Source organism: Chiloscyllium punctatum, chromosome 5 (genome assembly GCF_047496795.1).
Source record: "Chiloscyllium punctatum isolate Juve2018m chromosome 5, sChiPun1.3, whole genome shotgun sequence".
Taxonomy (NCBI): Eukaryota; Metazoa; Chordata; class Chondrichthyes; order Orectolobiformes; family Hemiscylliidae; genus Chiloscyllium; species Chiloscyllium punctatum.
The window spans coordinates 140,501,787-140,573,875 of NC_092743.1; positions in this window are offsets into that span (position 1 = coordinate 140,501,787).

The window sequence follows — 72,089 nt, forward strand, 5'->3', positions numbered from 1 at the left end:
TGGGAACAAAGAAAATATCAAATATCTTAAGCGAATAAGTTTTCATTTACCTATATGGCCTTTGCATGCAGTTCAATATTCTTTTGAAAGGGTTTTAATTTTATCATCATATTTTCAGACATGTAATATCGCTTAACCTAATATTTTATTTGTTCGTTTTTACGCGTGCAGTTTTGGATATACTGTTGAGTTCCTTTTTTGAGGGAATTTCACAATTCCTTGCTCTCTCTCTCTCTCTCTCTCTCTCTCTCCCATTCTCATTAGGCTCCCATAATTGTGGATCAGGTGAAGTTTGCTTCACCTCATTTCAAGGTCATGCACCACTAGGGCTATTTTACTGACTGAGAGGAGACATAATTTCACAGGCATGTACTCCTAATTAATCCACCCTGAGTGGGTGCTCTGAAAGTTCCAAATCACAGATTTGTTTTCGTCTTATTTTTAAACTCATTGCTCTGTCAGAATGTAAATTAACCTCTTAACTTCCATCTCCATTGTGTACAATTAAGAACAAAATAAATAACAAAGCTGTCTGCTCTGATGCTGGTAGCGAAGGAGATGTATCATTCATCACAAAGGACAGTGCATTAGACTGCATACAGTTACAAACATGACAACGATGCACAGCCACTGTAGATCAGGATCATCATTTTATGAAAACCATCAACAATATCTTAATGAGAACTTAAAGCAGATGATCATTCAGGGAGTTGAGAGAATCTAATTTGTTACTCCGTTTCTCAGGTTAAAGGGCTGAAACTCCCTAATCCTGATCCAGAACTTTACCCAGGAAGGTTGGAGTTTTGTTCTGGGTGTGTTGGGGAGATGGTGGGATGGTGGGGGTGTGTTGGGGAGATGGTGGGACGGTGGGGGGTGTGTTGGGGAGATGATGGGATGGTGGGGGGTGTGTTGGGAAGATGATGGGACGGTGGGGGGTGTGTTGGGGAGATGGTGGGACGGTGGGGGGTGTGTTGGGGAGATGGTGGGACGGTGGGGGGTGTGTTGGGGAGATGGTGGGACGGTGGGGGTGTGTTGGGGAGATGGTGGGACGGCGGGGGGTGTGTTGGGGAGATGATGGGACGGTGGGGTGTGTGTTGGGGAGATGGTGGGACGGTGGGGGGTGTGTTGGGGAGATGGTGGGATGGTGGGGGGTGTGTTGGGGAGATGATGGGACGGTGGGGGGTGTGTTGGGGAGATGATGGGACGGCGGGGGGTTTGTTGGGGAGATGGTGGGACGGTGGGGGGTGTGTTGGGGAGATGGTGGGACGGTGGGGGGTGTGTTGGGGAGATGGTGGGACGGCGGGGGGTGTGTTGGGGAGATGGTGGGACGGTGGGGGGTTTTTTGGGGAGATGGTGGGACGGTGGGGGGTTTGTTGGGGAGATGGTGGGACAGTGGGGGGTGTGTTGGGGAGATGATGGGACGGTGGGGGGTGTGTTGGGGAGATGGTGGGATGGTGGGGGGTTTGTTGGGGAGATGATGGGACGGTGGGGGGTGTGTTGGGGAGATGGTGGGACGGTGAGGGGTTTGTTGGGGAGATGGTGGGACGGTGGGGGGTTTGTTGGGGAGATGGTGGGACGGTGGGGGGTGTGTTGGGGAGATGATGGGACGGTGGGGGGTGTGTTGGGGAGATGGTGGGACAGTGGGGGGTGTGTTGGGGAGATGGTGGGACGGTGGGGGGTGTGTTGGGGAGATGGTGGGACGGTGGGGGGTGTGTTGGGGAGATGATGGGACGGCGGGGGGTGTGTTGGGGAGATGGTGGGACGGCGGGGGGTTTGTTGGGGAGATGATGGGACGGTGGGAGGTGTGTTGGGGAGATGATGGGACGGTGGGGGGTGTGTTGGGGAGATGATGGGACGGTGGGGGGTGTGTTGGGGAGATGATGGGACGGTGGGGGGTGTGTTGGGGAGATGATGGGATGGCGGGGGGTTTGTTGGGGAGATGGTGGGACGGCGGGGGGTGTGTTGGGGAGATGATGGGATGGTGGGGGGTGTGTTGGGGAGATGATGGGACAGTGGGGGGTGTGTTGGGGAGATGGTGGGACGGTGGGGGGTGTGTTGGGGAGATGATGGGACGGTGGGGGGTGTGTTGGGGAGATGATGGGACAGTGGGGGGTGTGTTGGGGAGATGGTGGGACGGTGGGGGGTGTGTTGGGGAGATGATGGGACGGTGGGGGGTGTGTTGGGGAGATGGTGGGACAGTGGGGGGTTTGTTGGGGAGATGGTGGGACGGCGGGGGGTGTGTTGGGGAGATGGTGGGACGGTGGGGGGTGTGTTGGGGAGATGGTGGGACGGTGGGGGGTGTGTTGGGGAGATGGTGGGACGGTGGGGGGTGTGTTGGGGAGATGGTGGGACGGTGGGGGGTTTGTTGGGGAGATGGTGGGACGGTGGGGGGTGTGTTGGGGAGATGGTGGGACGGTGGGGGGTGTGTTGGGGAGATGGTGGGACGGCGGGGGGTTTGTTGGGGAGATGGTGGGACGGTGGGGGGTTTGTTGGGGAGATGGTGGGACGGTGGGGGGTGTGTTGGGGAGATGGTTGGACGGCGGGGGGTGTGTTGGGGAGATGGTGGGACGGCGGGGGGTTTGTTGGGGAGATGGTGGGACGGTGGGGGGTTTGTTGGGGAGATGGTGGGACGGTGGGGGGTGCGTTGGGGAGATGTTGCTCAGAGACTAACTGAAGTTGAGCCCACTGCCTGCTGAGGCTGTTTGGAGGCAGCTCAGTAGCTGATTTCAACATTCAACCTCTGTGCTCTGGGACCTTGTCCCAGTTAAAATTAAAGAGACAAGACCTGGAATTCCTCATTCTCCACACACACACTCCGCATTCTGTCCATGCCAACTCATATCCTCCATGCCAAGTTATGACCCTCTATTCACCTCCATTCTGCCTTATTACCCCCATACAACCCGATGCCCTGTACCCATTACTGCTAGCTCCTTATATTCTCAACTTTAACTTGTGGCCCCACCCAACCCATGGCCTCTCCGAGCCTTCATGCCAACTAACTGCCGGCTAAAGCCAATCACTTTCCCAATCCACTTCTTAGTTCTTCTTAGTCCCTGTGCCACACTATGCCAATCCCTGATCCCATTCACAAGCCTCTCCCCTTGCACTCTTCATGCTAACCTCTACAGTATCCATTATAGCAGGCACAGGGGCCATACAGTGAGGCAATAAATGTATTTCAGTCTATCTATTATAGACTTCTCTACATTAACAAAAACACTCTCACCGATAAAAGCCCATCCAACATATTTAAACCCTGGTACTTAATCCCACATAAAAGCTAACATTTGTAGGCATTGCTCCACATCAAAGATACCAGTCCCTTCATAACCATTTGGAACTAAAAATAAAGTTAGCTTGAGCTCTTGGGCTCCATACGATGTTTACAGATCACCCTGTGATATGATTCATGTGGGGCTGCTCATGTCTGACGTGAGAATTGGCATCATCATGGAACTTGTATGGTTCCAATGAAAGGGTTCTGATTCATCATACATCATGACCTCTGATCCCTTAAGTGGGTTTTGTTGAGTTCTGAGCCCAAAACCTCTGTAACTCAACTAAAGATCAAACAAATTCCCAGATTTCGAACAGAATGTCTCACTTGGTGCCATTCGTGATGGAGAGAAAGGTTGGAGATAAGATAGTGATTAACGATGGTGAGCAAGTCAGGAGTGGGTCTTTTGATGATCTGTATGACAACGGTGCTTTGATGTGGAGAGAGCTTGAGAACGATCAATTGTTTACAAAATCAACTAACATACAGGACAGAAAACGGATTCCAGGGCTCAAAAATATAGGCAGGTCTTGAGGCTGTAGAGCATGTTCTTGGGACAAGATATACTTGAAGAACATGTGGAAATCTCGGAGAGACAGAAAAACAGACCTGGAGTAACTGAGCGGAATGAAATCTAAGGCAGATTGAAGGGGAGGATGGAATCAAAATGTATATAGCTAATGGGAGGGCCCTGGGAAGTAATGCTGAACAGAGGGACTTAAACGTTCAGGTACATAAATCCGTGAAAGTGGAGTCGCAGGTAGATATGGTGGTGAGGAAGGTATTTGGTCTGCTTTCCCTCATTGGTCAGTGCATTGAGTGTAAGGGTTGAAGCATGAAGTTGGATTATTGGTGGGGCCATGTTTGGAATTCTGGCTGCATCCAGTTCTGGCTGCCCTTCTATAGAAAGGCTGTCATTCAAATTGAAAGGCTGAGGGGTGACCGTTTAGAGGTTTATAAAATATTGAGGGGTGTGGATAGGGTGAATAGCTAATCTCTTCTTCCTAGAGTGGGGGGAGTTCAAAACTAGAGGGGATAAGTTTTAGATGAGGGGAAAGATTTTAAAAAAGACCTGAGGGGTAACATTTTCACACAAAAGATGGTGCATGTATGGAACGAGCTGCCAGAGAAAGTGGTGGAGTCTGGTACAATTACAATATTTAAAAGGCTTCTGGATAGGTATATGGGTTTAGAGGGATATTGACCAAGTGCTGGCAAATGGGACTAAATTAATTTAGGATTTCTGGTCGGAATGGATGAGATGGACCGAAGGGTCTGTTTCTGTGCTGTACATCTCTCTGACTCTATGACGCAGATGGTCTTGATCTTGGTAATACCCAATCCATAAATTCTTTGTGTTGTTATCTGAGGTAAAATGTTTAAAGGCAAGATTTGGTGATTCAGAAGGTGAGAGGTTGTGTGGAAGAGGAATCCAAGGTGATCCTTGGAAAGTATTTGACTGGTTGCGTACTGGTCTCGTTCAGCTTTCTCTTTCTCATCTAGAACATTGATGACTGTTCTCTGTCAGTTACAGCATTAGGGAGCATTCAGCACACCACAATAAAGTGAGACAGCCCTCATCGACTGTAGTTCAACATGGTTCTAGATCTACCAAGCCAATGGAAGTGTGTCCTTTGAAAACTAAATATCCCCTCTGTGACAGTGCTGATGATACCTTCAACATTGTTGTTCCGATACATAAGACAAGTATCCTCAAGATTCTACACTGTGTCATCATCGTCAACTCAGAGGGCACTCCAAGTGCCTGTCAGATACCCAGCCATCTGTGTTTCACATAGCAACAGTGATAACATGGCGCACTGTCTTAAATTGAATTGATCGCATTAGCTTTGCAGGTAGAGTCCATACTGTGCAAAATGCTGTACTTCCAATTACAAAATAGCTGTCATTAACTCTTTCTTATTGCAAAAGTTTGACAGCGACTTCAAAGAATGCGCATATTTGATAGAATATGAACTGAAAATCTCACATGAACACAACACCAGTAATTTTCTGGATGCATCAGTGAATAGCTGATTATGTGATTTTTGGAAATGTCCCCTGGTGCTGCCTAAAGGCAGCCACTGGCAGTGGAATTAGTGCTGTTTTGACTTTGACTGGAACTGACAGAATCAGAGAGAATCTATTATCCATCTGAAAGAGGCCAGCAGGTGGCACCACTCTGTTGGGCCCTGACAAGGGAAACCCTGCTGGTTGCTGAGGTTGATGGCATTGGCCTACAAACAGAAACATTTGGGTACATGTATAGTCTATGGTGCTTGATTATCCTGCTATCCCTGCACTGGTCCTCCTCCTCATTGTTAAGGAAGAAGGAATTTTTGTGGGAAAAGTAATTACTGCCGGTACTGAAGGAGGATTAAAGTGTCTGCAGCACCGACAAATATGGTGAGTCTTCCAGCTTGGACATGACGGTAACTGCAGAGAGAAAGCATTACAACTTTTCACCGACACGACAATCCATCCTTGTCAGGTGGTGGTCTCTAACAGGATTGGGGTGGCTCAGTGGTTAGCACTACTGCCTCACAGCGTCAGGGACCCACGTTTGGTTCCACCCTCGGGCAACTGTCTACGTGGAGTTTGCACATTCTCCCTGCGTCCGTGTGGGTTTCCTCCCACAGTCCAAGGTTGGGTGGATTGCCCAAGCGTCCAAAGATGTGCAGGCTGGATGTGTTAGTCATGGGAAATGCAGGGTTACATGGGGGTGGGATGCTCATGCAGGGTCAGGATCGGCCGAATAGCCTGCTCACCACACTGCAGGGATTCTATTCTAGCTCAAACCTTTCAACTACACGCATTTCATTCCTCAATCAGAAACATTGATAATTCTTGGAGCTCATTCAATATCTTCCAGCTAAATCCACCCTTGAGCTTTTGGTGGAACCTGGAACAGTGACTCGAATACCTCATGGATTTTCTGACATTTTCTGTGTTGCTGCCTTATTTAAACTGATATCATGTATGAGGGATAATGAGTGGAGCATTACACCTCTCCTGAAATGTCCAAGTAGACCCTACACATGTAACACATGGGAATGACGGTGTGATCTCTCATGTGTCCGCAGATTCCGGGAGAGAGAAATCTGTTCCCTTTCTGGGCTGCATAGCATCCTGCAATGTTTAAGGGTGTAAGACGGGAAGTGGACATGTCAATTTACTGTAACGAAAAAAAAGCAAAATTGCTGGTGAAACTCAGTAGGTCTGGCAGCATCCGTGGAGTGAAAGCGGAGTTGAGGATTTGAGTCCGGTGACCCTTCATCAGAGCAGAGCAGCCAACGTGCTGTCTTTGCAGAGCTGAATGGATGGGACAGACCCACACTCTCCAGCCATGGTCGTGGATATGTCATCAGTGAGAATGTATGGGCAGTACAAAGCTATCACGAAGGCTCATTTCCCTCGGAAGCACTGCAGGGACAGTGCTGAGGCACACAATGGGCTCTTTCAGGATGTGATAGTATTCACCAGTGAATAGATTCTTGATCAGTAGAGGAATCAAGATCAAAGGAGAAATCACAAAAAACTGAACATGACAAAGTTGGTGATATAGAATCGAGGGTGTGGTGCTGGAAAAGCACAGCAGGTCAGGCAGCATCCGAGGAGCAGGAGAATTGATGTTTTGGGCATAAACTCTTCATCAGGAATGCTTTGCTCGAAACGTCGATTTTCCTGCTCCTTGGATGCTGCCTGACCTGCTGTGCTTTTCCAGCACCATGCTCTCAACTCTGATCTCCCGCATCTGCAGTCCCCAATTTCCCCCAAAATTGGTGGTATAGTGGACAGTGAAGAAGGTTATCTAAGATTACAAAGGGCTTGATCAGTTGGGCCAAAGGGCTGAGGAGTGGCAAATGGAGTTCAATTTGGGTAAATGCAAGGTGTTGCATTTCGGTAAGGACTTATACAGTTAATGGTAGGGCCCTGGGGAGTGTTGTCAAATAGAGAGACTGAGGAGTTTAGGTACATTTGAAAATTGCATCACAGGTAGGGTGGTAAAGAAGGCATTTAGTACGCTTGCCTTCATTGTTCAGACCATTGAGTATAGGAGTTGGGACATTATATTAGGACAGGATATTGACGAGACCACTTTTCGAGTGATGAGTACAGTTCTGGTCACCCTGCTGAAGGAAGGGTATTATTAAATTGGAGAAGGTACAGAGAAGATTTACCAGGATATTACTGGGACCAGAGGGTTTGAGTTATTGGGAGAGACTGGATAGATTGGGACTTTGTTCACTGGAGCGTAGGTTAAGGGGTGACGTTATAGAGGGGTATAGATCAGGTGAATAGCAAAGGTCTTTTTCTTAGGTTTGGGGAAGCTTAAAACTAGAGGGCATATTTTTAAGGTGAGAGGAGAAAGATTCAAAAGGGACCTGAGGGGTAACCTTTTCACACAGAGAGTAGTTCATGTGTGGAATGAATTCCCAGAGGAGGTGGTATACGCAGGTATACTGACAACATTTAAAGGCATGTAGGCAAATAAATAAATAGGAAAGGTTTAGAGAGATATAGACCAAGCCCAGATTAATGGGATTAGTTTAGGTTGGAAAACTTGGTCAGCATGGACGAGTTGGACCAGAAGATGCTGTATGACTCAGTGATTGTAAATGCTGGATCAGCCATGATCATTTTGAATGGCAGAGCAGGGATGAGGGGCTGAATGGCCTCCTCCTGTTCCTACTTCTTATGATCTTGCCACTTAGATAGTGAATTGCTTTCAACAAATGGCAACAGGTTTTAAACAGTTTTTCTAAGATGCTATATGATCTTGGAACAAAATAAAAATTGATTTTTCCATCCTAGTCATAAAGTTATGATTACGCTTTAATGCTAAGTTGTACTGTTCTATATTGGTTATATATCATGGGACACACTGTACACTGAGCTTCAGTTTAATACATTACTAACCAAATTGATTGAAAATTTATCACCACAGATAACATAAGGTCCCTTCAGTGTTAAATTACAATGGAATGATATCCTATGGAAAATATTAGTGGTACATAATGGAGTAACAGCTTGAACCATCGTTCTAGCACTAAGAAGACAAAATTATCATTGAAAATCAATAAGTGAACACCCTTACACAGACCCATAAAACTGTAACATGCAAAATGTTAGACTATTGCATTATCTGCTGTACAATAATTGACAGGCAATTGCTCTGATATACTTGTTATCCTGACCCTCCCACCCTCCTTATGCTGACTTTATAACCTGTCTTGCTCAAGCCATTACCCCTGTATACTTCGCTCATAAACGCAGATCTGCACAAACCTTCTTCAATACAATTTCATATTTCTTCTTTAGAAAGCTATGGCAGTTTTCTGGAGTCTAGCCATGCATATCCTTAGTCTAGATTCACTAATTGGGCTCAGTACTTATTGTATGGTTCACTTTCCTAGCGGTAACTATCCCCCAATTCAATATCTACAAGTCATAACTAAACTCGGGAATTAAGAGTCTTTTTCTAACTTATTTTCTAATCAACTGCTCAGTATGTTATTACACACCTCTGAAATGGGTGGGACTTGAACCTGGACCTCCTGACTCAAAGGTTAAGATACTACCACTGCACCACAAGACCCCAGGGCATTATGAGATTTTGCCAGGGGAACACCCATCCCAGCTCCATCCCTGAGGACATTTGCTTTAAGATGTTTAGCCAGACTAACAACTAACTGAAGATTATCACCCAGGTTTGTGATATGGCTGACTTATGCGTGCCCGACATCACATATATTCACACACACAGAGCCTGTTTCTTTCCAGGTAAGTGGGACTTATCCAGGCTCCAGGGGAAACAATCTCCCAGAATCTAACCTGTCTGGTTCTGTTAGAATTTTACATGTTTCAATCAGATCCGTCTCTCATTCTTCGAAACTCCATTGAAAGTCAAACCAATGTCTCCTTACCCAACGGTCCGGCCTCCCCCAGTGTCAGCCCAGAGATCTGTCACTGCACTCTCTCGAAAGCAAACATTCAAAAAACACTTGGGTGAACTCCAACTACTGTTCATTCCCATCTGGGGCAAATGTAAAATGGGAAAACGGGAGTGCTCTGGAATCGGGTGGAGACAGGGAGGTGGGTGAGAGACAGGGAGGTGGGTGAGAGACAGGGAGGTGGGTGAGAGACAGGGAGGTGGGTGAGAGACAGGGAGGTGGGTGAGAGACAGGGAGGTGGGTGAGACCGAGAGGTGGGTGAGACAGGGAGGTGGGTGAGACGGGGAATTGGGTGAGAGACAGGGAGGTGGGTGAGAGACAGGGAGATGGGGGTGAGACAGGGAGATGGGTGAGACAGGGAGGTGGGTGAGACAGGGGGATGGGGATGAGACAGGGAGATGGGTGAGATAGGGAGGTGGGTGAGAGACAGGGAGGTGGGTGAGATAGGGAGGTGGGTGCGACAGGGAGATGGGGATGAGACAGGGAGATGGGTGAGACAGGGAGGTGGGTGAGACAGGGTGGTGGGTGAGACAGGAGGTGGGTGAGAGACAGGGAGGTGAGTGAGACAGGGAGCTGAGTGAGACAGGGAGATGGGTGAGTAGGGGAGGTGGGTGAGAGACAGGGAGGTGGGTGAGACAGGGTGGTGGGTGAGACAGGGAGGTGGGTGATACAGGGAGGTGGGAGATACAGGGAGGTGGGTGAAATTGGGCGGTGGGTGAGAGACAGGGAGGTGGGTAAAAGACAGGGAGGTGGGTGAGAGACAGGGAGGTGGGTGAGAGACAGGGAGGTGGGTGAGACCGAGAGGTGGGTGAGACAGGGAGGTGGGTGAGACGGGGAATTGGGTGAGAGACAGGGAGGTGGGTGAGAGACAGGGAGATGGGGGTGAGACAGGGAGATGGGTGAGACAGGGAGGTGGGTGAGACAGGGGGATGGGGATGAGACAGGGAGATGGGTGAGATAGGGAGGTGGGTGAGAGACAGGGAGGTGGGTGAGATAGGGAGGTGGGTGAGACAGGGGGATGGGGATGAGACAGGGAGATGGGTGAGACAGGGAGCTGAGTGAGACAGGGAGATGGGTGAGTAGGGGAGGTGGGTGAGAGACAGGGAGGTGGGTGAGACAGGGTGGTGGGTGAGACAGGGAGGTGGGTGATACAGGGAGGTGGGAGATACAGGGAGGTGGGTGAAATTGGGCGGTGGGTGAGAGACAGGGAGGTGGGTAAAAGACAGGGAGGTGGGTGAGACAGGGAGTTGGGTGAGATGGGGAGGTGAATGAGGGACAGGGAGGTGGGTGAGACAGGGAGGTGGATGAGACAGGGAGGTGGGTGAGATGGGGTGTTGGGTGAGAGACAGGGAGGATGGTGAACTAGGGAGGTGAATGAGGGGCAGGGAGATGGGTGAGACAGGGAGTTGGGTGAGGCAGGGAGATGGGTGAGACAGGCAGGTGGGTGAGACGGGGAGGTGGGTGAGACAGGGAGGTGGGTGAGAGAAAGGGATATGGGTGAGACAGGAAGTTGGGTGGAATGGGGTGGTGGGTGAGAGACAGGGATATGGGTGAGACAGGAGGTTGGGTGGAATGGGGTGGTGGGTGAGAGACAGGGAGGTGGGTGAGACAGGGAGTTGGGTGAGACAGGGAGGTGGACGAGAGACAGGGAGGTGGGTGAGACAGGGAAGTGTGTGAGACAGGGAGATGGATGAGACAGGCAGGTATGTGAGACAGGGAGGTGGGTGAGATGGGGAGGTGGGTGAGAGACAGGGAGGTGGTTGAGACAGGGAAGTGTGTGAGACAGGCAGGTATGTGAGACAGGGAAGTGTGTGAGACAGGGAGGTGGGGAATGAGACAGGGAGATGGGTGAGACAGGGAGGTGGGTGAGACGGGGAGGTGGGTGAGACAGGGAGGTGGGTGAGAGACAGGAAGGTGGGTGAGAGATAGGGAGGTGGGTGAGATGGGGAGGTGGGTGAGATACAGGGAGGTGGGTGATACAGGGAGGTGGGTGAGAGATAGGGAGGTGGATGAGACAGGGAGGTGGGTGGAATGGGGTGGTGGGTGAGAGACAGGGAGATAGGTGAGACAGGGAGGTGGGTGAGACGGGGAGGAGGGTGAGAGACAGGAAGGTGGGTAAGAGACAGGGAGGATGGGAACTAGGGAGGTGAATGAGGGGCAGGGAGATGGGTGAGACAGGGTGGTGGGTGAGACAGGAGGATCGGGTGAGACGGGGAGGTGGATGAAACAGGGCGGTGGGTGAGAGACAGGGAGGTGCGTGAGATGGGGAGGTGGGGATTGAGACAGGGAGATGGGTGAGACACGGAGATGGGTGAGATGGGGAGGTGGGTGAGAGACAAGGATGTGGGTGAGAGACAGGGAGGTGTGTGAGAGACAGGGAGGTGGGTGATACAAGGAGGTGGATGAGACAGGGAGGTGGGTGAGATGGGGAGGTGGGTGAGACAGGGAGGTGGGTGAGATGGGGAGGTGGGTGAGACGGGGAGGTGGGTGAGACAGGTAGGTGGGTGGGACGGGGAGGTGGGTGAGAGACAGGGAGGTGGGTGAGAGACAGGGAGATGGGTGCGACATGGAGATAGGTGAGACAGGGAGATGGGTGAGACAGGGAGGTGGGTGAGACAGGGAGGTGGGTGCGACAGGGAGGTGGGTGAGACGGGGAGGTGGGTGAGACGGGGTGACGGGTGAGACAGGGAGGTGGGTGAGACAGGGAGGTGGGTGCGACAGGGAGGTGGGTGAGACGGGGAGGTGGGTGAGACAGGTAGGTGGGTGGGACGGGGAGGTGGGTGAGAGACAGGGAGGTGGGTGAGAGACAGGGAGGTGGGTGAGACAGGGAGGTGGATGAGACAGGGAGGTGGGTGAGAAGGGTGGTGGGTGAGATGAGGCAGTGGGTGAGGAACAGTGAGATGCGTGAGAGTCAGTGAGGTGGCTGAGAGACATGGAGATGGGTGAGTGACAGGGAGTAGAGTGAGACGGGAGATGGGTGAGACGAGGAGGTGGGTGAGATGGGGTGGTGGGTGAGATGGGGTGGTGGGTGAGATGGGGAGCTGGGTTAGACAGGGAGAAGGTTAGACAGGAAGGTGGAAGAGAGATCTGGAGGTGGGTGCGACGGGGAGGTGGGTGAGAGACAGGGAGGTGGGTGAGACGGAGAGGTGGGTGAGACAGGGAGGTGGGTGCGACAGGGAGGTGGGTGAGACAGGGAGGTGGGTGAGACAGGGAGGTGGGTGCGACGGGGCGGTGGATGAGACAGGAGGCTTGGGTGAGACAGAGAGGTGGGTGAGACAGGGAGGTGGGTGCGACGGGGCGGTGGATGAGACAGGAGGCTTGGGTGAGACAGAGAGGTGGGAGATACAGGGAGGTGGGTGAGATTGGGAGGTGGGTGAGAGACAGGGAGGTGGGTGAGAGACAGGGAGGTGGGTGAGACGGAGAGGTGGGTGAGACAGGGAGGTGGGTGCGACAGGGAGGTGGGTGAGACAGGGAGGTGGGTGAGACAGGGAGGTGGGTGCGACGGGGCGGTGGATGAGACAGGAGGCTTGGGTGAGACAGAGAGGTGGGTGAGACAGGGAGGTGGGTGCGACGGGGCGGTGGATGAGACAGGAGGCTTGGGTGAGACAGAGAGGTGGGAGATACAGGGAGGTGGGTGAGATGGGGAGGTGAATGAGGGACAGGGAGATGGGTGAGACAGGGAGGTGCGTGAGACAGGGAGGTGGGTGCGACAGGGAGGTGGGTGAGACAGAGAGGTGGGTGAGACAGGGAGGTGGGTGAGATGGGGAGGTGGATGAGACAGGGAGGTGGGTGAGATGGGGAGGTGGATGAGACAGGGAGGTGGGTGAGATGGGGAGGTGGGTGAGAAATGGAGGTGGGTGAGATGGGGAGGTGGGTGAGAGACAGGGAGGTGGGTGAGAAGGGTGGTGGGTGAGATGGGGCGGTGGGTGAGGAACAGTGAGATGGGTGAGAGTCAGTGAGGTGGCTGAGAGACATGGAGATGGCTGAGACATGGAGTTGGGTGAGTGACAGGGAGTAGAGTGAGACGGGAGGTGGGTGAGACAGGGAGGTGAGTGAGTTGGGGAAATGGGTGAAACAGGAAGGTGGGTGGGACAGGGAGATGGGTGAGACAGGGAGGTGGGTGAGAGACAGGGAGGTGTGTGAGACAGGGTGGTGGGTGAGACAGGGTGGTGGGTGAGACAGGGGGATGGGGATGAGACAGGGGGATTGGGATGAGACAGGGAGATGGGTGAGACAGGGAGCTGGGTGATACAGGGAGGTGGGTGATATTGGGCAGTGGGTGAGAGACAGGGATGTGGGTAAAAGACAGGGAGGTGGGTGAGACAGGGAGGTGGGTGAGACGGGGAGTTGGGTGATAGACAGGGTGGTTGGTGAGACAGGGAGGTGGGTGAGACAGGGAGGTGGGTGAGAGACAGGGAGATGGGGGTGAGGCAGGAAGGTGGGTGAGATGGGGAGGTGGATGAGACAGGGAGGTGGGTGAGACAGGGAGGTGGGTGAGACAGGTAGGTGGGTGAGACAGGGAGGTGGGGATGAGATAGGGAGATGGGTGAGACAGGGAGGTGGGTGAGACAGGTAGGTGGGTGAGACAGGGAGGTGGGGATGAGATAGGGAGATGGGTGAGACAGGGAGGTGGGTGAGACAGGGAGGTGGGGATGAGATAGGGAGATGGGTGAGACAGGGAGGTGGGTGAGAGACGGGGAGGTGGGTGAGGGACAGGGAGGTGGGTGAGAGGGGGAGGTGGGTGAGATGGGGAGGTGGGTGAGACAGGGAGAAGGTGAGAGACAGGAAGTATAGTGAGACAGGAGGATGGGTGAGATGGGGAGGTGGGTGAGAGACAGGGAGACGGGTGAGACAGGGAGGTGGGTGAGACAGGGAGTTGGGTGAGACAGGGAGGTGGGTGAGAGACGGGGAGGTGGTGAGACTGGGAGATGGGTGAGACAGGGAGGTGGGTGAGACGGGGAGCTGGGTGAGACAGGGAGGTGGGTGAGACAGGGAGGTAGGTGAGATGGGGAGGTGGATGAGAGACAGGGAGGTGGGTGAGAGAAAGGGAGGTGGGTGAGAGACAGGGAGGTGGGTGATACAGGGAGGTGGGTGAGAGCGGGAGGTGGGTGAGTCAGGGAGAAGGTGAGACAGGGAGGTGGGTGAGATGGGGAGGTGGGTGAGGGACAGGGAGGTGGGTGAGATGGGGAGGTGGGTGAGGGACAGGGAGGTGGGTGATAAGCGGAGATGGGTAAGACGGGAAGGTGCGTGGGACAGGGAGGTGGGTGAGACAGGGATATAGGTGAGACAAGGATGTGTGTGAGATGGGGAGGTGGGTGAGAGACAGTGAGGTGTGTTAGACGGGGAAGTGGATGACAGACAGGGAGGAGGTGAGACAGAGAGGTGGGTGAGGGAAAAGGAGGTGGGTGAGGGACAGGGAGGTGGTTGAGACGGGGAGGTGGGTGAGACAGGGTGAAGGTGAGACAGGGAGGTGGGTGAGAGACGGGGAGGTGGGTGAGACAGGGAGTTGGGTGAGAGGGGGAGGTGGGTGAGATGGGGAGGTGGGTTAGACATGGAGAAGGTGAGACAGGGAGGTGGGTGAGAGACAGGGAGATGGTTGAGAGACAGGGAGATGGGTGAGACATGGAGTTGGGTGAGACAAGGAGTTGGGTGAGATGGGGAGTTGGGTGAGAGACAGGGAGATGGGTGAGACATGGAGTTGGGTGAGAGAAGGAGTTGGGTGAGATGGGGAGTTGGATGAGAGACAGGGAGATGGGTGAGACAGGGAGTTGGGTGAGACAGGGAGTTGGGTGAGATAGGGAGGTGGGTGAGACAGGGAGATGGGTGAGAGACGGGGAGGTGGTGAGACTGGGAGATGGGTGAGACACAGGGAGGTGGGTGAGAGACAGGAAGTTGGATGAGACGGGGAGGTGGGTGAGAGACAGTGAGGTGTGTTAGATGGGGAAGTGGATGACAGACAGGGAGGAGGTGAGACAGAGAGGTGGGTGAGACGGGGAGGTGGGTGAGACGAGGAGGTGGGTGAGACAGGGAGGTGGGTGAGACAGGGAGGTGGGTGAGACAGGGAGGTGGGTGAGACGGGGAGGTGGGTGAGACAGGGAGGTGGGTGAGACAGGGAGGTGGGTGAGACGGGGAGATGGGTGAGACAGGGTGAAGGTGAAACAGAGAGGTGAGTGAGAGACAGGGAGGTGGGTGAGATGGGGAGGTGGATGAGAGACAGGGAGGTGGGTGATACCAGGAGGTGGATGAGACAGGGAGGTGGGTGAGATGGGGAGGTGGGTGAGAGACAGGGAGATAGGTGAGACAGGGAGATGGGTGAGACAGGGAGGTGGGTGAGAGAAAGGGAGTTGGATGAGACAGGGACGTGGGTGGGACAGGGAGGTGGGTGAGAGACAGGGAGGGTGGGTGAGACGGGGAGGTGGGTGAGACAGGGAGTTGCGTGAGAAGGATGGAGGTGAAGCTGAACGACTGAGTGTGGTGCTCAGTCTCAGTCAGGGCAGTTCTGAGAGTGACACAGTTCCAACCGAAACAGCCAATTGTTAAGTGATTCCTGAAGAGCATTTTCTTACAGTTTTTAAAGCATCGTATCTTAACTTAAATGAAGGTTGGGACTTTTGATTATAATAAAATTCTTTTAAAGGTGATCCTTCGCTTAATTAAATTCTCTGAAAGTGAATAATCAGTTCAATCTAGAGAGGAGTCATGACAGGAGACCTCAGAGCTGTGAGGGGTTCCTGCCGTGTAGTGTAGGATATTACGGATGTTTTTCGTGTCCCTGAAGACTGTGAGAAGGGTGTGTGTCCAGCTATTGGTTCACTGCTCTTCAGAGCTGGAGCTGCAGGTGGACTCACTGTGGAGTATTTGCGATACTGAGAATCCCGTGGGTAGCAAGACGATCACATAGCAGGTGGGAGTTACACAGGCAGAAAGGGAATAGAGATTAGACAATAAAGAATAGGTGCAGGGGTAGGCCATTCTGCCCTTCGAGCCTGCACCCACCATTCATTATGATCATGGCTGATCATCCTTATTCAGTATCCTGTTCCTGCCTTATCTCCATAACTCTTGATTCCACTATCCTTAAGAGCTTTATCCAACTCTTTCTTAAATGAATCCAGAGACTGGGCCTCCACTGCCCTCTGGGGCAGAGCATTCCACACAGCCACCACTCTCTGGGTGAAGAAGTTTCTCCTCATCTCTGTCCTAAATGGTCTACCCCGTATTTTTAAGCTGTGTCCTCTGGTTCGGCACTCACCCATCAGCGGAAACAAGTTTCCTGCCTCCAGAGTGTCCAATCCTTTAATAATCTTATATGTCTCAATCAGATCCCCTCTCAGTCTTCTAAACTCAAGGGTATACAAGCCCAGTCGCTCCAGTCTTTCAGTGTAAGGTAATCCCGCCATTCCAGGAATTGACCTACGCTGCACTCCCTCAATAGCCAGAATGTCTTTCCTCAAATTTGGAGACCAGAACTGCACACAATATTCCAGGTGCGGTCTCACCAGGGCCCTGTACAGCTGCAGAAGAACCTCTTTGCTTCTATACTCAATCCCTCTTATTATGAAGGTCAGCATGCTATTAGCCTTCTTCACTACCTGCTGTATCTGCATGCTTGCCTTCATTGACTGGTGTACAAGAACACCCAGATCTCTTTGTACTGCCCCTTTACCTAACTTGACTCCATTTAGGTAGTAATTTGCCTTCCTGTTCTTGCCACCAAAGTGGATAACCACACATTTATCCACATTAATCTGCATCTGCCATGAATCTGTCCACTCACCTAACCTGTCCAGGTCACCCTGTAATCTCCTAACATCCTCCTCACATTTCACCCTGCCACCTAGCTTAGTATCATCAGCAAATTTGCTAATGTTACTATTAATGCCATCTTCTATGTCATTAATATATATTGTAAAAAGCTGCGGTCCCAGCACTGATCCCTGCGGTACCCCACTGGTCACTGCCTGCCATTCTGAAATGGAGACGTTTATCACTACTCTTTGTTTCCTATCAGCCAACCAACTTTCAATCCAAGTTAGTACTTTGCCCCCAATACCATGCACCCTAATTTTGCTCACTAACCTCCTATGTGGGACTTTATCAAAGGCTTTCTGAAAGTCCAGGTACACTACATCCACTGGATCTCCCTTGTCCATCTTCAGAGTTACATCCTCAAAAAATTTCAGAAGATTAGTCAAGCATAATTTCCCCTTCATAAATCCATGCAGACTCTAACCTATCCTGTTACTGCTATCCAGATGTGTCGTAATTTCATCCTTTATAATTGACTCCAGCATCTCTCCCACCACTGAGGTCAGACTAACTGGTCTATAATTTCCTGCTTTCTCTCTCGCTTCTTTCTTAAAAAGTGGTGCAACATTAGCCACCCTCCAATCTGCAGGAACTGATCCCGAATCTATCAAACTCTGGAAAATAATCACCAATGCATCCACGATTTCTCGAGCCACCTCCTTCAGTACCCTGGTATGTAGACCATCAGGCCCTGGGGACTTATCAACCTTCAGACCTAACAGTCTCTCCAACACAAATTCCTGGCAAATATAAATTCCCTTCAGTTCAGGTCCTTCAGCCACTATTACCTCAGGGAGATTGCTTGTGTTTTCCCCAGTGAACACACATCTGAAGTACCAATTCAACTCTTCTGCCATTTCTTTGTTCCCTGTAATATATTCCCCTGTTTCTGTCTTCAAGGGCCCAATTTTAGTCTTAACCATTATTTTGCCTTTCACATACCTAAAAAAGCTTTTACCATCCTCCTTTATATTATTGGCCAGTTTACCTTCATACCTCATTTTTTTCTCTGCATATTTCCTTCTTAGTAATCCTCTGTTGTTCTTTAAAAGCTTCCCAGTCCTCCGTTTTCCCACTTATCTTTGCTGTGTTAAACTTTTTCTCTTTTGACTTTATATGTTTCTTAACTTCCCTTGTCAGCCACGGCCACCCATGCCTCCTCCTAGGATCTTTCTTCCTTTTTGGAATGAACTGATCCTGCATCTTCTGCATTATACCCAGAAATACCTGCCATTGTTCCTCCACTGTCATCCCTGCTAAGGTATTGCACCATTGAACTTTGGCCAGCTCCTCCCTCATAGCTCCATAGTTCCCTTTATTCAACTGAAATATTGTCACTTCTGATTTTACCCTCTCCCTCTCAAATTGCAGATTGAAGCTTATTGTATTATGGTCACTTCTTCCCAATGGCTCTTTCACTTCGAGGTCCCTGACCAATTCTGGTTCGTTGCACAATACCAGATCCAGAATTGCCTTCTCCCTGGTCGGCTCCAGCACCAGCTGTTCTAAGAATCCATCTCTGAGGCACTCCACAAAGTCTCTTTCTTGAGGTCCAATACCATCCTGATTCTCCCAGTCTACCTGCATGTTGAAATCCCCCATAACAACTGTAGTAACATCTTTGCGACAGGCCAATTTCAGCTCCTTATTCAACTAACACCCTACATCCATACTACTGTTTGGGGGCCTGTAGATAACTCCCAAGAGGGTCTTTCTTCCCTTAGAATTTCTCAGCTCTATCCACACTGACTCTACATCCCCTGATTCTAGGTCCCCCTGCGCAAGGGACTGAATATCATCCCTTACCAACATGGCCACCCCACCCCCTCTGCCCATCAGTCTGTCCTCATGATAGCACATATAGCCTTGAATATTCATTTCCCAGGCCCTGTCCACTTGAAGCCACATCTCAGTTATCCCCACAATATCATAGCTGCCAATTTCCAAAAGAGCCTCAAGCTCATCCATCTTATTTCTAATACTTCGTGCATTCATGTATAGTATTTTTAATTTGTTACTGCCCTCGCCCTTCCCATCAACTCCTTTTTCACTCGATCTTACAGCATGATCCCTTTCTGAGTTTTCTGCCTCATTGATACCGTTGTCTTTCTTGACTTCCCTTGTTCTAACTTGCCCCCTCCAATTTCCTTCTTAAACATCCAGTTTGTCCCCTCCCCTGCTACTTAGTTTAAACATAGCTGTGTTGCAGTAGCAAACCTGCCTGCCAGAATGCTGGTTCCTAACCTATTAAGGTGCAGACCGTCTCTTTTGTAGAATTTATGCTGACCACAAAACATACCCCAGTGATCCAAGAATTTAAATCCTTGCTTCCTGCACCAGTTCCCCAGCCACACGTTCAAGTCCATTATCTCCCTGTTTCTGGCCTCACCAGCCTAAGGAACTGGAAGCAAACCAGAGATAACCACATTATACGTCCTGCTTTTCAGCCTTTTCTCTAGTTCTCCGAAGTCCCGCTGTAGTATGTTCCTCCTCTTCTTCCCGACATCATTTGTGCCAACATGTACCACCACCTCTGGCTCTTCACCTTCGTCCTTGATGATTTCCTGCACTCTGTCCGCGATGTCTTTAACCCTGGCACCAGGAAGGCAACACACCATCCTTAAGTCCCGCCTGCTGCCACAAAAACCCCGGTCAGTTCCTCTCACTATGGAGTCCCCTATTACCACGGCTCTGTGTGATGTCTGACTCTTCTGCTCTATCTCCACACCAACTTTTGATTGACAGACCTGGCCGCCTCGCGGACTGGCAGTGTCATCTGTCTCTACTGTTTCCAAAAGATTCAACTTGTTCCTGACAGGTACTTCCCCCGGGGTCTCTTGCACTCTGCCTTCCTCCTCGTCTTGTCTCTTCTGCTCTCTTCTGGTATGGTCAGTGTAATAACCTCATTGAAGGTCTTATCCAGACAGATCTCGTTATCTCGGATGAGCCTAAGGTCCTCGAGTTCTTTCATCAGTGCTGCGATATGCTCTGTCAGTAGCTGAACCTACACACACTTTCCACACTTATACGAGCCAGACACACCAGAGTCGTTGACCTCCCACATCAAGCACGTAGTGCACTGAACCAGCTGGGCAGTCATGTCTTCACCCTCTTCAACTGTGGCGTGATCACTTCACTCAACCTCCTTGTCAAAGACTCCTGAGCTAAAGACTCTCTCTTCTCTCAACAGGAACTTCTCTGGACCCTCTTTTTGAGCAAGTCTGTGGACTTTAAAGTTATGTTAGAGGAGGCTTTACTTTGTAGGACCTGGTGTCTAGAACACACCCACTCAAATAACAATCACTTACCTTCCCGACCGGCTCTGCGCTCCGACTTCACTTCCGCCCAGCTCCCGCCGCTCTCTGCTGCAAAAAGACTGTTGGCGCTGAGGTAAGTTCTTAAATAACCATCCGATCTGATCAAAGGCTCAGGAAGGAAGTGCAGGAGTCCCCTGTGTACATTGAATTGTATAATGTTTGGGGGGAATGGCCTCCCAGGAGAAAGCAATACCAATCAAGTTCATGGTGCACCGTGGGTGTACTGTTGTACACTTTATATATTAATGATCTGGTTGTACTGAGGAAGTGGGGAGGCTACCGAAAGATTTAGACAGTTTGGGAGAGTGGTCCAAGAGATGGCTGATGAAATTCAATGTGAGCAAATGCGAGATCTGGCACTTTGGAAAAAAGAACACAGGCACAGACTATTTTTAAAACAGTGAGAAAATTCATAAAGCCAAAGTACAAAGGGATCTGGGAGCGCTAGTCCAGGATTCTCTAAAGGTTGACTTGCAGGTTGAGTCCGTGGTTAAGAAAGCAAATGTAATGTTGTCATTTATCTCAAGAGGGTGGAATATAAAAGCAGCGATATGTTTCCATAAAGCTCTAGTTCGGCCCCATTTGGAGTACTGTGTCCAATTTTGGGCCCCACACCTCAGGAAGGACATACTGGCACTGGAGCGTGTCCAGCGGAGATTCACACGGATGATCCCTGGAATGGTAGGCCTAACATATGATGAACTACTGAGGATCCTGGGATTGTATTCATTAGAGTTTAGAAGGTTGAGGGGTGATCTAATAGAAACTTATAAGAAAATGCGTGGTTTAGAAAGGGTGGACACTGGGAATTAATTTCCCTCAGGTGGGAGACGAGGACCTGTGGGCACAGCCTGAGAATTAGAAGGGGTCAATTTAGAACGGAAATGAGGAGACATCTCTTCAACCAGAGAGTGGTGGGCCCGTGGAATTCATTGCCATGGAGCTCAGTGGAGGCTGGGACGTTAAATGTCTTCAAGGCAGAGATTGATAAATTCTTAATCTCGCAAGGAAGTAAGGGATACGGGTAGAGCGCAGGTATGTGGTGCTGACATGCCCATCAGCCATGATTGAATGGTGGAGTGGACTCAATGGGCCAAATGGCCTTACTTCCACTCCTATTTCTTCTTATGGTCTTCTTCTTATGTAGCTCTGCTGCACAGAAATGGTGGGGGGAGGGGGGTGAGCGGAGGGAGTGGGTCAAATTGAGAGGTCGGCTCTAATGACAGAGGATTCACAGTAAGGGGTACAGACTGGTGCTGCTGTACCTGCAGACATGAATCCAGGATGGTATATTGCCTCCCTGGTACCAGGATCCGAGATGTCACAGAGCAGCTGTTAGGACATTCTGGAGGGAGAGGCTGAACAGCCAGTGGTCACGATGCGCACAGGTACCAATGACATAGGGAAATGCGGGGATGGGCACCTGAATATAGGGGGTCAGGAGATAAATTGAAATACAGGATCTCAAATGTAGTAATCTCAAGATTACTTTCTCTGCCACATGCTTGCGAGAGCAGAAATAAGAGAATAGATCAGATGAATGTACAGTTGGAGAAGTGGTGTACCGGGGAGGGGTTTAGATTCTTAGGGCATTAGGACTATTTCAGGGGAAGGCGGGACCTGTACAAACCAAACAAGTTATTCCTGGGCAGAGATTCAAGAACAGCTTCTTCCCTGATGTTATTAGACTTCTGAATGGACCTCTCAAATTTTAAATTTCAAATGTAATGTTTATCTTGTTCTGTGTGTACCTTCTGTGCAGCTGTAACAGTGTGTTCCTCGCTCTGTTCGATTACCCTCATGTCCTTTGTATGGTCTGGTCTGCCTGTACTGCACATAGAACAAAACTTTTCACCGAGGTACATGTTACAGTAGTAAATAAAATTAAATCAAATCAGGTTGGGCAAATATCCTTGCAGGGGCTTTTGCAAGTTCCATTGATGAGGTTTCTAACCTAATGCAGCAGATGGGTCAGATTCACTTCATGGCACAGGAAGTAGAACATTAGTTAGTGATGGAGTCAGTGACTTGGAAAGTCAAGAGAGAATTAAGAAGTGTTGAGCAGAGGAGGTGGGTGGGATTGAGATTTTATACTTCAGTGTAAGGAGTATTACAAACCAGGCAGATAAGCTAAGGGCACAGATAGGTACATGGCAGCACAATGTCAATATATAACCCCCTTATCTTGTCCACTTTAATTTTGACCACTAGCCTTTAATGTGAAACCTTTGCAAAAGTCTTCATCAAATCCAAATACACTAACTCCATTTCTTCTCCTTATCTATTCTATTTGTTACATCCTGAAAAGAAATGCATTGGTGTAATTAATCATGGCTTCCCTTTCATAAGCTCATATTGACTTTGTCTGATCCTGTTAATGCTTTCCTGGTGTTCTGTTATAATGGAATCAAGTATTTTCTCCAATACCGACACTAAGCGAACTGGTCTGTAATTCTCTATTTTTTTCTTCTGTCCCTCCCTTTTTAAACAGTGGGGTTACATTTTCCATGCTTCAATCTGTAGGAATTGAGTCCAGACTCTATAGAAATTTAAGGCCATAATATATAGGAGTGGAAGTAAGGCCATTTGGCCCATTGAGTCCACTCCATTCAATCACCTTACTCAGCAGCCTCGTGTGAGGCACCTCATCAAAGGCCTTTTGGAAGTCTAAGTAGATACCATCCTCTGGGTTTCCTTGATCTAACCTACTTGTTACCTCTTCAAAGAATTCTAACAGGTTTGTCAGGCATGACCATCCCTTACTAAATCCATACTGACGTTCCAATTTGGAAGATGACACACCAATATTTCCAGGGTCATTTCTTTTCGTTCTCTGGGGATGTAGAATATCGGACCCTGGGCATTTGCCAGTCTTTAACCTCATTAATTTCTCTAGCTTTTTTTTCACCAGTGCTGATTTTTTTCAGTTCCTCCCTTTCTATATGCACCTCAGTCCACATGTGGTCTGCGGGGTCTGTCCCATTATGGCTGTGTTTTTCTGCATTCTTGGTAGAGTTGTATTGGAAGCTAAGTGGAAAGATTTGAACTTTCAGCAAATATAAAAAGATACATTTGTGAAACAAAAAACTTGTTTCAAAACATATTTCAAGTGAATTAAGTTGATCATTAACAAACTGTGATGGCAAGCTGTTTACAATTTTCACATTATAAAATTGCGTCAATAATATTGTGAAACTTTGAAAGGGTTCAGAAAAGATTTACAAGGATGTTGTCAGGGTTGGAGGGTTTGAGCTATAGGGAGAGGCTGAACAGGTTGGGGCTGTTTTCCCTGGAGCTTCGGAGGCTGAGGGGTGACCTTATAGAGGTTTATAAAATCATGAGGGGCATGAATAGAGTAAATAGACAAGGTCTTTTCCCTGGGGTGGGGGAGTCCAGAACTAGAGGGGCATAGGTTTAGGGTGGGTGGGGAAAGATATAAAAGAGACCTAAGGGGCAACCTTTTCACACAGAGGGTGGTACGTGTATGGAATGAGCTGCCAGAGGAAGTAGTGGAGGCTGGTACAATTGCAACATTTAAGAGGCATTTGGTATATGAATAGGAAGGATTTGGAGGAATATGGCGGAAATGAGGGCTGCAGTTACTGGAGATCAGAGTCAAGATTAGAGTGGTGCTGGAAAAGCACAGCAGGTCAGGCAGCATCCGAGGAGTAGGAAAATCGACGTTTCGGGCAAAAGCCCTTCATCAGGAATGAGGCAGAGAGCCCCCAGGGTGGAGAGACAAATTCGCCAGCATTTATCTCTCTACACCGGAGGCTCCCTGCTTCATTCCTGATAAAAGGCTTTTGCCTGAAACGTTGATTTTCCTGCTCCTCGGCTGCTGCCTGACCTGCTGTGTTTTTCCAGCACCACTCTCATCTTGACTCTGATCTCCAGCATCTGCAGTACTCACTTTCACCTATATATTGAATAGACTCACTGAACCACAGGAATGGCCATGCAAATTGGACAGTCAGCAATATTTTTTTGAAGTCCAATATTCACCCAAAGTCCCACCCACTAGAATTAGAATTAGACTTTGGTGCAGTCCCCGTGTAACCAGGATCAATTCCTTATTTCTGCTCACCCACATGGAAATCAGGCTACCTGCTTTCACAAGCTCCAAGAATTTCAGAGTGTGTATATTTTTTGTTGACCAACGTGTTTAATCCTGGTCACTGCAGCAAAAAAGCTCAGAGACACGTTGTGCCAATGAGCCTATATTCCATCACTAAATCGACAAAACTACTCAGAAAGGTGCATCCTATGAAGCAATTCTGAAGAAAGAATTTGGAATCACTGCACCTTTGACAGACTGTACTGCAATGAACGGTAATGTTCCTTTACATAATCAACATACTACAAACATGGATTTGTATTGTCTGACAGATGACAAAAAGCTCAGATCTGTCTGATACACAAAGACTTCTCTTACAATCTGCCAGAGCCTCTTCAGTTTAGAGGGTTATAAGGGAATCATAATCCCTTATAATCTGGACAAAAACCGATTAGGTCATGTTGAACAGAGGCTTAAATGCTTGTTTTCAGAATCACAGTTTTAATTTTATGTTTTTCTTTTGTATTTTAATTTTCTCCTCTAGTCTTATGAAAGTATTGCATTCAACTTATACAATTCATCCTTCATTTCCAATCTGAATGACCATGCTCAACGTGTAAGCCCTGGATATACTGGCCTGGATAAACTGATATCATCTTGCCAGTTTATGGTGGGTGAAAGTGACCATTGATTGATGTATATACTTTACTTCATGTCCACTGCTGTGCCCCTCTCTCATTTCCTAGTGATTTGATCTATGGTGCATCTTAAATTAAAAACTGAGGATAATACATCCTTCTCAACATTTTTCTTGGAATTAATGTTATTTAACTGATAGATAGAAGTGTTGCCTGTTCCACTTGAGCATCCAATGGTATAAAAGCAAATTACTGCGGATGCTGGAATCTGAAACCAAAAGAGAAAATGCTGGAAAATCTCAGCAGGTCTGGCAGCATCTGTAAGGAGAGAAAAGAGCTGACGTTTCGAGTCTAACTGACCCTTTGTCAAAGCTTTCAATGGTATGTTTGACAGGGAGACACTCAATGTTTCAGGGAGCGAAGGTGAAGCGACACGTCCAAGGGTGTGCGGAATTCAGCGTTGGTCAGCTGTGGCTATGTGCTAGACCTGAATCGGTACTGCTCCTGGATCGACAGGATTGGAGGATCCTTCAGCAGTGGCTTGGTAAACCCGGTTTGGGGAAATCCCGGAATGGACTGTGTGCAGAAAGCTTGGCAAGCGGAGGAAATTGAAACCCATTAGCAAGCACCCAGAGGAAATCCCTGTAGCCCAAAGATGTGCAGGTTAGGGTGGATTGGCCATGCTAAATTGTTCATAGTGTCCAGGGATGTGCAGGTTAGGGTGGATTGACCGTGCTAAATTGTTCATAGTGCCCAGGGATGTGCAGGTTAGGGTGGATTGACCGTGCTAAATTGTTCATAGTGCCCAGGGATGTGCAGGTTAGGGTGGATTGACCGTGCTAAATTGTTCATAGTGTCCAGGGATGTTTGGGTTAGGGTGGATTGGCCATGCTAAATTGTTCATAGTGCCCAGGGATGTGCAGGTTAGGGTGGATTGACCGTGCTAAATTGTTCATAGTGTCCAGGGATGTGTGGGTTAGGGTGGATTGACCGTGCTAAATTGCTCATAGTGCCCAGGGATGTGTAGGTTAGGGTGGATTGACCGTGCTAAATTGTTCATAGTGCCCAGGGATGTGTGGGTTAGGGTGGATTGGCCATGCTAAATTGTTCATAGTGCCCAGGGATGTGCAGGTTAGGGTGGATTGACCATGCTAAATTGTTCATAGTACCCAGGGATGTGTGGGTTAGGGTGGATTGGCCATGCTAAATTGTTCATAGTGCCCAGGGATGTGCAGGTTATGGTGGATTGGCCGTGTTAAATTATCCATAGTGTACAGGGATGTGCAGGTTAGGGTGGATTGGCCATGCTAAATTGTTCATAGTGCCCAGGGATGTGCAGGTTATGGTGGATTGGCCATGCTAAATTGTCCCATAGTGTCCAGGGATGAGTAGGTTAGATGGATTGGCCATGGGAGATGCAGGGTTCCAAGTATAAGGTATGGGCATGGGTCTGGGTGTGATGCACTTTGGGGAGTCACTGTGGATATGTTGGACCGAATGGCCTGCTTCCATACTGTATGGCTTCTGTGTCAGGCAGTACAGTCCCACCGAGGCTAAGCACTTAAGGAAGACTGCAATGTTTGACCTTTAGCTTTATTTCTTTATTTTCTACTTAACACTAAGAAGGTCAGCAATGTTTAACTTTTATTTCTTTACACTATACTAAGCTGGTCATGGCGAATGGGTTTAGCTCAGTTGGCTGGATCTTTGGTTTGCAGGTACTAGTAGCATAGGTGCAATTCCCATCACTGGTTTGAGGTTACCATGAAGGACTGTCCTTCTCAGTCTCTTCCCTTGCCTGTGACCTGGTGAGACTCTGGTTAAACCAGCAGCGGTCCCTTCTCTCTGTAATGAGAGAGCAGCCCCTATGGTCTGGTAAGACTATGGCAATGCAACAAGAAAATGACTATCAGGTTTAATTTTGTTCTTTCTTTCTACCTTGTTCTTAAGATTCTGTCCCTAGGTGCTTGTGTCTAAGATAGTGCCACGCATGGTGAAATTGTACACTTTTCACTGTACCCCTGCTCTCTTGTACTTGAGTGCGTGTGACAATAAAATCTAAATCTAAATCCCCAACCAATTGGAATTCCAGCTAATCAAGGATCACCAGAAAATCCAGCTGATTTGCATTTTGTTTGAAATATCAAGTCAATTCACAAAGGTAAATATGAGAAGACATCTTCATAAATTAAATGAAAAATTGAAAATAAGAAATAAGTTCGGATCTAGTAAGCAGATGCTAAGCTTGCATTTTAAATATCTTGTATTGTAGGAGTTTGGTAAGGATTGTCACAGGTTTGAGGTCCAGAATAAAGAGGGGAACCCATGGATTGAGTTTTATGTCAGATTTTCCCACTTGAAACCATTTTCAGGTCATATTATAATGTAAAAGGTAAAATAGGGCTTACAATTTTGTCCAAGAAATGCAAAGCAAAGAGAGGGAAGGTGTGTTATGGTATGAGCTTCATAATGAGTTAAGGGTTGTTCTTGGCTTTGCTGCTTCCTGGGGCAGAAGGTTAAGATGAAGTCACCAGGACATAGGACTGCTCTCTCATTACAGAGAGCACACTTGGTTAACCAAGGGCTGCCACACTGCAGGTAAGGGGAAGAGGTTGAGAAAAGGAGTGTCAACCAGTGTGGGAATTTTCTTGTTGCATTGCCATAGTCTTACCAGACCATAGGGGCTGCTCTCTCATGCTATTAACACCATTCTATAATCCAAAACCAACTACCAGTCAACAGAGCTAAGTAACCACACAGGCTGAACCGCTTAGAAACTAAACTGTATTGATCAAATGTGATCACTGCACTATCTGTTTAATTTCACTTTAACTGTTATGTCTGTGCATGTGCTGCAGTAGACCTCAATACTTTGAAGGCATGTTGAATCCTGATGGTGGTTTAAGGGATTGGTGTGAAGCTAGAAGGAAGTTTCAAGTAGATCAGTCTAGCTAATGGTGCTGGTCGGGGAATGCTTTTGCATTAATTAGCAGAATACTGATTAAAAGCCCAGTTTTAATTACCCTTACAGTGTTAGGAACAAGCAAGGAAGAGGTGTCTTCACAAACCTGATTGAAATATAGCATGTACCTGGTAAGGTAGACTCCTTCCTGGATGTTCAGAAGACTACATACTGTCTCTGTATCATTTAGACTGCTTCAGAAGTGGGAGGGGAATGAGGTGGGGTTTGGGTGGAGGCCAGGTTGTTGTTACATGGTGTGGCTTTACTGTCCCAAGGCAAGGAGCTTACTAAAACAGGCAGGATATGGAGAAAATATCAACTGAAATGGAGCAGCTGAAAGGGGGAAAGTTGGTGATTCAAAACTAAAGTGGAACGAGAGGATGTAGCTAATTGGTTTGACAGAAGGATCCCAGAGAATGGAGGGAGACAACTGGGAAGCAGAGGGGACAGGACCAAGGAGGACAAGGAAGGCTGGGAGTGCGATGTTGATAGGAGGGAGGTGAGTGGGTTGGCAGGATGTGCTGGTGAGGGTGAACGGGCAGTGCCATTGGCCAGAGGGTAATGCCAGCATCGGGGTAGGACCAGGCAGCTTGGATGAGGAATGCATTCAGGAATAGAAGTAGGATAGACTGAGCATGGCTTGGGATAGAATAACAAAAGTATAATTAATGCATAATGAATGAGGTGAGCATACAGTCATAGAGTCATACAGGACATAAACAGATCCTTCGGCCCAACCAATCCATGCTGAACATAATCCCAAACTTAACTAGTTCCACCTCTGCCTGCATTTGGCCCATATCCCTCCAAACCTTTCCTATTCATGTCCTAATCCAAATGTCTTTTAAACTTCATAATTATACCCACATCTACCACTTCCTCAGGAAGGTCATTCCACACAGGAACCAGCCTCTGTGTAAGAGATTTGTCCCTCATGTCTTTTTGAAATTTCTCTCCTCTCACCTTAAAAATGTGCCCCCTAGTCTTGAAGTCCCCCATCCTAGGAGAAATGACAACCACCGTTAACTCTGTCTACACTCTCATTATTTTATAAACTTCTATCAAGTTGCCTCTCAACCTCCTAGGTTTCAGTGAAAAAAGTCCCAGTCTATCCAGCCTTTCTATATAACTCAAACCTTCCATACCCAACAACATCCTGGTAAGTCTCCCCGGAACCCTTTCCAGATTAATAATATCCTTCCTATAACTGGTTAGTAAGTTTGCAGATGACACCAAAATTAATAGACAGTGAAGAAGCTTCTCTGAGGTCATAAAGGGATCTTGATCAAATGGGTCAATGGGCAAATGGAGTTCAATCTGGGTAAGTGCAAGGTATTGCATTTTGATACAATAAACGAGGGTAAGGTTTATACAATCAATGGTAGGGCCTTAAGTAGCATTGTAGAACAGAGGGACTGAGGGGGGGGCAGGTACATGATTCTTTGTGGTTTGCATCACATATAGACAGGGTGTTTACAAAAGCGTTTGGTATGCTTGCCTTCATTGCTCAATCCTTTGAGTGTGCGAGTTGGGAAGTCGTGTTGAGGTTGTGCAGGAATACTGTGTCCAGTTCATGGTTGCCCAGTTATAGGAAGGGTAGTATTAAACTGGAGAGGGTTCAGGAGAGATTTATCAGGATGCTGCTGGGATTGGAAGGTTTGAGTTATAAAGAGCTGTGAAGAAGGCTCAGAGTGAAACCCTCAATGAAACTCCTCCAGAATATAGGAAAGCAAGCCCAAATTTCTTTCCTCTAACGTCATCCTGGTGCATTCTTGCTGCATCAGATTTAGTATCCTTTCTGTAATGAATGCTCTACACCCCCCCCCCCCCCCGGTACTCTTATCAGTGGCTCTTACTTATTTATTAGTGCCTCTTCTTTCCTGTATTTAACCTTTCTATTTATAAAATCCAAAATATTCTCCCCCTTTTAATGGCTTTCATTACCTGCATTCACACTTTAAATGAATTATATATTTTGTAACCCTCAATATCTTGCCTGCACGGGTGCACCTACAACATTCAAAAACTTTAATTCCAAACATTCACTCCCTCCAATGCTGCTGCACAGTGGCTGCAGTGACTTACATTGTACCACACACAAGAGACATTGCAATACCTCACCAAACCTGTTTCGATGCGTCTCTTCCAAACTCATCTGCATCACGTGCAAAAACCAGGGACACCACCAGCTGCGAGGTCCCCTCTGAGTCACACTCATCATCTCGACTCGGAAATATAAGAATATAAGAACTAGGAGCAGGGGGAGGCCATTCAATCCCTCGAGCTCACCCTTCCCATTCAACAAAATTGTGGCTGACCTGCCCTCTAGGCTCAGATACCCTCTGGGTCCCCAGCCCAAGGGTCCACCACAGAACCGAGAGCAACCGAGGAGCAGGAAAATCGATGTTTTGGGTAGGAGCCCTTGCTCCTGATGTTCAGGCCTCATTCCTGATGAAGGGCTCTGGTCCGAAATGCCGATTCTCCTGCTCCTCGGATGCTGCCTGACCTGCTGTGCTTTTCCAGCACCACACTCACAACTCTGATCTCCAGCATCTGCAGACCCCACTGTCTCCAGCACAGAACCGGTCCCCCCACCCCAGCCTGGGACTGCACTGGGACATCATGGGAGGGTAAGTATGAAGGAGACCTTCTGAGAGCACTCTGTACAAGTCACTAGTCAGTCCACAGCTGGAATACTGTGAACAGGTCTGGGTAGCTTAATAAAGGAAAGATATCCTGTTAAAAGGTACAGTGACAGACCCCCTGACATTAGATACTGACAAGGGTTATTAGGCTGGTCCCGGTTAGATTATCTGCTCTATATTTCCCTGTTTTCTCTCTGCCTCATTTTTTAAATGATGGTGTTACATTATCTACCCTCTAATCCATAGGAAGTGTTTCAGGTTCTGTAGAATCTAGGACAATAACCACCAATGTTTCTGTATTTGTAGATCTCTTCCTTAAGTACTCTAGGATATAAATAATCAGACTCTGGGATTCATTGCCTTTGATGTATAAATTTTCCGAACACTCTTTCCCCACCAAAATGCAGCAGGTTTGATACTGTTCTGGGGGCTCCTGGCCCCTCCACTCCCTCTCAGCTGATTGTTCGCATCTTTTCTTTTACTATTTCTTCTTCTTATTATTTCTTAATTTCACATTTTGTATCAAATTCAGCTTTTCTTCTTTCTGCGGCTAAGTGAGGCAGTTTCGTTTGAACAGCCCCAGGTCTTCGGCAGTGGCCGGTTATATTTGTCTTTACTCCATCTCATTTGTTAAATATATAATTTATGTAATTAAATGGTGTTATTTTTGGGGTGACTTATTAACATTTTAATGTATTGTCACAAATCAAAATAGCAATAAATTTCTATCGATTTATTTGGTCTTTTGGTAGCCACTCGACTAGCAGGACGTGGAAGCTTTGGAGATAGTACAGAGAAGCTTCACCAGGAGGTTGCTCGTTGGATGCTGCCTGAACTGCTGTGCTCTTCCAGCACCACTAATCCAGTATTTGATTTTCAGCATCTGCAGTCATTGTTTTTACCTTCACCAGGAGGTTGCCTGGTTTCGAAGGTGTTGGCTATGGGGAAAGGTTAAAGAGACTGGAGGCTGAGAGGAGACCTTATAGAGGTCTACAACATTATGAGAGGCATAGAGAGGGTGGATCATTTTTTTCTGAGGGTTGAAGTTTCTATTACAAGGAATCACAGCTTCAAGGTGAGAGGGGAGATGTGCGAGCTGAAAATGTGTGGCTGGAAAAGCGCAGCAGGTCAGGCAGCATCAAAGGAGCAGGAGAATCGACGTTTCGGGCATCAGCCCTTCTTCAGGAATGAGGAAAGTGTGTCCAGCAGGCTAAGATTAAAGGTAGGGAGGAGGGACTTGGGGGAGGGGCGTTGGAAATGCGATAGGTGGAAGGAGGTCAAGGTGAGGGTGATAGGCCGGAGTGGGGGTGGGGACGGAGAGGTCAGGAAGAAGATTGCAGGTTAGGAAGGTGGTGCTGAGTTCAAGGGATTTGACTGAGACAAGGTGGGGGGAGGGGAAATGAGGAAACTGGAGAAATCTGAGTTCATCCCTTTTGGTTGGAGGGTTCCTATGCGGAAGATGAGGCGTTCTTCCTCCAACCGTCGTGTTGCTATGGTCTGGCGATGGAGGAGTCCAAGGACCTGCATGTCCTTTGTGGAGTGGGAGGGGGAGTTGAAGTGTTGAGCCACAGGGTGGTTGGGTTGGGTTGGTCCGGGTGTCCCAGAGGTGTTCTCTGAAACGTTCTGCAAGTAGGCGGCCTGTCTCCCCAATATAGAGGAGGCCACATCGGGTGCAGCGGATGCAATAAATGATGTGTATGGAGGTGCAGGTGAATTTGTGGCGGATATGGAAGGATCCCTTGGGGCCTTGGAGGGAAGTAAGGGGGGAGGTGTGAGGGCAAGTTTTGCATTTCTTGCGGTTGCAGGGGAAGGTGCTGGGAGTGGAGGTTGGGTTGGTGGGGGGTGTGGACCCGACGAGGGAGTCACGGAGAGAGTGGTCTTTTCGGAACGCTGATAGGGGAGGGGAGGGAAATATATCCCTGGTGGTGGTGTCCGTTTGGAGGTGGCGGAAATGACAACGGATGATACGATGTATATGGAGGTTGGTGGGGTGGTAGGTGAGGACCAGTGGGGTTCTGTCCTGGTGGCGATTGGAGGGGCGGGGCTCAAGGGGGAAGGAGCGGGAAGTGGAGGAGATGCGGTGCAGGGCATCGTCGATCATGTCTGGGGGGGAATTGCGCTCTTTGAAGAAGGAGACCATTTGGGTTGTACGGTATTGGAACTGGTCCTGATCTCCAGCATCTGCAGTCCTCACTTTCTCCGGGGAGATGTGCGAGGTAAGTTTTCCACACAGACCGTGGTAGGAGCCTGGAATGCACTGCCAGAAGAGGGGATGGACACAGGAAGGTTAGTGACATTTTAGAGGCATCTGGATGGTTACATGAATAGGGAGGGAATAGAGGGGTATGGACTGAATAAGGGAAGGAGGTTTGTTTTTTAGTTTCGTTAGGGTATGATGATCAGCACAGGCTTGGAGGGCTCAACAGCTGTACTTCCCTTTTGTTCTCTGTTTCTTTTATTTCTATTTATCTAATATTAGAATTTTCCTTCAGTACCGATCCCTCTGTCGGCCCTGCATTACCCAGCATTTTTGGGATGTTAGTGTGAAGAGAAAATTGAAACATGTATTTGATTGACCTGCCATTTCTTTGTTTCCCATATGAGGTCTCCTGTTTCTGACTGTAAGGGACCCGCACTTGTTTCACACATCTTTTCTTCTTCATGTACATTTTGAAGCTTTTACAGTCAGTTTGGGTGTTTCCCCTGAAGCTCCCTGTTCAACTCTGTTTCTCACCCCCTCTTAATTAATCCTTTTGTTCAAACTGAAACTGCTCCCAACCTTCAGGTGGAGGTGCCGGTGTTGGACTGGGGTGGACAAGGTCAGAGGTCACACGGAACCAGGTTATGGTCCAAAAGGTTTAATTGAAATCACAAACTTTCGAACCGCAGGTTACTGACAAAGAAGCAGTGCTCAGAAAGCTTGTGATTGCAAATAAACCTATTGGACTTTAACCTGGTGCCGTGTGACCTTTGACCTTGCCCAATCCTCAGCTCTGCTGCTTTTTAAACTAATTTATATACTCCTTCCTTGGATATAATACTATTCCTAATTTCCCTTGTTAGGCAAAATGTAGCCACCTTTCCTGTTTTTATGTAGGGATGGCAGCCGGTGACAAGTGGTGTTTCGCAAGGCTCAGTGTTGGGACCACAACTTTTCACTTTATACATTAATGATCTCGATGAAGGAACTGAAGGCTTTCTGGCTAGGTTTGCAGACAATACAAAGGTAGGTAGGGGGCAGGAAGCATTGAGGAGGTGGGAGGCTGCAGAAGGATTGGACAGGTTAGGATAGTGGGCAAAGAAGTGGCAGATGGAGTACAATGTGGGAAAGTGTGAAGTCATGTACTTAGGTCGGAAAAATAGAGACATGGACTATTTTCTAAATGGGGAGAAAATTCAGAAGGCTGAAGGGCAAAGAGACTTGAGAGTGCTAGTCCAGGATTCTCTCAACGTAAACTTGCAGGTTGAGTCAGTAGTTAGGAAGGCAAATGCAATGATGGCATTTACTTTGAGAGGACTTGAATATAAAAGCAGGGATGTACTTCTGAGGCTCTATAAGGCTATGCTCAGATCACATTTGGAGTATAGTGCACAGTTTTGGGCCCCATATCTCAGGAAGGATGCATGGGCCCTGGAACGTGTTCAGAGGAGGTTCACAAGAATGGTCCCAGGAATGAAAAGATTAACATATGAGGAACATTTGAGGATTCTGGGACCAAACTCAATGGAGTTTAGAAGGTTGGGGGTGGGGGGGAAGAGGGGGCAATCTAATTGAAGCTTACAGAATACTGAATGGCCTGGACAGAGTGGACATTTGGAAGATGTTTCCATTGGTAGGAGAGACTAGGACCCGAGGGCACAGCCTTAGAGTAAAGGGAAGACCTTTTAGAATGGAGATAAGGAGAAACTTCTTTAGTCAGGGAGTGGGGAATCTATGGAATTCATTGCCTTAGAAGGCTGTGGAGGCCAGGTCATGAGTATATTTAACACGGAGACAGATTGGTTCTTGATTGTCAAGAGGATCAAGAGTTATGGGGAGAAAGTGGTAGAATGGGGGTTGAGAAACCTGTCATCCATGACTGAACGGCAGAGCAGACTCAATGGGCTGAATGGCCTAATTTCTGCTGCAATGTCTTATGGTCTTATAGGAAAGAATAGTTGTTACAGGTCACCCATTCACTCTTTAAATGTTTGCCATTGTCCATCCATCTTCATCCCTTTAAACAATATTCCCCAATTTATCACAGAGAACTTGCACCTCATTACCATTCCCTGAACCATGATGCTTTCATTGCCGAGTCTCCTGGAAAAAAGAACAGGAAAAATCTCTGTTTATTAAAGTGGCAGATGCAGCAAAATTGAAGTTAGTCTGAGTGGAGCAAAAACAGAATTTGCTGGAAAAGCTCAGCAGGTCTGGCTGCATCTGTGGAGAGAAATCAGAGTTAATGTTTCAGGTTGAGTGACCTTTCCTCAGAACAGTCTAATTTGAACTGTACTGACCAAATTAGATTAGATTAGATTAGATTACTTACAGTGTGGAAACAGGCCCTTCGGCCCAACAAGTCCACACCGCCCTGCCGAAGCGCAACCCACCCATACCCCTACATCTACCCTTTACCTAACACTACGGGCAACTTAGCATGGCCAATTCACCTGACCTGCACATCTTTGGACTGTGGGAGGAAACCGGAGCACCCGGAGGAAACCCACGCAGACACGGGGAGAACGTGCAAACTCCACACAGTCAGTCACCTGAGGCGGGAATTAAACCCAGGTCTCTGGCGCTGTGAGGCAGCAGTGCTAACCACTGTGCTACCGTGCCGCCCACCATTAATTTGTCCCAGTTTGAGACACTTCAGATTTTCACTAAAAGCTAACCGACAAATATTTTGCTCATGCTTAAACATTGCTTTAAATGTGAAACAACCTCAGATGAAATGAATTCAGAATCAGCATGAGTTGGTTAATGACACAGAAAGTATTGTTCTTCAGAATGAACAGCAGAAGTCATTGAAAAGCAAGTAAAGACAATTACAATTTAATATTTACCAATTTACATTAGTACTCCATAATAACATCCTGAATAATTCATACAAAGCTAATATCGATTTACATAAGATAATGTTCTGCAAATTTATGGTAAGCATTAATTAGCTGCCTTATTTGCCATGAATATTGTGTTAAATATTCATAAAATATGATGGTTAGTTCTGAATCTCTCAACAGTGCTTCTCAAAGCAATTTTAATTCAATCAATTCGTAAGAAGAAACCAATTCATGATAAAAATGGCACTGAAATCAGTATGACACGGCAACATTGTGTTTGTTAATGCACAAACAAAATAACTTCACAGGAAACAACAAAAAGTCAATACATAATTTACATATTAAAATATGGACATCATCAACTTTTGATATCTAATTTAATTATAAAGTTATAACAGATGGAATTTTCAGGCAGTTAGTACAACACTGCAGCATATCATGACATTTCAATGTGCTAGCAAGTATATTGTTTGAAAACAAAGTACAATATATTACTTTAGTTTATGGTTTGTAAGTATCATACTGATTGGTCCTTTTTAAAGAACCAAATATTAAGTGACATTTAACTTGAGAAGGCTCGGCATTGACAGTTTGATAAAAGGATTCGGAAAGTTCCCAACACTAATGTTTCACTTCCTTTAAGTACAATCTTTAATAGATGTCATTGTTGCTAACATATGGAGTATTCTTAGATACAGTACTAAACCATTCAGTAATATTTAAAGGGGAACAGAAAATTATGTTGTGTATATTCTTGTGCTTTAAAAAAAATATACATACAAATGGAGTCATAGAGTTGCACAGCACGGAAACAGATCCTTGGGTCCAACTCATCCATGATGACTAGATATCCTAACCTAATCTACATCTTCTGAAAAGGACAGGTGTGTGAAAATTAATTTGGCAGATTCCAGAACACATTTGTATTTCCAAAGAACGTCCTGCGTGCAACTGTCAATCTACAGTAAAAGGACAAGGAATTCTCACACAGATATTTCCAGAGAAATGTTTGTAATTTGGAATCCAAAGGCTATTGACACAAAGTTTGGAGTTTTTTTGATTCACATATTACTCATTTTTGTGCTGAGTTGAGTCAGACACGAGAGTGGTGAAAGGGTTAAAATGTGTGCGGTAAATGATGGTCAGAAATATTGCAGTGCAGATCGTGATGTCAAATAATGTACTACACTCATTTGATGCCAGTTATTATTTTGGAACTCAATGCTAGTGCCCTCTCATTGCCACACATAGCTGAGCATCCCTTCAGTACAGGAACACTCTCTGCATTAGTGTTATGACCGAATATAGGTGAGCAGTTGGATGTTTTCCATAGTTCTTTAAAGTTACCAAAGTGACAGAAAATGGTGTGGGAGGAAGTCTTGCTGACTTTGAGGCTCATATAAAGCTAATTGTGCCCTGACCTGGGTGTAAGAGAAGGCATCACTCTTTAAATACAGCATGACTTGGTAAATGGAGGGCTGTGCAGAACAGGGCAAGGTGCTGGAACGGGGAGGAGGGGAACGCTGGGCATCAACATGTGGCCATATCGTCCTGGATCAAGGAGAGGGCAGAGGGACATCAAAGGTGACAAAAAAGGTTATTCTTGTTTCTCCCTTTTTCTCCATTGGTGAACTGTCAATCTCACAGACACACGCAACTGCACTACCACATCCTCTTCCACACGTGCGCACGCGCACACACGCACACACACACAACAGAATACATGCACACACACACACACGCATGCACATGCACATGCACACACATGCACATGCACACACATGCATACACACACACATTTGCACATGCACACATGCACGTACGCACACACACGCACATGCACACATGCATGCAGGCATGCACATACACACATGCACACACACACATACACATGCACACACACGCAAGCACACAGACATATGCACACACACACATACACACACGCACACACATACGCACGCATGCATATACACATACACGCACATGCACACACACATGCACGCACACACACCCATTCACGTGCACATGCACACAAACACACGCATGCACGCGCACACACCTATACACATGCACGTGCACATGCACTCATGCATGCATGCACACACACGCGCACACACGCAAGCACGCACACATGTGCACACACACACGCACACATACACACACATGCACACACATGCGCATACACGCACACGCATGCACAGACACACGCATGCACATGCGCAGACACACACACACGCACACATTTACGCACACATGCATGTGCACATGCACACACCTGCACACACGCATGCACACACACCCATACACACACGCACGCACACACATATGCACATGCATGCACACACACGCATGCACTCATACACACACATGTGCACACACACATACACCCATACAAGCACGCACACACACATATGCACGCACACACGCACACATACGTACACACACGCACACACACACGCACGCATACATATACACACATGCACAGACACACACACTCACAGACACGTGCACGCATATACACAGGCATGTGCACACACGTGCACACACACATAAACGCATGCATGCACATGTTCCCACACACATACACATGCGTGCGCACAACCACGCATACACACATGCACAGACACGCGCACATGCACATACACATACATATGCACAGACACACACGCACACACACGCACACAGACGCACTATCTCTCTCACACACCCACGCGCACACACACACACACACACACGCCCGCGCACAGAGAGTGTCAATGATAATGATATCAGGAGGGAATGGCCCCTGCAGAAGGCTGACAAGGGAGGGAGGGGAATATGTGTCTGGAGGTGGTTGAATTGGCATCTCATGATCCTCTGGGTGTGGGTGGTGATGAGGTGTGAGGTAAGGTCAAGGAGGGCCCTAGTGCTGGAGCAGGAGGGCCCCTCCCCTTATCCCTACCCCCCAACCCTCGGCTGAGGACCCTGTCAACTATGGTGCTGAGGAATCCTCGATTGAGGCAGAAGGTGAACTTCTTGTTGAAGTTGGCATCATTCGAACAGGGAGAAAGACAGAAGATCTGGGAGAATGGAATAGAGTCTTTACAGGCTTACATTCTTCAGGGTCTCACAATGTCAATATTACCCCTCCCCACTTCACTTCCCATTAACATCCCAGAATCCCAGTTTGCAGCACTGGCTCTCTCCCTCCCTCTAACACAACAGCATTCCCTGATTCCCCAGTTCCCTGCACCTTATAGCTCATTGGACAGACCTCCCAGTACTGACCACAGACCCCCAACCCCAACCAACTTGGATGGATAACTCCAACTGACTGACCACTGACCATACCCCTGAACACTTTCTGGGTTTGTCTCCAACTGGGCGGCATGGTGACTCAGTGGTTAGCACTGCTGCCTCACAGCACCAGGGACCCGGGTTCACTTCCAGTCTCAGGTGACTATCTGTGTGGAGTTTGCACATTCTCCCTGTGTCTGCGGGGGTTTCCTCCCACAGCCCAAAAATGTGCAGGTCAGGGTGGATTGGCCATGCTAAATTGCCCTTAGCATCCAGTGATGTGTAGGCTAGGTGGATCAGCCACAGGATAGTCAGGGATTGGGTGGGAGGCTTTTTGGAGGGTCAGAATGGACACAATGGGCTGAATGTCGAGAGTGCTGTGCTTTTCCAGCTCCACACTCTCGACTCCGAGCTCCAGCATCTGCAGTCCTCACTTTCTCCACAATGGGCTGAATGGCCTACTTTCACACTGGAAGGATTCTATGACAATCTGGGAACTCCCTGAGTGCTTTCTCTGGAGGTGTAGAACTGAGCATGACCCTCTCCCTGAAATAGAACCCCTGGCTACTTTTTAATTCACTTGTATGATCTGGACTTCATTGGATGACCAGCAATAGTTGCCCATTCTGGGCGGCCTTTGAACTGATTAGCTTGTTAGACCATTTCAGAGGGCAGTTGAGATTCAACCGCAGTGCTGTGGGTCAGGAGTCATGTGTAGGCCAGACCAGGTGAGGAGGCAGGCTTCTCTCCCTGAAGGATATTAGTGAAACCAGATGGAGTTTTCTGACAATCGACAACGGTCATCATTAGACTCTTACTTCCAGATTATTATTGGATTCAAATTCAGAATTCCAACCACACTCCCCAGAACATGAGCTGAGTTTCTGGGTTAGTAATCTAGTGATAGATCCAGGAGATCATCTCTCCCCACCCCCGGCCTCTGATTGGCTGAGTTGCTGCCTGACTGTGCCCCAGACCCTGGCACTGTCCTTGTCTAGCTGTATGGGGAGCCCCTGACTCACTGCTGCCACCTAGATGTGATTGAGGACTACTCCCCTTCGACATGGAGCCCTTGGCTGATGCACATGCAGTGTGTTTGTCAGGGGTGGGGCTATAGGAAAGTGCTGTAACGTGTGAGATTAATGTAGCCTCTGAACAGCAGTATGTTCAACCTGATGAGGACCATGACAAACTGCCTGGCTTTGTGTCAAGGGCAGAACAGAAACACTGTGAGCCTTTCTGGTGTGGCTGAGAGGGTAAAACACCACAAAGACACAGAGAGGCAGGGATGTTGCATGGACATGAAGTGTGTGAGGGCTAAGGGATGCAACAAGCAGCCCTCAAATGCAGCCGAGACCAGCCTGTTAGTGGAGTGCCTGGTGAATGTCCTGAGATTTTAGTGCCAGGAGCAAGCAGTGAGCTGGAGTCTCCAGGTTCCCAGGAATTGTCAGGTCAGGAATTGTCAGCATTCCGAGGGATGGGAAAACCGTGAGTTTTAAACTGCCTTCAGAATGACCTGGCTCTGAAAACAGCAGAATGCTGGGAATTGAATTGAAGGGCTCATCCACTGTCTCTGTTTAACATGATGCTGCAAATGCGTCAATTTAATCAGAAGATAGGACAGTAAATAACCTTCTAAACTTGGATTAACCGGTCTGATTTATATACTTTTCCTCTGCAAGACAATGTGTGAACTTGCTGTGAAAAATCTGAAGACAGTTTCATTGCTTGTAATTAAAGACTGCAGAGAGAGAGAATGTAGGCATTTGCAAACATAGCCTGTATTGCTGATTTCCCCCAGAGTAACATTGAAATTAAATTAAAAATGTACTACTTTTGAAAAAAAACTAAGAAGGTTACCTTGTCATGTTTATCACATGTCACTGCTGAAGGATTAGCCCACCAACTGGATGTGCCAAATGTAGATAATTTACTTCCATTTTCCCATTAATTCATACCCACCTGTGATGTAGAGATGACTAAATTGGTACATCGGTTTTAATTAGATCTCTTGCAGCCTAGATGGACTGTAAGCTGTGCGATGGTATTTGTAACTGATTTGAGCTTATCATCTACTGCACTTCAGAGCCACATGAATGATGTTGTTTAAGTACATTATCGAAAATCATCAAAGCAAATACGAGGCTACATATCTTCAACTTGTCTGATTGCAGAGAGCATGGCTGATATCAGAGGTCTGTACTGAATAAAATACAGGCTTTAAAAGAAGCCAAGTTCATTAGGTAAAAGCAATTGAATTGCTATCGCTGTACTACCCAGAGCAACATTGGTAGGTCCACCAATGATACCTGTAAAATTTACAACTGTACTCTTTATTCTGTTTACAACAGCCACGACGAAGCCAGTTTCCAACCTCAGATTGGTGTCACTGCCGTGATGCATTGGGATACACGACACAGGAGAAAACTGTCTCCTGCCGAAGTTCAGGATTTCACTTTGACACTTTACACAAAAGCTGACAAGTTGAGGATTAATTGTTGTGCAGCATCCTATAGGAAATGCCTACCTTAAAATCTGGAGAGATGACCAGATAATTACATCAAAGATTGATGAACTTGGCTGCATGTCACCGTGTAAAATAACTATGCCCTACATCACTTGGATCTTCACTGTGGTATCAGAATAACTGGCATTGTCAAAAATTAATGATCCATATTACATTAAATATACTAGATATCTGTCTGTGTGTTATAGACAGACATGTGTTTCAGCTGTTTAGTACAACCACTCTTACTGTTAATGATGCCATCTGAAATTCTTTAATGGATTTCTGTCATGAAATCAAAGTCGGATTTTCACTGGAGGGGGTGTAGTTCTAGTTGGGAAATTTCCTGACCTGCTGGACCCTCTTCACCAGAAAGACTCTGGAATGTCACAATATTGGCTCCAGGGAGCGGGAACAGGTTGAAGTCAGGCTTTGCAAACCTGGAAGCAGGGTGTAGGCAGTCACAGGAGTGACCAAGCACCAAAGGACCTGCCTTAGTCCTCTTGGATTTCAATCCAGTTGTAATAAAGCCTTCACCCATCAGCATAACACCTCTGTGCCCTCTACACCAACTCATGCCTCCCATCCAACCCATGGTTCCTGATAGTGTCCATGCCAACTCAGCTTTCAGCTGAGTGTACTTGTTGAAATCAGATATAATAACAAATTCAATCAAACTGACTAATCCTACTATATATATATTGGACAGAGAACCCAGACTCATCAATGGACTTTCTCAATGGTGGCTTTGTCTGGCTGCTGGGGAGAACTGTTCACTTTGCTTGATTGACATCTTTAAGAGGGTACAATAAATTGTTTTTTCTGTGACATCTATTTTCAATCTGCGCAAGATTAAGAGATGTGAAGTGTTTGAAGTATTTTCTATTGATGCTTGAATGTCTTTCTGATTGACGCTTTTATAAGGTTGTAGAACAGCAGTTTTGTTTTACAATTGAGTTGTGAATATGTGTTTCTTTTTCTAAGCAGCTTCACACAGGATATGTTATAAATGGCTCAATATAATTCACACAGAGCGAATGGGTGCCCAAGAGATGAGGACATCACTGGACAGTCAAGCATTTATTGCCCACCCCTAATTGCCCAGAGGTCAGTTAAGAGTCAACCACATTGCTGTGGGTCTGGAGTCACATGTAGGCCAGATCAGGTAAGGAAGGCTGTTTCCTTCCCTAAAGGACATTAGTGAACCATGAGGATTTTTCTTACAATTGGCAATGGATTCACGGTCATCATTAGACTCTGGATTCCAGATTTTTACTGAATTGAAATTCCAACCTGGATATGAAGATTAACAGACCAGAAGTAATGCCTCTAGGCTATCTCCTCCTCTAAGCCATGAGTTGGTGAGAATGGAATGAGGCACTACTGGGAGGTGGAGGCGTTTGATAACAGCAGTTGGTATAGAAGAGACATAGGGACATGAACGGGCCAATGGGGAACAGGTAAACCTTCTGCTTTTTAAAAACTTCCCGAATCCAGACAATGATTCATGATTCCTCGTCATGTAATCCAGAAGCTGGGCTGACTACATGAAAATTGGAAAGAGCTGGAAGCTGCCTATCTAGGAAAGGAGATAGCAGGCTGTGTGCTTCCTGTCTGTAGCCTTTCCTGACAATGAGGGAAGCCAGATGGAGAGGTAAGCATCCCAGAATCTTTCCATGACTCCTGGGTCATTGAGAGTCTGGAAAATCTGGCCCTAAGTGCTTCCCGACTCCATTGGTCGTGTCGAATGTCACTGGTGATCTTTAAGGGAGACTGGATTTGGCACATAGAATCAGAGCCATACAGCACAGAGACAGACGCTTCAGGTACCTCAATATTAATGTACTTTTCCACAACCCAAATATTGGCATCAATCTGGCAAAAGGATGGTTTTGTGAAATGTATGTTTGGAAGTTCACGTGAAGTCGCAATCCCAACAAATAAATTTATTTAAATGGAATTCATATTTCACAAAAAAAACCACACACTTTAGTCTATGAATATGATCTCTGTCAGTTTTAGATACTATTGTTTTGTTTTCCCCTTCCAACACATTCTGCCATTATTGTAAGTTGTTACTTCCACCTACACTCTGGCACATAATGTCTGCAGAATTAGGAATCCCATTGGGATTTTCACAGAAATTCACCAAGTCTCCTTCATCAGCATCATCCAAATTCACAGCCTTTAACCCCTAGAAAGACAAGGAAAGACTACTAGATATAGGAGCAGAATTGGGCCATTCAGCCCATTGAGTCTGCTGTACCATTCAATCATGGCTGATATGTTTCTCACCCCCATTCTACTGCCTTCTCCTGATAACCTTTTATCCCTTTTCTAGTCAAGAACCTGCTGATCTCTGAATGGCTTGGTCTCCACAGCACTCTGTGGCAATGAGTTCCACAGAGTAACCACCCTCTGGCCGAAGAAATTCCTCCTCATCCCAGATTCCTGGGAACTTTGCCATCCCTAAAGTTCTTCTCCGAGCCACTCACTATTCTGACTCCGAAAAAAAAGCATTATTCCTTCAGTGTTGCTGTGCCAATCTCCAGGTACCCTCTTCCTAACAGTGCTGGGGGTGTATTTAATTCCCAGGGATTGCAGTGTTTAAGAAAGTAGTTCACCTTCACCTTCTCAAGCCCATTAGCAAGGTACACAAAGGACTGGTGTAGCCTGCGACACCAACCTTTCAAGAACAATCAGAAATAAAGAGGATAAGCAATGAAGGTACATTAATAATTGAGGGTCTATGACATTTCGAACACTATCCGATTTTATAAATCCCTTCCCATGTATCTGGGAATGTGAGAAGAGCCATGTCTTTGTATGCTCGGCTTTGTGTATTAGACTGTCACTGAATAATACCATCTGCTGCAAAATGACCTGCAGGTAACGTCTGGAGCAGAGACAGCTGTTTCTGCAGAATTGGAGGTTACAATAGCATTATGCTTTCACACTGCTCAATCATTTACTGCACATATGCAACTTGCAATCTTCGTGTACCAAGCAAGTGACAAACACTCAGCTTACAAAGGCAACACGTTTATCACTTTACCTGTTGAAAGGAGGCACCAGATATATTTGATTTCTTCTTTCACAGGATGTGGGCATGCCTGGCCATCCCTAGTTCGTCCTGAGAAGGCAGTAGTGAGCGGCCTTCTTGAACTAATGCTGTGCATATGCTACCTTTGACCTTCCAGAAAGTCAGGCTTGGACCGCTGTAGGAACTCAGCAGGTCTGGCATCATCTGTGGAGAGAGAAATAGAGTTTTTCAAGAACTCTTCAAGATTCTTCTTGGAAGGTACGGCCAATGGAAACTTGACAAATTACTGCAATACTTCTTGCCAGTGGTACACAATGTAGGATGGTGGTGGAGGGAGGTGATGAACCGGGCGCAATCAAGTGGGTTACATGACCACTGATGGTGCTTACTTCTTGAATGTTACTGGAGAAAGTGGATCATGTTCCATCACAATTATGTCTTGTAGGTGGTGGAAAATATTTAGGAGTTGCTTCAGAATTCTCTCTGACCTGCTTTTGTAGCCGTTGCGTTTATATAATTGATCCAGTTCAATTACTGGCCAATGTTGATCCTCCAGGATATTGATAGTTGATGATTTAGCAATGACAATGCTATTGAACAAATATACAGACTCTGTCTTACTTGAGATGTTCATTGTCTCACTTTGTGTGGTGTGAATCTTATTTGCCAACTATCAGCTGAAACCTGGATGTTATCCAGATCTTGTTGCATTTGGCAATGGATTGTTTTGGTATGTGAGGAGCTGCAACTGGGCCAAATAATTATCAGCAAACATCCTCACTCTGGCCTTAGGATGAAGGGAAGGATGCTCCTGGTGACCAGGGTGTCCAACAATAAGGATAACAGTCTGAGATATGGGACTGAGATGAGGACAGATATCTTCACCCAGAGAATGGTGAGCCTGGGAATTCTCTGCCATAGGAAGTGGTTGGGTGCCAAACATTGAATGTGTTCAAGAAAGAGTTCAATGTAGTTCAATGGCCTAAATGTTTAAAGGGTATGGGGAGAAATCAAAAAACAGGGACCTGAGTTGGATATTCATATTGATTGGTGGAGTGGGCTCAAAGGCCCTCATCCTGCTCTGATTTTCCATGCTTTTATGCCTTTGATGAAACAGCTGAAGATGGTTGAGCCCAGAAAACTGATCTGATGTTCTTCCGTTGCAAGGCCTTGGGACTGAGATAGCAAAAAATAGAAACTGCTGGAAAAACTCAGCAGGTCTATCAGCATCTGTGGAGAGAAGGTGGAGATAACATTTGAAGTCCAGTTACCCTACTTTAGAGTGGGTCACTGGATTGCCAGGCCTGCTGACATTTTCCAGTAATTTCTGCTTTTACTTCTGATTTCTAGTATCCGCAATCTTTTCGGTTTTTGGCTTGGGGTTGGGATGACTGGCCTCCAACAATCACAAGCACCGGGTGCAGTTGTCTCATTGTGTGGCAGGAGTTGTTCATGTGCAAGGCATAGATGGTGGCAACATATAGACATCCCAACTCCTTACACCAACCCCATGACCTGAAGAACAGAAATGGTTGGCACAATGATATTGTTTGAGCAGAAACACCATACGCTGCAAATCGTAACTCGGCAGCTAACAGTGATCATACCTTCAATGGGGTGGCATGGTGGCTCAATGGTTAGCACAGCTGTCTCACAGCCCTAGGGACCCTGGTTCAATTCCCACCTTGGGCGACTGTCCGTGTGGAGTTTGCACATTCTCCCCTTGTCTGTGCAGGTTTCCATACTGTAGGGAATCTAATCTAATATGCAGTGGCAACTTGACTGTAACTTTACTGAACAGTAGGAGAGGTTTGAAGCTAAAGAGTCTATAGCCATTCCTTAGCTGTCATCTCCTCCAGCCCAAATAGTGTACAAAAGGACAAAACGCCTGCAATTTTGGAAATTATACTGCCGGAGAATGTGAAAATTCCTGGTTTTAATTTGCATTATAACAGATAGTCTTATTTCCATCAAGGTAGGTGACCCATCTCGGCTAGCTCCCAGGGCTGCCACTTCCAGGCGTTCAGTCAATTCACTCCATCAAGAAACAAGTGAAGGTTCTGGATTCTGCACAGACAGTGGATCCTGACAGCACTCCAACAGTAGTAATGAAGACTTCTCACCCAGAGCTAGCTGTGCCCTGAGTGAATCTATTTATAATGGTGGCATTGGCCTGACAATACAGAAAATATCTCAGGTATGCCTTGTCCTCAAAAGTCAGGACAAATCTAACCAAGCTGATTGAAAAGCTACATGATTTATGAGTCAGCATTTTTTTTTGCCCATCTTTAGTTGTCCTTGGGAAAGTAATGGTGAACTGGCTTCTTGAACAACTGCAGCTCATAGCAGGCAAGCCCATGGTGAGATTAGGGAGACTGTTTCAGGATTTGGAGCCAGCGATAGTGAAGCGATAGTGATATAGTTCCAAGTTAGGATGGTGAACATCTCAGAAAACCCACATATGAGGTTGTTCCTATGTGTCTGTGGCTCTTGCTCTTCAAGAATGCAGTGATCTTGGGTTGGGAAGGTTCTGTCATAGAGTCATAGAGATGTACAGCATGGAAACAGACCCTTCGGTCCAACCCGTCCATGCCGACCAGATATCCCAACCCAATCTAGTCCCACCTGCCAGCACCCGGCCCATATCCCTCCAAACCCTTCCGATTCATATACCCATCCAAATGCCTCTTAAACGTTGCAATTGTACCAGCCTCCACCACATCCTCTGGCAGCTCATTCCATACTGTCGAAGGAACCTTGTTGTGTTCTGAAGTACATCTTGTGGATAGTACCCACTGCTGCTACCAAGTGTCAGTGATGGAGGGAGTCACTGTTTAATGATGTGGTACTTTGTCCTGGAAGGCATCAAATCTCTTCAGTGTTGTTGGAGCTGCACTCATCTGACTAGGTGGGAGGTATTCCATCATATTTGTTCCCTATATAATGATAAACAGGGGTTGGATGTGAGTTACTAATCAAACCTCTTATAGCCACAGTATTTATTTGGTGAGTCCAGTCAGATTCTGATCAATGGTAACCTCCCAGGGTGTTGATAATCGGGCAGTCAGTGATAATAGTGACATTAAATACCAAGGGGTAATAGTTGACTATCCGCTGTTGGGAATCGTCATTGTCTGGCACCAACATAGCACGAACATTACTTGCCACGTACAGTCATAGAGTCATAGAGTTGCACAACACAGAAGCAGACCCTCCAGTCCAGCTTGTCCATGCCAACCAGACTTCTTAAACAGATCTACTCACATTTGCCAGCATTTGGCTTATATCCCTTTACACCCTTCCTATTCATGTACCCACTCAGATGCCATTTAATTGCTGTACCCAACTACACCACTTCCTCTGGCAGCTCATTCTATACATGCACCACCCTCTGGTGTAGAAGTTGTCCCATTAGGTCCCTTTTACATCATTCCCCTCTTACCTTAAACTTATGCCCTCTAGTCTTGGACTCCCCTACTCTGGGAAAAAGACCTTGGCTATATACCTTGTCTATGGGCCCTCATAATTTTATAAACTTCTATAAACCCCTCAGTCTTCGATGCTCCAGGGAAGATAACTCCAGACTATGCAGCCTCTCCCTATAGCTCAAGCCCTCCAACCCTGGTAACATCCTTGTAAATCTTTCCTAAATATTTTCAAGCTTAACAATATCTTTCCTATAGCAGGGGGGCCAGAATTGAACACAGTATTGCAAAGTGGCCCAACCAATGTCCTGCACAGCCATAACATGACGTTCCAACTCCTGGACACAATGCACTGACCAATCAGGGCAGGTGTAACTCTTGTCTGGGTATTGTCCAGGTGTTGCTGCATTTAGATATAGTCAGAGGACTCACACATGGAGCTAAATTTGTTTAAGCATCCCCACTTAAGATGGAGGGAAGGTCATTGATTAAACAAGTCATCAACATATTCTCGCTCATCAATAAATGATGAAAGGGGCGACTGGCAGTGTTATTAAGCAGCACATGCTCAGTAAGAATATGCTGACTGTTGTTCAGTTTGGGTTTTACCAAGACTCAACGCGAAGATAGGGTTGTTTCTCCTGAAAGACTGTGCACTGCTTATTCCGAACAATGATATCCTGGACAGATGAATCTGCAACAAAATAAATTAGTGAGGACAGGATCAAATGAGTTTTACCCTCCTATTGGTTTCCTCACCACCCACCCCAAGCATTCTCCCAGGTGATTCCTTCTGAATGTAGCCAGCCTGGTCAGTCAAAGTGCTTGTAGTGATGGGCATCGAAGTCTCCCACCCAGAGTACCTTCTGCACCTTTGCTTGCTGGGTCTACCTAATCGGTGTTCAAACTAGACGGGTATAAATTCATCAGGAAAGGGATGGGGTGATAGTTGGTAATCAGCAGGGAGTTTCCTTGCCAATGTTTGACCTGTTACCATGAACTTTCATGGAATGTAGAGTCAATGTGGAAGATTCCCAGAGCAACTCCCTTCCCAAAACCCACGTACAGAGTCAAACAGTGTGGCGCTGGAAAAGCACAGCAGGTCAGGCAGCATCCGAGAAGCAGGAGAGTCGATGTTTCGGGCATAAGCTCTTCATCAGGAATGTGGGGTGGGTGGAAGGGGGCTGATGAGATAAATAGCAGGGGGTCGGACTGGGGGAAGGTAACTGGGAAGATGATCGGTAGATGCAGGTGGGGATAGGTCGGAGGGGAGTGTGTCGTGCATAGGTGGGAAGGATGACGGACAGATGGGACAGTTCAAGAGGGCAATGTACACTCCGTGACAGCACATCTGGCATGACTTTCCTGCCGGTGGGACAGGCCATCCCGGGAACATGCTGCTCCTGGAACCTGGGACATTGTCTGTCATTCTGACTATGGCAGGCTGTTGCTGACTAGGACAAGACTGGGAGACCTCCCTGAATTTGACACTTTGTAGAAATTGGTACCAATGAGTGGCTCGCTAGGCATTTCAGGGGGCAGTTGAGCAACAACCGCATTGTTGTGGGTCTGGACTCACACGTAGGCCAGATCAGGTAAGGATGGCAGATTTTCTTCTCTAATGGACCAGGTCGGACTGTATTTTAACAATCAACAATAGTTTTATGGCCACCAATAGACTAGGTTTTAATTTTAACTGCATCAATTGGATATACATTTTTCAGGAGCTTGGACATTAACCCATTACCAGAGCATTAACCCAGGCTTCTGGTTCATTAGTCCAGTCAAATTACTCCTCTGCCATCACTTTTGCCATGTGATGGGATACTCTGTACCTGCCTGGATGAGTGTGACTCCAACAACATTCCTAACGCCTGACACCATCTGGGAAAAGCAGCTCACCATCCATCATTTACTTCCTGCCTTAGCATTGCACAGTGGCAGCAATCTGCGCCATCTACACAGTTCACCATTGCAGCACACTGAAGCCCCTTTGACAATATCCAGAGGGACAAGGGCAATAAATACACGAGGAGGAAGTGAGGACTGCAGATCAGAGTCAAGAGTGTGGCGCTGGAAAAGCACAGCAGGTCAGGCAGCATCCGAGAAGCAGGTTTCAGGCTTGACATTTAATACACAAACACACCGTCACTCATAAAGTGTGCTCCAAGCCACACTGCGTCCTGGGACGACACCACTATTCCTTCTGTGATTCAAGTCCTGGATTTCTCTCTCTTTCTATCTAACACACTGTAAGTGCATCCACACCACAGGGACTGCAAGGATCAAGAAGTCAGTTCACTCCCACCTCCTGGAGGGCAACTGGGGATGGGTATAATTTGGATCCAGCCAGCATTCCTAAAACAAATTACATAGATAAGATGTGTCTTACAAATTGTAAAGGTAGCATGTGTCCCTTCCTTGGTACATGAGTGGGTAAAGTGTTGGAAAAGGTTATCAGAGATAGGATTTAGAAAGGAACAAGTTGATTAGGGATAGTCAACACAGTTTTGTGAAGGGTAGGTTGTGCCTCACAAACCTTATTGAGTTCTTTGAGAAGGTGACCAAATGGGTGGATGAGGGTGTAGTGGTTGATGTGGTGTATATGGATTTCAGTAAGGCATTTGATAAGGTTCCCCACGGTAGGCTATTGCACAAAATATAGAGCCATGGGATTGAGGGTGATTTATTGGTTTGGATCAGAAATTGGCTGGCTGAAAGAAGACAGAGGGTGGTGGTTGATGGGAAATGTTCATCCTGGAGTTCAGTTGCTAGTGGTGTACCCCAAGGATCTATTTTGGGTCCACTGCTGTTTGTCATTTTCATAAATGACCTGGATGAGGGTGTAGAAGAATGGGTCAGTAAATTTATGGATGACACTGAGGTCAGTGGAGTTGTAGATAATGCCGAAGGATGTTGCAGGTTACAGAGGGACATAGATAAGCTGCAGAGCTGGGCTGAGAGGTAGCAAATGGAGTTGAATGTGGAAAAGTGTGAGGTGATTCACTTTGGAAGGAGTAACAGGAATACGGAGTACTGGGCTAATGGTAAGATTCTTGGTAGTGTCGATGAGCAGAGAGATCTCAGCGTCCATGTACATAGATCCCTGAAAGTTGTCATCCAGTTTGATAGGGTTGTTAAGAAGGTATATGGTGTGTTAGCTTTTAATGGGAAAGGGATTGAGTTTCAGAGCCACGAGGTCATGCTGCAGTTGTACAAAACTCTGGTGCGGCCGCACTTTGAGTATTGTGTACAGTTCTGGTCACTGCTTTATAGGAAGAATGTGGAAGCTTTGGAAAGGGTTCAGAAGAGGTTTACTAGGATGTTGCCTGGTATGGAGGGAAGGTCTTATGATGAAAGGCTGAGGGACTTGAGGCTGTTTCATTAGAGAGGAGGAGGTTGAGAAGTGACTTAATTGAGACATATAAAATAATCAGAGGGTTAGATAGGGTGGACAGTGAGAGCCTTTTTCCTCAGATGATGATGGCTAGCATAAGGGGACATGACTTGAAATTAAGGGGTGACAGACATAGGACAGATATCAGGGGCAGTTTCTTTACTCAGTGTAGTAGGGGTGTGGAACGCACTGCCTGCAACAGTAGTAGACTCACCAACTTTATGGGCATTTAAATGGGCATTGGATAGACATATGGATGAAAATGAGGTAAAAACAATGACTGCAGATGCTGGAAACCAGATTCTGGATTAGTGGTGCTGGAAGAGCACAGCAGTTCAGGCAGCATCTGAACTGCTGTGCTCTTCCAGCACCACTAATCCAGAATTATGGATGAAAATGGAATAGTGTAGGATAGATGGGCTTCAGATTGGTTTCACAGGTCAGCGCAACATTGAGGGCTACTGCGCTGTTATGTTCTATGCTTCTATGAAGATGGCCATCTGTTACATTGACTGTAAAGGTGAAAGCACACTGCTTGTCTTGTAACCTCCAATTCTGCATGAGCAGCTGTTTCAGTTGCAGGTGTCTTATTGACAGGGCAGGTGGTATAATTCCGAAGGCAGTCTGCCTTACGAAACCAGGAGGAGTGCACTACTTTTGCCTCCCCCTTGACGGTAGTACAGTGCACCCCCTCTGAATTTCAAGCCAGCAAGCAGGAAACTGTAGTCATTTGGTCAGTGGCTACTCTCCAGGTAATGCCAACTTATTGCTTTAACAGAGAGCATCTCTTAGTCCCAGATGGAGAGAAATTCCTTGGTTCAGTTGGAATTCAACCTTTGCAGCATCAAAGGTATGACCATCATGTTTTTGACATAACATTGTGAAACATTTGTTAGGTTTTGCCCATAATGCAACTCCCCTTTTGATTAGAACAGTTGGCAGGTCACCGTTTGTGACTTATAGTCAACTGTGCAAGAGTTCAAAGTGTCTCTCGAGACAGTGCATAGAGAGGAAACTGTGGCGCAGTCAGGTGCTGGCAGTGTGAAGTTGGGAATTCATCACAGTGGGGGCAAGAGGTGCTTCATTCTGCGCCTTTGTTCAGCCACTGGGACTTCTAGAAGTTACAAGCAGCTTCCCGGAAATAGAAGGGAACATGGAGGCAAGAGTTTGAACATGAAGATGGAGGCAAGACTCTGAAGAGCTACAGGGATGAATCTGTAGTTTCAGAGCATTGCGAAGAAAATCGAAGCATGAAGTAGCAGCGGAAAAGTGTACCAGATTGTTCAGTGAGCATACCTTGGTTTTTCTCAAAAGTAGGAACAGGTTGAGAGGTATGAACTGAAATTTAATTTACAATTAATTCATTCATGAAAGCACAATAAGGGAAACAATGTGATGCAGTTGTAGGATGGGAGAGCTGATAGATGCCATTGTCAGTGAATGCAGACTGAACAAATCTGTAGAATCCCTACAGTGCGGAAAGGGGCTATTTGGCCCATCAAATCTCCACTAATCCTCTGAAGAGCATCCAACCAGACCCAGTCCTCCACCCTCTCCCAGTAACCTTATGGCCAATCCACCTGGCCTGCACAACTTTGGACTGTAGGAGAATGTGCAAACTCTACACAGACAGTCACCCAAAGGTGGAATTGAACCCGGGTCCCTGGTGCTGTGAGGCAGCAGTGCTAACCACTGAGCCACTGTGTCAGTCACAGTCCCATCCTAGTAGAGAGTCAATGAACTGAAGGACAGGCTTTGTGATCTTATCTCTGCCTCTTGCTGCCCAGCTGGTTCTCTACCCATCCAGCTAGTACACCCTGGACCCCAAACAACTTCATTTTCCCAATCAGCCTACCACGGGGAACCTGTCTAACGCCTACTGAATCCATGTATATGACATCTACAGCCCTTCCCTCATCAATCTACTTTGTCACTTCCTCAAAGAATTCTATTATGTTGGTAAGACATGACCTTCCCCACACCTTCCCCATGTTGCCTATCACTGATAAATCAATTTTCTTCCAAATGGGTATATATCCTATCCCTTAGTATCTTCTCCAGCAGCTTCCCTACCACTGACGTCAGGCTCACCGGTCTATAGTTACCTGGATTAACCCTCCTACCCTTCTTAAACAAGGGGACAATATTACCAATTCTCCAGTCCTCAGGGACCTCCCCCATTTTCAAGAATGCTGCAATGATATCTGTTAAGGCCCCAGCTATTTCCTCTCTCACTTCCCTCAGTAACCTGGGATAGATCCCATCTGGACCTGGGGTCGTGTCCACCTTAATGCCTTTTAGAATAGCCAACACTTCCTCCCTCCCTCATTCTGGGGTGTCCTGTGGTGAGTTGTTCTGGTGCGTCAAATGGTGGAATAGGGCAGGAATGGGATGACAGAGGTACTCATTGGGGGTAGGGTAAGTAGTTAATGAGAAGAGTTTGATAAGATACAATAATAGAAGCCCAATGTTTTCCTATGGAGAGAAACCCTCACCAAGACTAGATGAAACTGACACTTGGCCAAAAATACCTAAGATTATCCAATAGTTTATTTCACAATACCAACTACGTACAGGTTACATTGAGTTGTCACAAAGATTTTGATTACACTCCACTCAGAGTACTAGAGTCATAGAGTCATAGAGATGTACGCATGGAAACAGACCCTTCGGTCCAACCCATCCATGCCGACCAGATATCCCAACCCAATCTAGTCCCATCTGCCAGCACCTGGCCCATATCCCTCCAAACCCTTCCTATTCATATACCCATCCAAATATCTCTTAAATTTGCAATTGTACCAGCCTCCACCACATCTGCTGACAGCTCATTCCATACACGTACCACCCTCTGCGAGAAAATGTTGCCCCTTAGGTCTCTTTTATATCTTTCCCCTCTCACCCTAAACCTATGCCCTCTAGTTCTGGACTCCCCAACCCCAGGATAGCCTATTTACCCTATCCATGCCCCTCATAATTTTGTAAACCTCTATAAGGTCACCCCTCAGCCTCCAACGCTCCAGGGAAAACAGCCCCAGTCTGTTCAGCTTCTCCCTGTAGCTCAAATCCTCCAACCCTGGCAACATCCTTGTAAATCTTTTCTGAACCCTTTCAAGTTTCACAACATCTTTCAGATAGGTAGGAGACCAGAATTGCATGCAATATTCCAAAAGTGGCCTAACCAATGTCCTGTACAGCCGCAACATGACCTCCCAACACCTGTACTCAATACTCTGGCCAATAAAGGAAAGCATACCAAATGCCTTCTTCACTATCCTATCTACCTGCGACTCCACTTTCTAGGAGCTATGAACCTGCACTCCAAGGTCTCTTTGTTCAGCAACACTCCCTAGGACCTTACCATTAAGTGTATAAGTCCTGCTATGAGCAGATCTGGGCACCATACCTCAGGAAGGATATATTGTCCCAGGAGGGAGTACATTGCAGGTTTACAAGGTGATACCTGAGGTAGGCTGATTGGGAAAATGAAGTTGCTTGGGGTCCAGGGTGTACTAGCTGGATGGATAGAGAACCAGCTGGGCAGCAAGAGGCAGAGATAAGATCACAAAGCCTGTCCTTCAGTTCATTGACTCTCTACTAGGATGGGACCTGAGGTTAGGTTATGAGCAGAGAAAGACAAAGTAGGCCTGTTTTTCTGGAACTTGAGAAGATTAAGGGGTGATCTGATCAAAGTCTTCATGATATTAACAGGAAAGGACAGGGTAGATAAAGATGAACTATTCCTACTGGTTGGTGATTCTAGACCTAGAGGCATAATCTGAGAATTAGGGTCAGACCATTGAAGAGAGATGCTGAGGAGCACTTCAAACACAAAGGGCGGGAGAGGTTTGAAACTCTCTCCTGCAAATGGCAGTGGATATAGGATCAGTTGTTAATTTTAAATCTGAGATAGGTAATTTTTTTGTTAAGCAAACGTAATAAGGAATGTGGGCCAAAGGCAGGTATATGGAGTTAGCCAGAGATCAGCTGTGATCTCATTGAATGATGAGGTTTGAGGGGCTGAATGGCCTCCTCCTGTTCCCACAGTGTGATCAGAAGGACCAGATGTTAGCCTTCAAGATCCTAAGCAGTTCTCCCACAAATCCCTAAGACACTAGCTTAGTGCATGATGATTTTCACAATCCTCAGTATTAACCCTTTCAGATCTTTTCAGTCGCATATATAGCAATTCGGGGTTGAGTTTTACTTAACAAAGTAGTCAAGGGATAAGGAGGACAGACAGGAAAAGGGAGTAAATGTCACAGTCAGATGAGCCATGATTTTTCCAAATACTGGATCAGGATCGAGGGGTGAATGATCTCCATTTGCTCCAAATCCGTGTGAACGTTTTCAGTTCTTCATTTGGCGTGTAATCAGGAAGAGGTGATCCTGCTGTAAAACGTGTGAGGCCTGACCTCAGCAATACTCATTTGTGTGACTCTCACAAAGCTGAGATTTCTGTGAGTTGACATCAGCTTTGTCTTTCAAAAACGGAGTCATCAACTTGTCCACTGTGTAACGCGATCCCAGTTTTGAGGATTCTAGATGTTTGAGCAGGTCAGAGAGATGATCAACAATGGTGAGATTGTTGTACTGTACTCAGAGAACAAAGAACTTTACAGCACAGGCCCTCCAGGCCAGCACCGATCCAGATCCTCTATCTAAACATGCGCCAATTTTCTAAGGATCTGTATCCTTCTGCTCCCTGCCCATTAATGTATCTGTCCAGATACAGCTTAAATGAGGCTATTGTTCCTGCCCCTACCATCTCCGTTGGTAATGCATTCCAGGCACCCACCACCCTCTGCGTAAAGAACTTTCCACATATATCTCCCTGAAACTTTTCCCCTCTTACCTTGAGCTCATGACCCCTAGTAATTGAGTCCCCCAATTTGGGGAAAAACTTCTTGCTATTCACCCTGTCTAGACCACTCATGATTTTGTAGACCTCAGTCAGGACCCCCCTCAACCTTCACCTTTCTAATCAAAATTATCCTAACCTACTCAATGTCTCTTCATAGCTAGCACCTTCCATACCAGGCAACATCCTGGGGAACCTCCTCTGCACCCTCTCCAAAGCCTTCACATCCTTTTGGTAATGTGGCAACCAGAACTGTATGCTGTATTCTAAATGTGGATGAACCAAAGTCCTATACAACTGTAACATGACCTGCCAACTCTTGTACTCAATACCCCGTCCAATGAAGGAAAGCATACTGTATGTCTTCTTGGTCACTCTACCAACCTGCATTGACACCTTCAGAGAACAATGGACCTGAACACCCAGATCTCTCTGTACAACAATTTTCCCCAGGACTTTTCCAGTTGCTGTACAGTTCGCTCTGGAATTGGATCTTCCAAAATGCATCACCTCACATTTACCCAGATTGAACTTCATCTGCCATTTCTCTGCCCACCTCTCCTATTTATCTATATTCTGCTGCATTCTATGACAGTCCCCTTTAGTATCTGCTACTCCACCAATCTTAGTGTCATCTGCAAACTTGCTAATCAGACCACCTATCCTCCCTCCAGATCAGTTATGTATATCACACACAACAGTGGTCCCAGCACGTATCTGGGACACCACTGGTCACAGGTCTCCATTTTGAGAAGCTCCCTTCCACTACTACTCTCTGTCTCCTGCTGCCCAGCCAGTTCTCTATCCAACCAGCTAGTACACCCTGGACCCCAAGCAACTTCACTTTCCCAATCAGCCTACCATGGGGAACCTATCAAACACCTTACTAAAGACCATGTGTATGACATCTACAGCCCTTCCCTCATCAGTCAACTTTGTCACTTCCTCAAAGAATTCTATTACGTTGGTAAGACATGACCTTCCCCACACAAAGCCATGTTGCCTATCACAGATAAGCCCATTTTCTTCCAAATGGGTATATATCCTATCCCTTAGTATCTTCTCCAGCAGCTTCCCTACCACTGATGTCAGACTCACAGGTCTGTAGTTACCTGGATTATCCCTGCTACCCTTCTTAAACAAGGGGACAACATTAGCAATTCTCCAGTCCTCTAGGACCTCCCCCATTTTTAAGGATGCTGCAAAAATATGTGTTAAAGCCTCAGCTATTTCCTCTCTCTCTTCCCTCAGTAGCCTGGGATAGAGACCTGGGGACTTGTCCACCTTAACGCCTTTTAGAATACCCAACACTCCATTCCACCTTATGCCGACTTGACCGAGAACAATCAAACATCTATCCCAAACTTCAACATCACGTCATGTGAATACCGATGCAAAGTACTCAATAAGAAAGGAGAAAAGAGGAAGTACTCAATACTAGGAGGAAGGAGTCATCGGAATGACTCTCTCTCGAATTTAGATCAGCTTTTAAATGGAACAACTTAATGGTCTTCCTCATTACATTTCCTAGTGATCTATTCACCATCAAACTTGTAGGAAGCTGCAAAGCATTGAGATAGCGCCTGCTGGATGAAGACTGAGCATGGTACCCAGAAGGAAGGAAAACTAAATGAATGAACAGTCATACTGGAGTACCATTTTGAAGGATATGGGTCTGACCAGTATGTGACATTCACAGGTTCTACTGTTTTTTTCCTTTTGGGTAATGACAGTATCATTACTGCCTCCTCAACTTAACAGGAAAAAGTACTTTCAGGCCAATGTAATTAATTGGCCAACTGATCCTGGTTCAAGCAGCAGGGCGGCAGAGGTAAAGGTTATGCCTCAGAAGTAAGAATCGAAGACAACAAACAGGGAAAGCTAACTGAGCCTATAGATTCCGTTGTGAAGAAGGGTCACTGGATCCAAAGTGTTAACTCTGCTTTCTCTCAGAGCTGCTGAGCTTCTTCAGCGACTTCTCTTTTCAGTGTTGAAGCACATATATCAATGTAGAAAGCTTCTGAAGTTGAGGTGAGGACGTGGAAGGATCGATTTGAAGAAATAGAAGCGAGTCTTGGATCTTCTTAAAATGTTTTTTTTTAATGATGTGACAGCAATTCATGGCTCACTCATGAAAGGACCAAAGAAATGAATACAATAATAAAAGCCTTTTGTTTTGTATGTGCTGATTTTGACACACTCTTTGATAAATTTTATATTCAACTGTGAGTTGACCTTGGAGCAGTCACATATGCACCCTGGTTAAATAAATGGGGGATATAGATTGATAAGTAATGTGATTTAATGTATATTGTATACAAGCCCCCGTATTACTATCATTCAGCCTATCTCTTCAAGTTGTAATTACCTTTTTGCAAAATTTATTCTTTTGAGTAAATTTCCTTTTCACGAGCATATTTTCCATAATATTTACTGTGAGGTTGGTCGACAACAAAGCAGTCTTTTCTTTTATCCAAAGCATATTTAATGATTATTATCTATAAACATTGAGATTTCAATTTCCTTTGTGCAATCACCCAGAAGCAGAAGCCACATTATGTTATCTTTATTGCTAATGCAGTTATTCACATGAATCTTTTTATGATACTACATTTTCCATGTTCCCTATACTCTGTTAAAATAACCAATCAAAGACGCTAGCCACAATTTTCAGTTAACAATTTTATTTTTAAGCTCTAAAGAGGATATGAAATGGTTCCAAAAGGCTCCAGACTGGATGCATGGACAGGCAAGTGGACAAGGAAGAGGCGAATAATATATAATGTGGAAAAATATGAATCTGTCCACTTTGCCCAGGAAACTTGTCAAATGTGTTTTATATAATGAAAACAGGGAAATTGCTGTCCTTATACATGAATCATAGAAAGTTTACATGCAGTGATAGGCTGTTGGCATATGAACCCTTATTACCACAGAACTGGAGTGCAGATAGTCCATCTATAACACATTCATTGGTGTGTTCTTGTGCAACCCCGTGTAGTAGAAAAGTTGCACTTTAGAAACAGCGCTTAGTGTTGCCGATGCAATCGTGTCACAGCCAACACACATTTTAAAAACTTGCACTTTAGAAACAGTGTCCCCAGTTTGTCAATCACCTTATAGTGAATTCACGTTATTGGAACGTGTGTTATAGCAGGACGACCTTTACAAAGCGAAGAAATCTTACCACAGTTTTATCGGACTTCAGCAAGAACACACTTGGTGTATTATGCACAGTTTTGATTTTGTATCTATGGAAGGATGCAGTTTCCCAAGAGAGTAGATTGGCTCCTGGGCTGATTGAAGGGATTGTTGCATGACAAGAAATTGAGCATATTTGTCCTATATTCCCTTGAGTTTAGGAGAATGAGAGACAATCTCCTAGAATATATAAAATTATTATGGATCTTGACAGAGTAGATGTTGAGAGGAAGTTTCCTTTTGTTAGGATGCCTGGAACATGGTATCACAGACTCAGAATTAATGGCTTCCAGTTAGGATTAAGATCAGAAGTAATTTCTTGAATCACAGCACTGTTAAGCTTTTGAATTCTGAACCCCAGTAAGCTGAGGATGTTCAGTCAATGAGCTTAATTCAGAATAAGATGAATCTTTCAGTCTTGCTTTAACTCCTAATGATTCTGGTCCTTTCAAGCTGAGCCTTATTACTGCCTGTAGGTGCTCTATCTCTCCCAGATACCAGCAGACTAACCTAGTGCATATGTTTATAGAATATGTATGATCCTTCCTTCCTCAAAGCCAAACTCCATTGCACTGTGAATCACATGAGCCTTGTATCCAAGTAGAAATGTTGATTACTACCTTAAGAACCCTCTTTTGTCTTGGAAATAGAGAGACTTAGGAGTGCAGGTTCATCATTCCTTGAAAGTGGCATTGCAGGTAGACAGGGTGGTAAAGAACTGGATTAGTGGTGCTGGAAGAGCACAGCAGTTCAGGCAGCATCCAACGAGCAGCGAAATTGATGTTTCGGGCAAAAGCCCTTCAGCTTTATTCCTGATGAAGGGCTTTTGCCCGAAACGTCGATTTCGCTGCTCGTTGGATGCTGCCTGAACTGCTGTGCTCTTCCAGCACCACTAATCCAGTATTTGGTTTTCAGCATCTGCAGTCATTGTTTTTACCAGGGTGGTAAAGAAGGCATTTGGCACACTTGCCTTCATTGGTCTGAGTATTGGGTGTAGGACTTGGGAGAGTTGGGATTTCAAGTTGCAGCTGTACAAGACATTGGTGAGGCCACGTTTAGAATACAGCATCAATGCTGGTCGCCTTGTTATAGGGAGGTTGTAGTTAAACTAGAAAGGATACAGAAAAAAAATTACAAGGATATTGCCGGGACTGGAAGGCTATAAGGAGAGGCTAGGACTTTTTTTCCCCTGAGGGTTGGAAGGTGAGGGGTGACCTCACAGAGGTTCATAAAATCATGAGGGGGGTAGATAAGGTGAATAATGAAGGGCTTTTTCCAACTGTAGGGGAGTTCCAAGGAGGACATAGTTTTAAGCTGAGAGGGGAAAGATTTAAAAAGGATTTGAGGGGCAACTTTTTCACACAGGGAGTGGTGCATGTATTGAATGAGCTGCCAGAGGAAGTGGTAGAGGTGGGTCCACTTACAACATTTAAAAGACATTTGGACAGGCACACAAACAGGAAGGCTTAGAAGGATATGGGCCAAATGTAGGCAAATGGGAATAGTTCAGATTAGGAGACCTGGTTGGCATGGATGAGTTGGGCCGATGGGCCTGTATACCTCGATGAACCTATGACAGTAGAAAACACAGCTGTTTATAGCCTGATATTCTGAATACTTGAACCCTTCTTGCCTGCTACCATTGTCTGTAAGTATAAAGCTGCTGCACTTCCTTCCCAGTAAAGCAACCTGACCCCTTTATTCTCAAACAATTAAATCAACCAACACTTGCTGCCTGGTTTCTTCCAGAACGGAGCACTTCTGTACCTCCTGTTCCCCATCCAGCGCTCCTCCAGGCACTTCCTCTGGTCTGCAATCGGTCCCTTTCTCTGAAGTTACAGCTCATTCGGGGCCTGGGCCTAGTTAAACAGAACAGAACCTTCTTCATTGTACCTTAATTTAAAGATGCAGTCCCAAAACATAACCGTGTTAATCAACTTCATAATTGTAACAAGAGAGTCTAAGGATCTGGGGATAATGTGGGAGGAGGTAGCTGAGATACCGATGAGTTATGATTGTGTACAATAGTGGAACAAGCTTGGCTGTCTGAATGGCATAGCTGTTGGTATGTCTGATTTATGCATTGCTTTCATTCTGAAACGTCCCATGTTGGGCGAATTTTATTGCTGTCTTGAATAGTGTAGGCAACTGGAAAAAATTCACAAAATGCAACAAGAATGAAAATCTCAGATTGCAAAAACATTTTCTGATATTCTCCTTAAAGTTTAAATAACAAGTTCTGAATCTCAGTAGCGATTACCAATTTCCTTATTTCCAAGTATTTGCAGCTCATTGTTAACTAAACTCATTTTGTTTCAATGCAGCTTTCCATTTCACCTCCTTCCCCGAGGGATCACGCGATGCCAGTTTCCAGTGTGGAAGTCCAAGCTGTTTTCCAACATCAGCAGCGCGCTGTTTCCCTTCTCCGGCTCTGCAAACAGGTCCACCCTGGCCACCATTTCCCTGTGTGGTCCGGGTACACTGCTCCCTGTCACACTTCGATACACACGAGTGGACATCACCAAGCTGCCAACCTCATTACATCATTCCAACCAACTCAGAGACCATTCTGCCCTTCCACACCTCCCTATGGAGCTCAGCAACAGTTATACTTTGCTTCTGCTAGTCACTTTGCAGACCTCACATTTCATGCTTCCACACATCATGTATTTTATGACTTTTAGTGGTTTAAAAGTTTGGCCAAAAATGGGGAGGATATGGGCCAAATCTGGGCAAATGGTAACTTGGTCAGCATGGATGAGTTGGGCTTGAAGGGCCTGTTTCCATACTGTATGACTTTACAACTTTATCACTTGTACCGTAACATGAAAACTCACAAACCTGTGGGGTCGTGGGGTGACTGGGGATCATTCACAGTGCGACAAAGAAGCAGAATGGAAACGTGACCACAGCTGAAACGTCATTGAGTATTAAGGTAGAGGGAACATGAAGGATGACATCAAGATGATGGTGGAGCAGCAGGGCTGATCCCCAAGGCTCATCCACTCCTGGCTGCTTTATTTTCTCTTCTCTTTTTTGTTATGAAGGAGTAGGTATGTACTGTACCTTTAGGAGAAAGAGGAAACTAACAAGGACTGACTGAAAGCACATAGTGTGTTGAACAATTTAAACGTGTAACACTTGGCTGAAACAAACAGCTGGATTTGCGTAGCCATGGAATTAAAACAAATGCAAAATTAGCCAATCAGTTTAAATTATGCCCCAGATACCAAAATCCAATTGAATTTGGCGTTTTGATGACATCGAACCAATGAAATGATCTGATGTTTTAGGGTATAAAACTGGACAATTTGAACAGTTAGGGGGAGAACTGCCAAGAAAACTAACAAGTACAGACTGCTAACTGAATAGCTCTCTGAAAGGTACCTGTCCACAAGAAAGGTTGTGCAGCAGGAGACTGAAGAAAAAGTGACCCAGGAAAATACAAAGGAGAATCGACAAAGCTGACTGGTTTTGAAACATGATTTTTATTTTGTAAATCATAATTGGGGTTTTTATAATGGACCAGTATTTAAGAGTGGGAGGTAAAAGGTAGGTTTAAGAGAAAGGAATTGTAAATACTAGATTAATGTTTTTGTTTGGACTTAAAGAATAAAATTGTTAATTTTTAATTTAGATAGTAAGGTCTGGGATAGTTCCTTGCCTCTCGAAATTTAACAGATTATGGTGCGAGGTGACCTTGTTGGGTTTAATTTAGCAGAGGGGTTTACCTTTTGCTCTTTTTCTTTTTTGTTTCTGTCTTTCTTTGCTTTCTTTTCTTTAAAGCCTAGAGGGGGTAGGGGTGAAGGAGGTGGCTCGTAGCAGCAGCAAAGCCAAGGTGAGCCAAGCCTGGCTCCCTTCCAGTCCAGGGGTCTCCCAGTGAATGAGGAACATCACCTGGGCTGACTACACCCGGCCCAGACTCGCAGGCTGATCTGAGGCTCCAGCTCCTCAACTAGGCCCAGGCCCCGAGCAGTAGTGTCAGTGAAAGGGATGGATGGCAGACCAGAGGCAGTGCCTGGAGGACCGTTGGATGAGGAACAGGAGTAACAGACCCCACCCAATCCCACACCCAGAGCTCTGGTTCAGACACGGCAGCCACAGGGGTGGGAGCAGCGAAGGTCTATAACCGAGACCTCCAGAGACAGCTACAGAGACTCCAGAGCCCATTACAGAGACCCCGAGCCTGTTACAGAGACCACCCCCTCCTCCCCCCGGAACTTGTTACAGACACCCCGCCCCCACCCGGGGCCTGTTACAGCGACTCTGGCCAATGTCAAGCAGCGGAGGAGGAAAAGAAGAAGAAGAGAAAGATAAACTCGATTACAGCAAAATCTCACAATATATTCAGTGTTTCAAGATGGAGCAGGATGACAATTTGTGTATAACATGTCGGAAACTACTAATCACTGTCCTTTTATATACATGTGACAATAAATCTAAATCTATATAGTCTCAGGTGGAACCAGAAACTCACTCTCATGGATGTGAAGTGAAACTTTGCCATAAACCCAATGACAATATGGCTGCCACTGCCCACTGAGTCAGCACTGTACATTAATGTTTTTCTCTTTAGTTTAATCCTTTCCATGTGAGGTTTGGCCAGGGACAATTGTATTCATCATACACTGATTCAGTAATGCTACTCATCTGCCACCAAGCTGGATTCTACTGAAAGGTCATTCTCTTGGCAAAATTTAATATTTAGAATCCCAACAGTGTGAAAACAGGTCATTTAGCTCAACAAGTCCAGCCAGACCCATTCCCTTACATTTACCCCCTAATCTACACATCCCTGAATACTATGGGCAATTTAGCGTGTCCATTTCACCCTAGCTTGCACATCTTTAGATTGTGGAAGGAGACTGGAGCACCCAGAGGAAACCCACACAGACACAGGGAGAATGTGGAAGTTCCACATAGGGAGTTACCTGAGGCTAGAATCGAACCCAGGTCCCTGGCACTGTGAGGCAGCACTGCTAGCCACTGTGCCACCCCTATTACAGGAATTACAAATTATGGCCTAAATGCTGAAACACTTTGAATTAATTTATTCATGTCAGATACACATAACTATGCAGAAGTAAATCTAAAAGTCTTACCTGGCTTTGCTAATTCAGCATCACATTTTATACCTCACACTGGAAGGCAATACTTCAGAGCTGCCACATTCTCACAACAATCTGTAAGAATGTGATGACATTATCTGCCAAGTTCAAGGGTAGAATTTATTTTTAAGTAGTGCAATTCTGGTGGATAATTGCCTAAAGTCAACCCTCCCAGTGCAGCAGTAGAACCTTGGATCAGTATAAGTTGCATACCTCGTATTGAGAGTTGTGAGAGTATGGAATGTGTTGCCAGCAGCAGTTGTGGAAGAAAGGTCAATGGGGGCATTTAAGAGACTACTGGACATGTATATGGTCACAGAAATTTGAGGGTGCATTCATGAGGATCAATGGTCGACACAACATCGTGGGCTGAAGGGCCTGTTCTGTGCTGTACTGTTCTATGTTCTATGTTCAATGAATTTATTTTATTGTCACGTGCATCAAGGCACAGTGAAAAGCTTTGTCTTGCGAGCAAAACAGGCAGATCACAGAGTTAAATAGCATAGATAAGTAAATGATAGGTAAACAGCAGCAAAATAAACCACAGGTACAGGCGAATGTTAAGAGTATGTGAGTCCATTAGTATTCTAACAACAGTAGGGTAGAAACTGTTTCGAAACCGGCTGGTGCGTGTGTTCAGGCTTCTGTACCTTCTCCCTGATGGTAGAGGTTGGAAAAAACATTGCCAGGGTGGGATGGATCTTTGAGAATGCTGGTGGCTTTTCCTTGACAGCGGGCCTGGTAGATGGATTCTATAGATGGGAGGTTGGCCTTTGTGATTGCCCGGGCCGCGTTCACCACTCTCTGTAACTGTCTCCGACATCGAATGGTACAGCTACCATACCAGGTGGTGATACATCCAGACAGAATACTCTCTATGGCGTCCTATAAAAGTTGGCAAGGGTATTCGCTGTCATGCCAAATTTCCTCAGCTGCCTGAGGAAGAAGAGCCGTTGTTGGGCCTTTGTAACCAGTGTGTCCACATGAAGAGTCCAACAAAGTTTGTTGTGGATGAGCACTCCCAGGAGCTTGACACTGTCCACTCGTTCCAGCTCTGTGTTGTTAATGCGTAGGGGGGGCATAGGTAACATCCCGCTGAAAGTCAATAATGAGTTCCTTGGTTTTGCTGGCATTGAGAGCGAGGTTGTTCTCAGTGTGCCATTTTTCCAGGTCTTCTACCTCCTGTCTGTAGTCTATTTCGTCACCATCTGAGATTTGACCGACGATGGTGGTGTCATCAGCGAACTTGTAAATGGCATTAGTCTGGTATTTGGTGATGCAGTCATGGGTATACAGTAAGTACAGTAGGGGGCTGAGTACACACCCCTGGGGGGCTCCAGCGTTGAGTGTGAGTGAGGATGAAATATTCCCCAATCTTCACTGATGGTGGCCTGTTGGCCAGGTAACTGACCGTGAGATGGAATATTGAGTATTGAGTATTGATATGACGTATTGAGATATAACAGCATCCTTGTGAAGGCAAAGCCACGGTGCTAACCATGTGAGGGTATAGCACGCTGCCTCATTGAGATTGCTGTGAGCACTGTTAGTGACATGGCTATTGTATTGCCCACATTCCCCACTGACTATCTGCTCACTTCTCTAAGATGGAACCAGCAGTTAGAGGATTTGTTATGGCATTGCTGAACATGGGGAGACAGGATTGGAGAAGACACCAGGTACCAAGTTTTCATGAGACCAGCAACAAGAGAACGCTCCTGCACCAGTACAGCAAGAGAAGTAGCAGTGAGGATCCCTGAGGATGTGGTGGAGACTGAGGATGCCCTCGGCCATTATCACTGAACTGTGTCATCTCATGCAGCAGGAAGAGCTTTCAGAAGGAATAGATGGCCATCCATCCTGGTACTCATCAAAGACCCTGAATGTTTATGTCAGAGGCTTGTTTTCAAGGATTTTCCCAATACTCAACCAGCAAATACCTGCAGCTGAGACCATTTTCTCTAGATTATACCAATTTATCTCCTTCCCCCATTACTAGGGGAGGCAAGCAGCCTGGGTAAGTGGGATTCGCTGTTTGGGATTTCCCAAAGATATACAGCACCTGAGACATTGCTTTAAGGAGTCCTATTACTGAGCCACAGAGTTTGCCAACCAGCAGGCTTCAATTCCAATGATGCCCGGCTTATCCATGATCATGTGACCCAAGCGGATCAAGCTGACAGCTCACCCCCACCTTCTCAATGGTAACTAGGGATGTCCAATAAACGCTGGTTCAGCCAACCATGCCCACCTCCCACAGGTGAATAAAAGACAAACAAAAGGCTCCAGGTTCTGGAGGTGTGAGCCTGATATTCTGGGAGTTGCCATGGACTCGGACGTACTGGGGAACTCACAGCTCCCTGCTGCTGTGCAAGGAGCCTGGGCCATACAGAGATGGCTGCTGGGAGTCAAGGGGCTGCCCCTCCAAACATGGCCGCTGACACCTTTACACAACCCACAGCCTGAGGCTGAACCGAGTAATGATTCTGCCCGTGCTTCCACCAGCGCTTTTAGGAACAGAGGATAGCACCCAGTGTTGCTGTGGTCACCAAAATCCTGGGTTGAGGGTTTTCCTGATGCCTGAGGCCATCTGCAGTTGGTCCTGAGAGGTGAGCAGGGGTGCTTGGTCGTGACAACTTATTTCATCCTGGGCGTGTCTGAAGAAGCTGGTCATCTCGCGACTGGATTCAACTTCATCAAGCTCAACCTTACAAGGAGCTTAAAGCAGCCATTGTAAGAGTGTGACTAATGACATATTTACATTTGTGATTTAGTGTCACCTGTAGAACCAATGTGACCTCAGTAAATTTTGTTATGATCTTTTCCTCCTTCTACCCCAGTGACATTTTCTGAAGGGAATCTGGGGAAACAGGTTATCCACTTCCCATTCTGAACCAATTGCCCCCTTTGCTGCAGGGCAGGGCTACAGGGGGAGGGGTAACTCCTGGCCTGCTGCCTGGGAATTGGTGTAGAGCTGGAGCTTAAGTATCTGTGACATGAACTTTGCAAAGTCCTGGCAGCAGTAAGCAATCCCAGTCCTCCTGCCAGCCGACTATGAGCTGGGCAAAGTGATGGCTCGTTGCAGACTTAATGATCTGAAGAGCGAACGACTGTATGAAAAGGTCACCTTGGGCCAAAGACGGTGAATCTCACCGATAAAGAAGACACACTTTGCCAAAAAGAGGGTAAATACAGCCCACGTTGGCATTTCACGTCATGCTTATTGAAATGGGTTGTTGTATTCTAATAAAGCTCAAATCTGTGTGATGTCTTAACGAACACAATAGCAGCTCATCAGTCTCCCTATAAAACAGCTCCATTAGAAACTGAAATTTATCACTAAATCATCACATTTACTCGACACAATTTCTCCTTTTTGTAATGAGGTTTTATTAATGAGACTATAAGAACAGGAGTAGGTCATTAGGCCCCTTGACCTTGCTCTGTCAATAGAATCCTGGCTGCTCCAATATTCCTCATATCCACTTTCCTGCCCTTTTCCCCATTCCCCCGCCTTGAGTCCAAGCTTTTGTTACTTTTACCATCGTCAGATAAAGCTTAAAGGAACCCTGCCTTCACAAGATCGGCATTTTATCTGTTCACAGGCAACGCCATAACTGCTTCAAAACATTGCGCTATTCCAGCCTCGGGCAGCTGTCTGTGTGGAGTTTGCACCTTCTCCCCGTGTCTGCATGGGTTTCCTCTGGGTACTCCAGTTTCCTCCCATAGTCCAAAGATGTGCAGGTCAGGGTGGATTGGCCATGCTAAATTGTCCATAGTGTCCAGGAATGTGCAGGCTAGATGGGTTAGCCATGGGAAATGCAGGATTACAGGGATAGGTCAGGGGGAGTGAATTTGGGTGGGATGCTCTTCGGAGGGTTGGTGTGGACTTGTTGGGCCAAATGGCATGTTTCCACACTGTAGGGATTCTATGAACACGTCATCAATTTTGACACAATATAATCTTAGAGAAAATTACAAGTTCATGATGGGCCTTTGTTAATCAGATTTTCATGAAAACTTTGAATTTTTTAATTGGACATGGTCGTTACACCTTAAGCACATTTGATAACGTATTCAATAAGGAGTGATATTACACTTTGAGATTAGTCTTGGCTAAACAGCAAGGTGAGGGGGAGATCTATTCTATTCAGTGAAGGTTAGTAAGGCAGTTGGAAAACACTATCCAGGTTTTAAGGTGAATATTTTCCAAGGTATAGTAAACTCTGAATAAAAATGGAACAATCTGCGGATGCTGTAAATCAGAAACAAAAACAGAAATTGCTGGAAAAGTTCAGCAGGTCTAACAACATCTGTGGAGAGAAATCAGAGTTAACGTTTCGGGTCGAGTGACCCTTCCTCAGAACTGTGAGGATCCTCTGTTGGGGTTCCCCACCCAGTTCTGAGGAAGGGTAACCAGATTTGAAACGTTAACTTTGATTTCTCTCCACAGACACTGCCAGATCTGCTGAGCTTTTCCAGCAATTTCTGTTTTTTTTTGTTTCTGATTCCCAGCATCCACAGTTCATTCAGTTTTTATACCACTAATGTAGCTCTACAAAATGACATGTCACTAAACAGGCCATAAGGTCTGCTGTGTAAGTGGTGCCCAGTTACAAGTTTTGATGTCCCACATAAGTAAGAGAATGATTTTTACACCTAAATATCAGATAGGTTATTTTTTAACCTTGGTCTGGCAACAATAAGACAGAGGAGTAATGCATATTAATAACACCTCTACATATTGCTTTGGTTTGTTATTGTCAAAACAAATACCTTGAAGTTATTGTATCCACCATTGTCCTTTTTTTAGGTAAGTGAAGCAAACGTTTTACGCTGCCCCCTACCCCATGCACAGCAATGAGGTTCAATGCAGTTAAAGTCCCTCGATAATGTTGATTTATACATGAGCACTTTTGGTTTCAGAGCTTGATTAAATCCATGTAAGGACAAAGTGATGATGTTCACCTCAGGGTAACAGAAGGTCATGGAGTATTATCAGAAAAAAGTTCTGGGTGAGTAGACAAAACCCTGAAAATATTACCCTGGTTCACAGGCCTCAGGTGCAGTATAAAACCTATCCTGCTTTTTATTTCATATTGTAAGCTGCAGAGAAATTTCAAGTACTCATGGGGGTTAACAATCTGATATCAGCTGTCATCTGTGCCCTTGAGATTCTTTGAGTAATCACTGTTTTCAGCAGTGGGTATATTCACTATCATTAGAATGTGATGTGCACACACATCCTTTTCTTCAAAGGGCATAGCGTCTGAGGAAAGTTCATGGTTCAAAACGTATCCCATTACCTCATCTGGCAATATATCACTGTTCAGTGGAGGGTTCCCTCTGTGGTGGCTGACTTACGGGTCAAGCAAATCCATCATGATTGTTGTTAAGTCATTATTAGCTGATTGTGTATTCCTGGTAGATATTTGTCAGGTCATAACCAGCTGATTGTGTGTACCCCACCATAACAGACAGAATGCAATGGCTAGCACTCCAGGTACAGAAATGTGAATGACATTAAGTGAGTTCTTTGTAGAAGTGGTTTTGTTTGAGTTCTGACAGCTCCCACAAGGTACTTATTGTCCACCTTAATGACTAGGACTGATTCAGAATGATGTCTAATTAATGGTCGCCACCTTTGTTCTGTAGTCAGATGTGACAGCTGATTTGCACCTACAAAGACCCAATAAACAGTCAGTTTGATGGACGATTTGTTAAGTTGCTTTTGACTATATTGTGTCAGTGAAGAATGTTGGCCATGAACTTGCAAATCTTGGTACATTTCTTCCAGGAAAGAATCCAATTGAACCACCAGTACACACAGACACACAGTCTCGTTTGAGGTCTGCTGACAAAGTGAGCATCTCTCATGCTCAGGTTATAGCCCAGCAGGTTTATATGAAACCACAAGCTTTCGGAGTGCTGAGAAAGGTCGCCTAATGACGGGGCAGCGCTCCAAAAGTTTGTGATTTCAAACAAACCTGTTGGACTATAAGCTGGCGTGGTGTGACTTCTGACTGTGTCCATCCCAGTTCCACACAACAGTGTGGAACTGGGATGGACAAAGTCAGAAGTCCATCGTGGCCTCCTATTGGATCCTAATGGGGGTGTTTGGGGTGGCCATTCTCTCTGGGATCAGTCTCAGTGCCAAGGCCAGTTTGATCAATAGCATGAGGTACTTTCTCCACATCAGGTGGGATCTGCTGTTCCTCTCCCCATTTTCTCCTGGCCACAGCCATTTGGCCCATCAGATCTGTTTCACCACCCAATGAGGGTTGATATGTTTTTCAACCCTATTCTCCTCATAACCCCTTTAAACTCTTAACAAACAAAAACCTATCTCTCTCTGTCTTAAATACACTCAATTACCTGGCCACCACAGCCCTCTGGGGCAATGAGTTCTCCAGATTCACGACGTCCTGGATGAAGAACTTCCTCCTCACCTCAGTTCGAAAGGGTCAGCCCATCGTCACTCTGTGGTTGCGCCCTTGGGTCCTAGTCTTCTCCATGTCCACCAGGCCTCACAGTTTTCTGTAAGTTTCAGTCAGATCTCTCCTCATTCTTTGAGTACGAGGCATTGATAGGGCTAATAAGGGCATTTAGTTACAGAGGTTTAAGGGAGGGAGCATGTTGTCTAACATTAATCAGGATCCCTACAAACATCAGGAACATGTAGGTCCCTCCAAATCCCACAGTAGGGGCTCTTCAGAATGTGGTTTGCTGTGGTTGCACCTGGAAGCCAGTCAAATTGACAACCAGGAGTGAAAGTCTGTGACTCGAGACTGCTGACAGTCCCCTGCAATCGCACACATCACCAGGAGGGGGCAGTGAGTGGTCAGCGTCTGGGTGTTGTATTGAATCAGAGATTGCAGTAAAGAGGCAGCTCATGGCATGTACCAGGTGAGAAAGGGAAAAGGCCCTGTCCGTGGCCACCATTTACTACTTCATATCCGTATTGAAATGGTTTCGGTTTAAACGCAGTGCACCAGTGGAGGGGGAAGAGGGGAGTGAAGGTGAGGTGGGGGCATTAGGAGGAGGAGGTGCAGTACTCCCCTCTCTCTTCATCGCCATCAAACCCCCACTCCCAAAGAGGCCATCAGAGACCTCCCCATCTGCCCCTTCCATCCTCCCTTCCCACTCCTCATTCACCCTGACTCCCTTGCGTCTGTCCTCACTACCCCGCAGTCTTCCCTCCACCTTGCCCCTCATTCCATTGCTCCCATCCCCACTCCCGCCATCACTGCTCCTCCCTCATCCCCTCACACACTCGCCTTCATCATCCCCCATCCTCGCTCCCCATCAGCCTCACTGCCTCACCCCCATCCTCATTACCCTGGTCTTCGCTATTCTCTCCCTCATTCCTCACTCTGGCCCTTGCTGTTGAACATTAATCGTGCTTCTTTTTTGCACACGCACGATTCATTTACAAATCACATCATGACAATTTCTGGAATCGGGCACATGCATGTTTCTGGAATTTTGTGCACATCCATGTTTCTGGAATTTTGTGCATACAGGTATCTGGGAGCATGTACACTTGGAACTGATGTAATGTGTTAGC